The sequence below is a fragment of the Triticum aestivum genome, chromosome 5A (genome assembly GCF_018294505.1).
Source record: "Triticum aestivum cultivar Chinese Spring chromosome 5A, IWGSC CS RefSeq v2.1, whole genome shotgun sequence".
Taxonomy (NCBI): domain Eukaryota; kingdom Viridiplantae; phylum Streptophyta; class Magnoliopsida; order Poales; family Poaceae; genus Triticum; species Triticum aestivum.
Window position 1 is genome coordinate 415766695 of NC_057806.1, and position 71941 is coordinate 415838635.

The 71941-nt window shown below is 46.3% G+C and overlaps 2 protein-coding genes across 4 annotated transcripts; one reads left to right on the forward strand and one right to left on the reverse strand.

Moving 5' to 3' along the window:
• Positions 1 to 1577: 1577 nt before the first annotated feature.
• Positions 1578 to 5036, reverse strand: LOC123103703 (ASC1-like protein 1). 2 transcript variants are annotated; one of them, XM_044525371.1, is made up of 6 exons: positions 4609 to 5036; positions 2926 to 3152; positions 2674 to 2829; positions 2399 to 2584; positions 2085 to 2113; positions 1578 to 1984 (listed from the first exon to the last, which is right to left on the reverse strand). In XM_044525371.1, exons 1-6 carry the CDS (start codon positions 4768 to 4770, stop codon positions 1953 to 1955), a joined length of 792 nt encoding a protein of 263 aa, XP_044381306.1. In that variant the 5' UTR covers positions 4771 to 5036; the 3' UTR covers positions 1578 to 1952. The 2 variants fall into 2 exon arrangements, with proteins under 2 accessions (XP_044381306.1, XP_044381304.1); XM_044525369.1 differs by having other exon boundaries at positions 2085 to 2263.
• Positions 5037 to 49326: 44290 nt separating this feature from the next.
• On the forward strand, positions 49327 to 50567 carry LOC123107033 (cytochrome c1). 2 transcript variants are annotated; one of them, XM_044529042.1, is made up of 3 exons: positions 49327 to 49640; positions 49901 to 50080; positions 50195 to 50567. In XM_044529042.1, the coding sequence occupies exons 1-3, from the start codon at positions 49476 to 49478 to the stop codon at positions 50498 to 50500; spliced, it is 651 nt and encodes a 216-aa protein (XP_044384977.1). In that variant the 5' UTR covers positions 49327 to 49475; the 3' UTR covers positions 50501 to 50567. The 2 variants fall into 2 exon arrangements, with proteins under 2 accessions (XP_044384977.1, XP_044384976.1); XM_044529041.1 differs by having other exon boundaries at positions 49338 to 49640; positions 49901 to 50122.
• The last annotated feature ends 21374 nt before the right edge of the window (positions 50568 to 71941 follow it).

The following is a 71941-nucleotide window of genomic DNA, read 5'->3' on the forward strand; positions in this document are numbered from 1 at the left end:
TCGGGGGCTACACCCAGCGGGTGCGCTGACGCGCCCCCGCGAAGATTGCAGACAAGAGAAGAGTTTTGTCCGACTGTCAGCAGCCGGCAGAAGAAAAAAGGGCGTTGCAAGACATCCCGCCGCCTGGCCGGTCGAGCCTAACTGGCCGGGCGAAGGCTTCACGCAGCGGGTGCGCCGACGCGCTCCGCGAGCGCCGAGTCGCGTCGGCTGTCTCCGACGACCGCGACTACACGAAAGTCAATGTGAGCTCCTCACTCGCATATTTTTTGCACCAGCAAGCATGGATAACCACGAGCAATGCTCCGGGGCTGTCTCCGCATTTTATTACAGTAGCATCACTGTTCGCCCCGGCGCCAGCCAGAGTTGGCCCGGGGGCTGGCCGCTTGGCCTGAGACGTTAGTTCCCGCAGACGGCTTAGTACCATGCGCGGTACCAAAGGCCCACTCTTAGTCACAGACCGCAGAGCGGCTGTCTGACTAGCAAGAGTGAACGCTGGAGGCCACCCATGCGAAAAACGCCCGGGAAGAAAAACGTTCGGGCGACCCGGCCGTTTTCCTTTACAAGTATCTACTCGGTTGAATCTGCTCCCAGACTCTGAGTACTGTACACTCCACTTCGCGGCCCACTCTTAGCCACAGACCGCAGAGCGGCTGTTCGGCAAGCAAGAGCACAAGCCAAAAAGCGGAGGGAACACGAAAAAGATTAAGGGGGCTCGGATGAAACCGAGTCGGCACCCTCCGCATAAAACTTGCAATGCTAAAAGCAAACATTTGATATATCTGCATGGATTAACTTTGTCTTTTTTCTTGAAAATTTCCATGAACACTTGCCAAAAAAAACCTCCGCCCAACTTTGCCAAGTTGCCCGGAGGCTTGGGGGCTACTGTCGGGGTAATCGACCACGGGTACCCCGAGGACGGCAAGACGATATTTTAAGACATCAGGGCTAGCAAAGCCCCTCAGTCCGACTGCGCCAGCCAGCCGGCTGCCGACTACGCCAATCAGCCGGCTGCCGACTGCACCTGCCAGCCAGCTGCCGACTGCAGCCCGAAGCGACATCGACAAGACCCCGACGTGGCGGCCATACCGCGGACGAGATGGCTGCACCTCGATGTCATCATGTATAGTGTCACTTGTCCCCTGGCACTATTTATGAAGTGACCCAGGGGACAAGCATGACACCCCACCATGCCTACATAGCTTACTCTCTAAGCTAGCCATGCCTATATATATGGGCATCCATCCATCCATCCAGGATGATGGACACTCACACACACTCACGGCCGCAAGCCACGGCCATACATGGCCGGCCACTAGCATGCCACATACATGCATTTACCAAGTCAGATGCCTATGGCACTGATCTCAGATACAGCTTCAGGAGCACTTTGTACTGCCCGATGTACACCCCGGATAGATACACTCAGACATGCAGCAGTAGGAGTATTATCTCTACGGAGAGCTTCGAAGCTGGGTAAACCACCGCGTGCTACTCGCATACCCGCTCCCGGTCCTATCAGCAGCAGTCTTACTCACACACTAAGCCCTTGTGGCATCTGTCGACTCGCAAGCCTCCCGTGAGAAATACCACGACATTTACTATTCACACAAAAAAGAGTCTTTACAACTTGGAAACTTAATATTTCTGAAAAGACGTCTTGACATATATATGGTGATAAATATTAGATCCAAGATTGATGCCTCAAGACTCTGAATGATAGCATAACCTCATACATTCGATTTACCAAAAAGATACATCAAGGAGGTTGTTCCACTGACATTGAAATTCTTGCCTTTTCTAAATTTTTGGCCTTCATTTTCTCCTAATTGATATGGTAACTAGTTCTTGTCATTCCCATTATTTATATAACAGCCGTTTGTACCATTCTAATTCGCATTCCCAACAGCAGACAACCAATAAGTTCTTCAGTTAAGCTTCTAGTAACTTATAGATTAATCTTCATGATTGTTTTCGCCTTCGGAATCTGTTTGATAGAAGGGTGTCTTGTGAGAAATCCAGAAGATTATGCTGCTGGGAAAGAAAATAAATTTAACAAAGAAATGAGGAAGAAAAGAATCACTGACCGGATCGGACATCGTCACCAACATCTCCTCTGCATTGGATTTGTTTAATTAGCATCCGGTAAATCAGTACCCACCAATATATGTGAAATACTAGAAGTGTGAAACAGAGACTGTTGCAAACATAGTAGTACAAGGACATTATTTTGTTGTCCTTGTCCAGGATCATAGGTACTTCATAACTGAAAAGGACACGAGATCATTGACTTGATCAACAAAATGCGCAACAAAATGTAGTTGAGTAATGCTGCTTCCTAAACAGGTAAAGTAGCACCACATGCCAGAGCAACCTACAAACTGTAGTAGTATATGTTTACCTTGTGCTTCTTAGGACCCAGAAAGGAAAAACAATTAGCCGAAGAAGGATCCACGAAGCCACAAATAGTAGAAATGCTACAATAGCTAGCCACTCACAGCTACTGTACTTGGCCATCTTTCCAATCTCTAGAAATATATCACTTGCATCATGGATGGCTAAAATGACCGAGCCAGCACGAGTTATTCTGTTTGGAAGTGGCAGTAACTTCAAGTTTGGCTATGATGTAGTATCATTATGGTATGGAAGGGCATGCAATTACACTCATCTACATACCTACAAATATAGGACATAACAATCAGAACAACAGTTGCCACATGGTGAGAGATCGAGATGCCGAAGTCCTTGCGTCTTGTTTCCCAGAACAGAAGAGCGAAGACAGAATATATGTAAAATCCGGCGGCATACATGTATACAGCCTTAAGCTTCAGCCTGGAGAAAGTATAAGAAAAAAAGACGATGTTGAAGCCTCTTGGGTGAAAAGCAAAGTTGCAATGAGGAACATAAGAGATAGTTTCTCACTCTTACTTCATCTTTTGATCAGGCCAGAGCTGCTCACCAGGCCCTACCCAAAAGTATCTTGTATTTGTAAACCATGGCTCGTTGTATGTTACGGACAATGAAAAGAATTCCGCAGAAAGAAAATAGACAAATTTCCACGCTGACTCCTTGAATTTATTGATTTTCTTTCTCGTTTCATCTGTTTCACCAAGCTTATCATGTCCCTTTCCAAATATAAGTCGTCTTGCTAACACCTGCGAAGAGAGCGAGACGAAAGCTATAACATGTGCATGTAGTCGTGATTTGCACCATTCTTGAAATAATGTTGCTCATGGCGTACAACAGTGATATGGCATAATTTAGTATGGCACGCCGCCAATTTATGTAACAAGACGAGTACACCGTAACTACGACTAAAACCATGTTACAGATGACATGACAACAAGATGTAGCTTTATTTGGTGAATCAGCCACCTACGTGATTTGAAATCTTTCAAGAATCTCTTCTGGGTCAACGTTGAGACTTGTGACACCTTGAGCCTACACAAAAACTGGCTCATCTCATTCGAGGATACTCCTCCGTTCCACAATTCTCCATCTAATAATAAATGCGCTATTGCTTCTGGCGGTACATTATCGAAATTACTTCCAAAGTTACAAAATATTACTTACCGATGACACCTAGTGATAAAAAACGTTTCACACAGGGAATCCTCGCCTGGGGCGGCCCATGCAGTAGAAACCTTCTATAGTGCGCTCTGCACGATGGGAGAAGACACATCGTGCCTGTTTGGGCCGACCCATGTTCAGGAGGCCTATGTTTAAAATTTAGTTTTAATTTCGTTTTCCTTTTCATCTTCCCTTTTTTTTCTACCTTACATAATTTGGGACAACAAAATAGTTTCGAAAGTTAAAAAAATGAGAATTCTAAAATATTTTATTTAATAATTCATAAATATTTGTGGATTCAGAAAATATTCATGATTTTTAAAAATAAGTTTGTGTATTAAAAAAATGTTAAGGAAAGTGATCAAAATTACGCTAATTCAAAAAATGTTCATGAATTAAAAAATATTCTAAAAATTTATAACTGTTTTCTACTTACAAAATAGTTTATTGATTCATAAAATATTCACTGATTCAAAAAATGATCATGCATTTCAAAAAATGTTTGTTAAATCAAAAAAATATTCGTGAATTTCAAAAATTGTTCCACCAATTTTCAAAAAATGTTCATCGATTCTAGAAATGTTGCCTATTCAAGGAAAATATTTTTAAAATGTTCATAATTTTTAATTTTTTTGCAAATAGTATAAAATATTCATGAGTTCAGAAAATGTTTGAAAATCTGTGTAAATGTTCAGAATCTGAAAAAAGATCATGATTTCAGATATGCTCACGAGTTTTAAAAAATGTTTACGATTTTGAAAAATTGTTCACAATTTCAGCAAAATAAGAGTGATAGTGTATCTCAGTGATATAGCAAAATATGGTCATTGCCATTGAAGATTATGACATCTTTTTTTTTTCTCCCGTTCTAATGCACGAGCCGTTTTGCTAGTTTAAACTAAAAACCACAACAAACTTTTTAACTAAAACCAAGATAAGAATTATGCAGCGGTGGGAGTATAGAAAATAAAGATATCCCTGACTGCCCACGAACGAAACGCGTCCTAAACCCGAAGAGCGAAACAGCCAGACAAAACTTACCTCAAAGGCGAATTGATCGAGGAGGAAGCGCAAGGTGGGGAAGAAGGCGACGAGCAGGGGGAGCACGGCGAAGTCACTGTACGCCGGGTAGGCCTCCGCATCCCAGTCCACCGGTGCCGAGGAAGAATAGGAGCCCAGGAAGACCTCCACGAGGGACGCCATTACACTTGCAGTTGCAGCGGCAGGAGATGCAAACGCTGGCTGGCTGGTTCTTGGATCCAAGAGTAAGGAGAAGGACTAGTAGGCAGTCAACACTAGCGAGGGGACAAGGAGGTGGAACTTGGCAAGAAGCAGTAGCGAAGTGAGCTGATGAACTGCCGTGCTTTTCTGTAGTATAGGAGGGCACATAAATTAAGTAAGTAATGGCCTACTGGATTGGGTAGGAAGATGAGGACAAGGAGGCCACGCATGAACAGCTACTCGGCCGATCTGACCCTGCTTAAGGCAATCGCGCGATTCCCTCCGAAGAAAAAGGAATAGCGAGATCGCGCTTGCTCAAATAATTAAGCTGCCAACGCCGCGCGTGTCAATGCCACGCCCGTGCATGGATGGCCAGTCGAGCATCGCATGCACATGGCCTGTCGAAGATCGATGCACATGGCCTCCATATTTGTTTTCTGACGAACAACAGTACTCTTGTACCGTACGTATATATTCATATTTTCAGTTTTTTTTATACGATACATATGTACAGGAAAAAGCAATCAAAGCTAACTAAAAATTATTGTGACTGTACAAAGCTGGCAATCCATGCCTCAAAATGCATGCAGTTCCTTTTTTAAAAAAAACTTAATGCATGCAGTTCTTGAATAGTACAAAACCATCCCATTCTCGTCTGGGATTCCCAAAAAAAACCACTAAAAAACTTTTAGAATATCGGGCTAATTTTCATGGTGTTTAGGGGAGGTGCTTAGAAGTTTAGAGAAATAAACCAACTTTTGTTTAGTCATGATATTTTGAAATAAACAAATATATTTTTTGCAAAACATGAACATTTTCTGAAAATGGGAACATGTTTAATTTCTGAACAAATTTTGAAGATGGGGACATTTTTTTGAAATTCAGAACAATTTTTTAAAATGCTGACATATTTTGAAAGTCCTAAATATTTTCTAAATATGTGAATATTTTTTAAAGTTCCAAACATTATTTCAAAATGAACATTCTCTGAAAACTTGAATATTTCAAAATTTTGTGAGCAAAATTTTAAAATAGGAACTTCTTCTATAATTGCAAACAATAGTTGAAAGTACGAGCATTGTTTGGAATTCTCAGGCTGATTTTGAAAATGTGAAAAATGTTTGAAATTCCAAACATTTTTTAATTTTTGAATAAAGTTTGAAAATAGAAACAATTTTTGAAAATTTTAACAATATTTAGAAGAGCATTTTTGAAAACCCCTAACATTTTTTTAAAAATACAATATTTTTGAATTTGAAACTTATGCCACTCCTGCGATAGGAAAAGCGCCCTCCGTGAGGGGCACCCTCTAACTAGTTGCTCCCAAAATAAGGCCCATCTACCCCGCATAGGTTGCACCCGTGGCCGCTGCAGCGAAATGCACATACAAGAATAATTAGCCACCAAGTGTACAGCAGAGCAATCGGTTCCATAGGGTTACATAGATGTCAGGGATACCTAGGGTTACATATATGTCGGTTACATCGGGAGATAAACATGTTGTAGATTGCATTTGTGCCTTGGAGTATGCGTCAAGTCTTCAAAAGATTCCATCTTGAGTACTCACTCTGTCGGAGTAACGGGCCACGGGTAGGCCAACTCGAGCCCCATGACCTTTCAAGACATCGGGGCAGGCTGCGCCCCTCAAGACCACAGGGCGAAAAGCCGCCTCCTGGGGAGTATACGGCAAGGCGGCCGACTGCCCGCTCACGGCCGAGTCCCAGGGACGACTTCCAGAGAAGCCGGCTTTGGGGAGTCGGCCGGTGACTCCAACAAACCGTGACCTCATCAAGGGGGACGGGGGAGGGGCGTGGCTACAATGAAGCCCACTCCCCGCCCCTTACCAAGGGCAGGCATGGCTACAGCGCGCCGTACTTGGGAGGATCTCCCCGCGGCGTGGCACTGTTGCCAAGCCGGCTCCGACATCAGCACCACTGTACCTGGTTCTGCGCCCACGACGGCTTGTCTGTACGGCCTGGAGGCAGCAGGGCCCACCAGCCAGCGAGACCTCGGGAGACGGCGGGAGCACCGCCAGTCGGACCCAACGGGAGTCGGCCCGGGGGAGTCGGCCGAGCCCTCCCCCGGGGCCCACGCGCCATTAATCAAGAAGAGATGGGGAGTGGCCACAGTGATCGCCCGCCAGGCGGCGGGGCTGTTGCCATGACCCCATGACCAAGCTTGCATCATCAGGAGCACGGCTACAGTAATCAGCAGCCGGCAAGACCCGCCCGCGGCGGACGCGGCCTGTCGACTCCGTACCAGACCAGTCGGCGGGCCCCAGCAGCCGGCGGAGAAGCTGGAGGTCGGAGACACTGATGGCTGGGCCCGCGCCCAGTCACATTACCATTGTACCCCTGGGGGGTAGGCCTATATAAACCCCCCAGGGCACCCATGCAAAGGGTTGGATCCCAGAAGTTCTATACCTCACCAGATAGAGGGAGAGAGCTAGCCCTGCCCTCTCCTACCACCATACACAGCTCAAGGAGCAACCGTGTAAACCCTTGACTATAGTGATCATGCGGAGACCCCGCAGAGCAGCAGTAGGGGTATTATCTCCCCGGAGAGCCCCGAAGCTGGGTAAGATTCGCCGGCGTGCATGTCTTCACCTCATCCCGTTTCCAGGCACCGGCGACGTCCTACTCGCCCCCACCATGATAAGCCATCCGTTGGCATATGTCGCACCAAACCCCCGACATTTGGCGCCCATCGTGGGGCATGGTGCACCGCCGTCCGGAGATCTGTTTTGGACGGGAACCCTTTTCCTCCCTGGAGAGTGCAGCCAGCCAGGCACGCCAGACGAAGTTTGCGTCGACGCGCTGCACGGCGTGGAGATCGCCTGCGCAGCCAGCTCCTTGGCCGAACTTGTCGGCGAGGTCCGCCTCTCCGACGAGCCTGCGTCCGACACAGGCGTAGGCGGCCCCGTAAACCTCCTCGCGGGCCTCCTCGATCAACTCCACGTTTCTGGCGAGCCTGCCATAGACTTGGAGTCCGTAGGCTCCACCGACCCAATGCTGGTCGACTCCGACACCGCGTCGGTCGACGCGTTCCCCTCCAATGTGGTGGTCTACGACGAACCTCTCCCCCACGCAGAGAGCAACGGGAGTACCGTCACTGAGGTGCTGGTCATCAGTCATGATGAGTTCCCTGGTGGAAGGGCACCTGACTCACTCGGCGCTGCACTGCAAGACCTAGCTGCGCCCATCCCGGAAGATGCTGACGCAGAGACGTTAGAAGCGCGCCGCCTTCAGCTTGTTGAAGGCGCGAAGAAGCTAGCCAGCATTAGACGCTTGTCAGAAGCTTACCAGCGGGAGATGGATTGCGCTGTTGGCGGCTCGCCGGCTCCGACAGGGCCCAGCCGCCTTGGCGCGGTTCAGCAGTGCGGCGTAGCCATCGCCAGCCTGTTTGGGGCTAGTCGCCCCGTGTATGCCACGCCAGCGGAGAACATCCGAGCCGCCCAGGCAGCGGCGGATGAGCTGGACAATTTCGAGGGCGAAGAGCGCCGCCTCATGATGGAGCGAGTCCAGCGGCTCCTCGACGCGGCCGCCACGCAGAACGAGGCCGGCTGCCGCATGGAGGCGCCGCAGCGGCCAAACGATGACCCGCACCGAGATCAAGGCGCGACGTCTCAGATGCCGACTGGCGGTGCCCGAGGAAGAAAGGACAAGGAGCCGGCTGTCAGCCTAAGTCGGACTCGGATTACCATAGAGCGCGACCGAGACGGCCGCCCAAGAGCAGTGGAACGACGAGACGACTGTCCGCCTCCCCCTCCCCGCAAGGAGAGGCGAGTCTCCCTGCCGCCTGTTGGCCATCCGACTCTCGGAGACCGCCTTGACCGCCGAGAGGGAGTTGGGAAGAATGACGCCCGCCACCGGATCGACCGACTTCACCGATCCCTGGCGCTGGAAGAAGAAGACGAGCTGGGTCCGCCTTGTTTCGGGCCCCGCATTCGGGACGAACCCTTTCCCAGAGGGTTCACGCTCCCAAGAGACACGCCCAAGTATACCGGCTCCGTGAAGCCGGAAGACTGGCTAGTCGACTACTCCACGGCAGTCAGCATAGCAAACGGCAACAATTGTGTCGCCGTAAAGTACGTTCCGCTCATGCTCCAGGGCATGGCCCGGACGTGGTTGAACAACCTGAAGCCCCGCAGCATCAACAGCTGGGTCGACTTCACCGAATGTCACATCCCTAGCTGCTGGTAGTGCTCTAGGCTAGCTCATGTGTGCATCATGTTTAAATTCTGAAAATTTGAACTGAGGGAATTTTGGAAGCCTCAAAAACTTAAATAAAAGAGGGGCAAAAACCCTAGAAATCTCATTCATTGCTCCAAAATGCTCTTCTTAAATGTTTGATAATTTTTGGTAAGGGTTCTGGTCCCAACCAAAATATTGAACATTTTTAAGGATTTATTTTTGGGACTTTGAATTTAAATCATTAGCTATTTGAATTTGAATTATATTCATATAACTAGAATATAATTTCAAATACCCCTGAAATATTTTATAAGCTTTTGGAAGAGTCCATCTAGCAATATAAAATATTCAGAGGAGTTTTTGGCATTGTTTGAATTATTTTTAAATTCAAAATAGTGGCAAAATAAATTAAATAAAACAAAACAGAACAGAAATAAATAGAAAGGGAGAGAAGGCCACCTGGGCCACTTACCTGGCGCCGCTTACCTGACCGGCCCAGCGGCCCAGCCCACCAGGCGCTCCCCCCTGTCGCCTTCCTCCTCGTGCCAGTAGGCAGAGGAGGGACACCGCGACGCCGCCGAGCTCGCCACGCCACCTCCCTCCTTGCCTGCCTCACCGAGGCGCCTCGAAGCCTCCTCGGCATCGCTCTGGACCCCTGACCCCCCTCACTCTCCCGTGCACCTCTTCCCTCTCTCCCTGCCTCGCCTCCCTCGCCCCCTCTCCCGAAGCAGAGCGCAGCCGCTGACGCCGTTCGCCGTAGCTGCAGCCACAACCTTCCCCTCGCTTCTCTGACCGGACCAGAGGCTCCGCCTAGACCCCCTCTTCCTCCCCACCGACCCACGCCCTACCGGAAGCCCCGAAGCGCCGTCCCGACGCTTTTCCCCTCCCGGCCACCGAGGACCGCCGCCGTCGATTCGCCGCCGTCGCCGCCTCCCCGAGCTTGCCGTCTGCTCCAACCGACTCCCCGTGAGCTCCTCTTCCTCCTCCCCCTTCCCGTTCTCACTCTCGAGCACCACAGCAACTGCACCGAGTTCGGCCGAAACCTGCCGCCGCCTGTGACCGCCGCCGACGTGCCTCCGGCCACCTAGTGGCCTGGCTGTTGTGCTCAGCTTTCTCCCCGCGCTGCGTAGAGCATGTAGGTGCCCCGCACGAGCCTCCCCGGCCACCGTAGCGTCAACCCCGAGCTCGCCCGAGCTCCGGCGACCGCCACAGTCGATGCCGGTGACGACTCCGGCCATCTTAGGCCCAGCCGCTGCCACTACTCGACGCGGACGAGCGCCCGCGTCACGTAGACGCTCTCCGCCGGCCATTTGGTCGCCGGAGGAGGAAACCCGCACCCCTCCGCCGTCTCTGGCTCCGCCGGCGACGAGCCGCGGGTCAACTCCGGCGAGTTGACCCGGGTTTGACCCCCTGCTGACACTGACAGTGGGCCCCGTGGCTATTAACCTGATTAGTTAGAGTTAATTAACTCTGTTAGTCGCCTAAGTCACTGACCAGTGGGCCCCACTGGTCAGGTTTGACCCGGACCAGCCCTGTTGACCTGCTGACGTCATGCCAACGTCATGCTGACGCAATAAGTATTTTCTGGATTTAAAAATAATCAAAAAATTCCAGAAAATTGTATAAACTTCTAAAAATCATAGAAATTCAACCGTAACTCCAAATTAAATAATTTATATATGAAGAATTATCAGAAAAATTCAAGGAATCCATCTGTACCATTTTCATGCATGTTAGAACAACTTATAGCTGCTCTTTAGCACAAATCAATTAAATGGCATTTGAATAATCACATATGGAGTTTGAATTTGAATCTTGTATTCAAACCAACTTCATTTAATCTGTTGCTAGTTGCATTAGCCCAAAACACATTCATTTTGCCATGTCATGATCATGCATCATATTGTGCATTGCATTGATCGTGTTTTTTCTGTATTGCCGGTATTTGTCCCCTCTCGATAGACGTGTACCGACGATGTGATCGTTGACACTGATGAAGACTCAATGCTATCTTCAGAAGTGCCAGGCAAGCAAAACCCCCTTGTTCATTCCGATAAAACCCCACTCTCCCGCTCCTGCTCTCTTTTACTGCATTAGGACAACAACGATTCATCTGTTACTTGCTGCGGTAGCTGAACCCCTTTATCCTCTGCATGACTGTCATTGCCACAGTAAATAGATGAAACCCACTAGCATGAGTAGGAGTTGTTTGAGCCCTGTTGTGCCTACTCATTCATGCTTATTGTCATGCCTGCTACTGCTTAGAGTTGTGTCAGGTCTGATTCATCGGGGATGAATCAGAGGCGGGTGAACATGTCCTACTGTGTGTGAGCTAAGTGTGTGAACACGATTTGGTAAAAGGTGTCGGTGAGAGGCCATGTAGGAGTACATGGTGGGTTGTCTCATTGAAGCCGTCCTCAGGAACTGAGTTCTGTGTTTGTGATCCATGATTCAGCTACTACCATACATTGGGCCCTGAAATATGACCCCGCTCGACTTCTTAATCACCCTTGTCCTCTGTCCAGGAGTTGCAAGTAGTTTCTGGTGTTTGTAGTATGCTGGAGGCCGTGGACAGCGCTGACCGTAGGGGTGGGCTGTGATGCGGTAGGCACGTGGCCGGGTAAACCGGGCGCCCGTTTGGTGTCACGGAACCCTGTTCACATCGTTTGGGGCTGTGAGCGAAACTCCGGCCGTATCTCCTCATGGATGGAACCCGAATAGGCGATAAACCTGGACTAGAGACTTGAGTGTTTAGGTAGGTCGTGGTCTACACCCACGTCGGCTTTCGCTTGAAGTCTGCCGAGCACATGTCATGTGCAGACGCTAAGTGGTGGAAACATGTATGAAGAAGTACACCCCTGCAGGGTTAACATCATCTATTCGAATAGCCGTGTCCGCGGAAAAGGACTTCTGGGTTGCTTATATCAGTTCATAGACAAGTGGAAGTGGATACCCTAAAATACGCAAGATAAGCGTGAGTGCTATGGATGGCGTTCTCGTAGGGAGACGGGAGCGGACCCATAGTGGTGTATTGATATGGTGAATATGTGGACTCGTGTGCGCCACCTCAAAAGAGTCGCTTGCAGTCGTAGTTTAGGATAGCCACCGAGTCAAAGCTGGCTTGCTGCAGTTAAACCCACCACCCCTTTGTTGATAATGATGCATATGTAGTTAGTTCTGATGTAAGTCTTGCTGGGTACATTTGTACTCACGTTTGCCTATTTTATGTTTTGCAGAGAGACTTCGGTCTCACTAGTAGTTCCGCGTGGACTTCGACGTTTAGCTTGTTACCTCAGCTACGATCTTGTGCCCTCGGCAGGATCTGGTAGATAGTCAGGCTTCTCAGCCTTTTTCATTTATAGATGTCTGTACTCAGACATGATAGCTTCCGCTTGTGCTTTGACTTGTATGCTCTGAGTGTTGGGTCATGGGACCCCTGTTTGTAATATCTCGCTCCTCGGAGCCTATTGAATAAATTACTCGAGTCATAGAGTCATGTTGTGATGCCATGTTGTATTTGCATATATCGAGCATATTGTGTGTATGTTATTGAAATGCTTGGTATGTGTGGGATCTGACTATCTAGTTGTTTATCTTTAGTAGCCTCTCTTACCGGGAAATGTCTCCTAGTGTTTCCACCGAGCCATGGTAGCTTGCTACTGCTCCGGAACACTTAGGCTGGCCGGCATGTGTCCTTCTTCGTTCCTGTGTCTGTCCCTTCGGGGAAATGTCACGCGATGAATACCGGAGTCCTGTTAGCCCGCTAAAGCCCGGTTCACCGGAGTCCTGCTAGCCCAGTGCTACAGCCTGGATTCACCCGCTGATGACCGACACGTTCGATGCTGGGTCATGGATGCCTGTCCCTGTAAGTCTGTGCCACTTTGGGTTTACGACTAGCCATGTCAGCCCGGGCTCCTTATCATATGGATGCTAGCGACACTGTCATATACGTGTGCCAAAAGGCGCAAACGGTCCCGGGCAAAGGTAAGGCGACACCCGTGGGAATACCGTGCGTGAGGCCGCAAAGTGATATGAGGTGTTACATGCTAGATCGATGTGGCATTGAGTCGGGGTCCTGACAGCGTTGGTATCAGAGCTTGACTGCCTGTAGGATTACCAAGCCAAACTGGTCGAAGTTGAGTCTAGAAATTCTTTAGTTATATAAGGGAATTGATTGTGGGATGGAACGTAAGGCTCTTTTACTCCTTATACCTCATGGCCTTCTGATCTGAGTCATCATCTTCTCTTCTACGGGGATTAAGAACTAGGCTATCTCTTCTTTCTATTAGGATCACGTGTTACTAATCAGTAGACTTATAAGATTGTTGGATTTAAGTCTCACTTCAGTTCCTACTACTTCCGTATGTTAATTGTTGATCTCGGAACCTTGATATTGTGCTTCTGAGTGGTTATGCCACCATTTTGTGAATGTCTCAAATCTTTTCTGAGCATTTACAGCCGTTATGTTGTCCGAGTCATCCCAGGTTTCTAAATAGTTTGAAGCAATTTGCAAATTCTTTCCTCCCGTTTCGATGTTCCTTTGGGCCAGATTAACCACACTAATCGGTGAGTTGAGGTACTTTATTGCCTTGACATATATGTTGGAGCTGGTATTATGACCCTAGGTGTCTTAGGGGATCATCTAGTAATTTAGCCATGATTTGTGTCCCAGTGTGATGATTCTGGCCTTTACCCTCGAAAGCATCCCGTGATGCTACTCAGTAGTAGGTATTCTATTTCTGGGTTTTGAACCCGAGATTCACTCTACCTACTTCATGTTGATAGTAATTGCTAGTGCCTTTAGGATATTAGTAACCTTTGCGATAGTCCTTGAAGTCCGTGGTATCTTCTTCTTCCAAATACCATGAACTACTTATGGCAGAAGTTCCTCGTTGAACTGAACGATCACAACCAGAGTGCTCTTGATGAGTTCTCCATTATATATTGTGGTTCTGCCAGTTCTACCTTTCTGCATGGGTTATCCGGAGGAATTATGTTGAACTTGGTTCGACATACTAATCTATGCATCCACAATTCAGAAAGTTATATGTTCCTTTGAGTTGTCCCTCTTTAGTTGTCTACTGACCTTCGTCTATCAATTGATAGTCAACAGTATGCGTGTGTTCGTTTATCGATGCCTATTACTTTTGTGGTCCGTCAAGCCATTCTATCGCGGAATGACTAGGAGAAACAAACTCCAGTACCTCATCCATATCTAGGATTGGGTCAAAGTAGTTGTATTCCGCAGATCAAATGCCAATCCAGCTTTTGCTCTGTTCTACCTTGGAGTATTACCATCTTTTATATCGGGATTGTTATAGGAATTGCACACCATCCTATGAACTCTTGGTACAGTGATACTTTTGCCATCATTGTTCATTCCTCGGTTCCTGTGTTATTGTAACCGGAATGCCGACAAATGAATCATGGCGTGTGAAATCAATACTGCTAGCAACTCTGTTGCTTGGTAGTTAAAGGATAATAATTTCATTCTTAGCGTGTTGGTTCTTGAATCATCATTCTAAGACTGATCGTGCTATCTAGTCCTTATTTCCGGTGCACCCTTCGATTGATGAGTTAGGATCTTGTCAAGTCCTCACTCATTTGATCATATCGTCTTGCCCTCAAAAGCAAGATTGTTCTCGAGCTTAGTAATATATCGGTGGTTCGTGATTTTCCGAGGTTCTTCTCGGAAGTATCACCAGGTTGTCGCCTGACCGCTATGTTGATCTCGTGATCAAGTTGGGTTCTTGTGAACCACCTTCTCTCCAAAAATCGATGTTAGATATCCCTGAGCTAGTTGGTTAAGCTAGACAACAACTTGGAGAGTTGGAAGATAAAAGCTTGCCTGACTTAGTTCGTTCCAAAGGGATATTCTTGTGTAGGGTGTGCTGAAGAAAGATGATATCTTCATCGATTGGTCCTTGTGATCAGTTGCTAGACCTATTGTCTTATCAATCCTTGATTTGAGTGTGGGCTATCGTCAAATCAAATCAGTACCAACGATGCTCGTAATGTTGTCCTACTCGTGATTGATCCCTCGAGCATACACCATTACATCTTTGGTCTGACCAATGCTATCACCGTGTTCACATGATGGTGGAAGTCCAGTGATATGGAAATTCCGATGAGTTGTTGTTGAGCCCATCAGTAGCATTTTGTCTCCCCCCATGAATCATGTTGAACATCAACCTAGTGTTGGAAACTTGTGTAAGCATTTCTTCGTGTTTCGTTCATGAAGCATATGTTTGAATGAAAGTAGTGACTTTCCCTAATTCATGTGCATATGATGCAAGTTGCCGCCATGAATTTGAGGAAGATTGTTTTGTTTCCTTGGAATCATCCCAAATCAGTCATGCACACGTGCGAAGTATTCTGTGGTCTGGAGGCTTGCAACCTTCATTCCATATGTGTCCCGAGCACACCAAGCCACTGATTGATTTGTTCAAGGAGAAGAAGTTCCTTCATAAGAGCTAATCATATGACTTATGCAAGGACTTCGTTATCCACGGTGATGGTTCCCACCTGAACTCGGTAGTGTTTTATTGTAAGACTACCATGTGATAATGTTTGTCTAGGAAAGCGTGTTCACATGTTTGTAGCAGAACCAGCTCATGTTTTGGAGCTTACTATCGTAGTTCATTCCCCGAGAATCTCGCAACGTCATCTCGTCGATTTGTGTTGCAAATTTCCGTTTTTCTTCCTAGACTCGATGAGTCTGGAATATCCTGACACCAACCAGATCTGAATCTCAGGCAGATATGATGGTTTGGAACATTTCCCAAAACTATAATATTGGTCCCTCGATAACTGGTAAAGTGGATGTCGTGGCCAGCACCACCCAGCCGAAAGACCTATTATTGTAGTATCTTGATTGAAGAAGTTGGCCACCTCCCCATAAGGATTTCGTAGGATTTACCTCCGTAACTGTTCCTTATGGATTCTATTGCTTCCGAAGTCCGACCTTTTACTTGCTGTTCTAGATACCAAACCATTTCAATGATTGGATTACACTAGCACATCAAGGAGAACATTAGAAGCGGAGTGCTAAATGTCTCTCGGTCGATCATCCAGATTTTGTTTCCTTGGCCTCGCTAGGATGAAATCTGAGTTGATGTTATCTTCCTATGCATCTGCATCGTCCATCGTTGTTCATCATGGTGGTATGTTGTGTTGCCAGGATCCTTGACACGGATGTTGGTAAAACCTTGATGAATATGGAAATGCTCAAGTTCTTGAGAGCACGCACAAGCGCTAGGTGTTATCATCGGCACTAACTGGGTTTGCTCTCAGTTTCCTCGGCAATGCTATGACCTTCTCAAACAGTGAATTCACTCTCTATTGTTGGGTTCTTCCCCAGTTACCAGAATCATTCCCAGCATTTGCATTTTGTTCCCAGCTTGCACCGCCAATGTGCCATTCTACCATGGGTCTCCTCCATTTCCGGTGATAAGCAAATTCATCCATTACGTTGTCTTCAACAAGGTAATCCACATCATCCAAGTCCGAGTATGCCATTCTACCGAACCCCTCTAAATGATCGATTATGATTTGCCTTAAGCTGGTATAAAGAGTTTCAATGATCTCTGAATCAAAAGTAATTCTTTTTGCCACTTAAGGTAATAATCTAAGAATCACCCTCCTCCAGGATGTTTCGTCGTGGTATCATGGCAACTCAACTCCTCGCTACGTGGACAATCGTTTACCACCTTCTTAAGTGTGGAATTGTTGTCCACCTAGTGAACCTTCGTCATCCGTTTCTTCCACCCCTCTCGATGTGTATCTCGTGTCTCAACCCGAGAAATGGTCCTATGTCTCATTCCGTGAGTTGTTCGATCCTCGAGAAGATCGACCCTTCTAGAGTCTCCTTCTTCCCTCCATGTCATGTTGACAGGATTTCTCACAGCAAGACTTCAAGACAAAGATGGTGTTCGAATCAACGTTCCTATGAAGTGCAACCTGGATCGTGAAGATTGTACTAGTTGCGTTTACCCTTCACCTTACCCTACGCTTGAATCTCGAGACGAGATTCTTGTTTAGTGGGGGTGAGTTGTCACATCCCTAGCTGCTGGTAGTGCTCTAGGCTAGCTCATGTGTGCATCATGTTTAAATTCTGAAAATTTGAACTGAGGGAATTTTGGAAGCCTCAAAAACTTAAATAAAAGAGGGGCAAAAACCCTAGAAATCTCATTCATTGCTCCAAAATGCTCTTCTTAAATGTTTGATAATTTTTGGTAAGGGTTCTGGTCCCAACCAAAATATTGAACATTTTTAAGGATTTATTTTTGGGACTTTGAATTTAAATCATTAGCTATTTGAATTTGAATTATATTCATATAACTAGAATATAATTTCAAATACCCCTGAAATATTTTATAAGCTTTTGGAAGAGTCCATCTAGCAATATAAAATATTCAGAGGAGTTTTTGGCATTGTTTGAATTATTTTTAAATTCAAAACAGTGGCAAAATAAATTAAATAAAACAAAACAGAACAGAAATAAATAGAAAGGGAGAGAAGGCCACCTGGGCCACTTACCTGGCGCCGCTTACCTGACCGGCCCAGCGGCCCAGCCCACCAGGCGCTCCCCCCTGTCGCCTTCCTCCTCGTGCCAGTAGGCAGAGGAGGGACACCGCGACGCCGCCGAGCTCGCCACGCCACCTCCCTCCTTGCCTGCCTCACCGAGGCGCCTCGAAGCCTCCTCGGCATCGCTCTGGACCCCTGACCCCCCTCACTCTCCCATGCACCTCTTCCCTCTCTCCCTGCCTCGCCTCCCTCGCCCCCTCTCCCGAAGCAGAGCGCAGCCGCCGACGCCGTTCGCCGTAGTTGCAGCCACCGCCTTCCCCTCGCTTCTCTGACCGGACCAGAGGCTCCGCCTTGACCCCCTCTTCCTCCCCACCGACCCACGCCCTACCGGAAGCCCCGAAGCACCGTCCCGACGCTTTTCCCCTCCTCGGCCACCGAGGACCGCCGCCGTCGATTCGCCGCCGTCGCCGCCTCCCCGAGCTTGCCGTCTGCTCCAACCGACTCCCCGTGAGCTCCTCTTCCTCCTCCCCCTTCCCGTTCTCACTCTCGAGCACCACAGCAACTGCACCGAGTTCGGCCGAAACCTGCCGCCGCCTGTGACCGCCGCCGACGTGCCTCCGGCCACCTAGTGGCCTGGTTGTTGTGCTCAGCTTTCTCCCCGCGCTGCGTAGAGCATGTAGGTGCCCCGCACGAGCCTCCCCGGCCACCGTAGCGTCAACCCCGAGCTCGCCCGAGCTCCGGCGACCGCCACGGTCGATGCCGGTGACGACTCCGGCCATCTTAGGCCCAGCCGCTGCCACTACTCGACGCGGACGAGCGCCCGCGTCACGTAGACGCTCTCCGCCGGCCATTTGGTCGCCGGAGGAGGAAACCCGCACCCCTCCGCCGTCTCTGGCTCCGCCGGCGACGAGCCGCGGGTCAACTCCGGCGAGTTGACCCGGGTTTGACCCCCTGCTGACACTGACAGTGGGCCCCGTGGCTATTAACCTGATTAGTTAGAGTTAATTAACTCTGTTAGTCACCTAAGTCACTGACCAGTGGGCCCCACTGGTCAGGTTTGACCCGGACCAGCCCTATTGACCTGCTGACGTCATGCCAACGTCATGCTGACGCAATAAGTATTTTCTGGATTTAAAAATAATCAAAAAATTCCAGAAAATTGTATAAACTTCTAAAAATCATAGAAATTCAACCGTAACTCCAAATTAAATAATTTATATATGAAGAATTATCAGAAAAATTCAAGGAATCCATCTGTACCATTTTCATGCATGTTAGAACAACTTATAGCTGCTGTTTAGCACAAATCAATTAAATGGCATTTGAATAATCACATATGGAGTTTGAATTTGAATCTTGTATTCAAACCAACTTCATTTAATCTGTTGCTAGTTGCATTAGCCCAAAACACATTCATTTTGCCATGTCATGATCATGCATCATATTGTGCATTGCATTGATCGTGTTTTTTTCTGTATTGCCGGTATTTGTCCTCTCTCGATAGACGTGTACCGACGATGTGATCGTTGACACTGATGAAGACTCAATGCTATCTTCAGAAGTGCCAGGCAAGCAAAACCCCCTTGTTCATTCCGATAAAATCCCACTCTCCCGCTCCTGCTCTCTTTTACTGCATTAGGACAACAACGATTCATCTGTTACTTGCTGCGGTAGCTGAACCCCTTTATCCTCTGCATGACCTGTCATTGCCACAGTAAATAGATGAAACCCACTAGCATGAGTAGGAGTTGTTTGAGCCCTGTTGTGCCTACTCATTCATGCTTATTGTCATGCCTGCTACTGCTTAGAGTTGTGTCAGGTCTGATTCATCGGGGATGAATCAGAGGCGGGTGAACATGTCCTACTGTGTGTGAGCTAAGTGTGTGAACATGATTTGGTAAAAGGTGTCGGTGAGAGGCCATGTAGGAGTACATGGTGGGTTGTCTCATTGAAGCCGTCCTCAGGAACTGAGTTCTGTGTTTGTGATCCATGACTCAGCTACTACCATACATTGGGCCCTGAAATATGACCCCGCTCGACTTCTTAATCACCCTTGTCCTCTGTCCAGGAGTTGCAAGTAGTTTCTGGTGTTTGTAGTATGCTGGAGGCCGTGGACAGCGCTGACCGTAGGGGTGGGCTGTGATGCGGTAGGCACGTGGCCGGGTAAACCGGGCGCCCGTTTGGTGTCACGGAACCCTGTTCACATCGTTTGGGGCTGTGAGCGAAACTCCGGCCGGATCTCCTCATGGATGGAACCCGAATAGGCGATAAACCTGGACTAGAGACTTGAGTGTTTAGGTAGGTCGTGGTCTACACCCACGTCGGCTTTCGCTTGAAGTCTGCCGAGCACATGTCGTGTGCAGACGCTAAGTGGTGGAAACATGTATGAAGAAGTACACCCCTGCAGGGTTAACATCATCTATTCGAATAGCCGTGTCCGCGGAAAAGGACTTCTGGGTTGCTTATATCAGTTCATAGACAAGTGGAAGTGGATACCCTAAAATACGCAAGATAAGCGTGAGTGCTATGGATGGCGTTCTCGTAGGGAGACGGGAGCGGATCCATAGTGGTGTATTGATATGGTAAATATGTGGACTCGTGTGCGCCACCTCAAAAGAGTCGCTTGCAGTCGTAGTTTAGGATAGCCACCGAGTCAAAGCTGGCTTGCTGCAGTTAAACCCCACCACCCCTTTGTTGATAATGATGCATATGTAGTTAGTTCTGATGTAAGTCTTGCTGGGTACATTTGTACTCACGTTTGCCTATTTTATGTTTTGCAGAGAGACTTCGGTCTCACTAGTAGTTCCGCGTGGACTTCGACGTTTAGCTTGTTACCTCAGCTACGATCTTGTGCCCTCGGCAGGATCTGGTAGATAGTCAGGCTTCTCAGCCTTTTTCATTTATAGATGTCTGTACTCAGACATGATAGCTTCCGCTTGTGCTTTGACTTGTATGCTCTGAGTGTTGGGTCATGGGACCCCTGTTTGTAATATCTCACTCCTCGGAGCCTATTGAATAAATTACTCGAGTCATAGAGTCATGTTGTGATGCCATGTTGTATTTGCATATATCGAGCATATTGTGTGTATGTTATTGAAATGCTTGGTATGTGTGGGATCTGACTATCTAGTTGTTTATCTTTAGTAGCCTCTCTTACCGGGAAATGTCTCCTAGTGTTTCCACCGAGCCATGGTAGCTTGCTACTGCTCCGGAACACTTAGGCTGGCCGGCATGTGTCCTTCTTCGTTCCTGTGTCTGTCCCTTCGGGGAAATGTCACGCGATGAATACCGGAGTCCTGTTAGCCCGCTACAGCCCGGTTCACCGGAGTCCTGCTAGCCCAGTGCTACAGCCTGGATTCACCCGCTGATGACCGACACGTTCGATGCTGGGTCATGGATGCCTGTCCCTGTAAGTCTGTGCCACTTTGGGTTTACGACTAGCCATGTCAGCCCGGGCTCCTTATCATATGGATGCTAGCGACACTGTCATATACGTGTGCCAAAAGGCGCAAACGGTCCCGGGCAAAGGTAAGGCGACACCCGTGGGAATACCGTGCGTGAGGCTGCAAAGTGATATGAGGTGTTACATGCTAGATCGATGTGGCATTGAGTCGGGGTCCTGACACCGAAGCATTCGTCCGCAACTTCACCAGCACGTACAAGCGTCCTCCCAAGCCTCGTGAGCTCTCCTTGTGCGTGGAAGGTCCTGACGAGTCGACTCGCGACTACCTCACGCGTTGGGCCGAGCTCCGGAACTCCTGTGAGGGCGTGCACGAGGTGCAGGCCATCGAGTACTTCACAGCCGGGTGCCGAGAAGGCACCCTCCTCAAGCACAAGCTCCTCTGCGACAAGCCAGAAACCCTCGACGAGCTACTGATCATAGTGGACAAGTACGCTACGGTCGACTCCTCCATGAAGACGGAAATTCAAATCAGCACGACTGGCAAAGTAGCTCCTCAGGCTCCAAGAACTCCGGCAGCAGACGCCGGCCGGCAACAATAGCAGGGCGACAACAAGCGCAAGGCCCCGCAGCCGACTTCCAGCAGCCGGCAGGTCGCGACCCTCGAAGCCCAGCAGCCAGAAGAGCAGCCTCCACCCAAGCGACAGAAAGGCGGCAAGCCGAACTGGTTGCCGGCCTTCTCCTACGAGCAGACCTTGGATGGACATTGCAAGTTCCATAGCAGCGCGAAGCCATCGAATCACACCACCCAGAAGTGCCACTAGCTCACCAGGATCGCTAAAGGAGACGGCCTCCTGCCACCCCCGCCTGCTGGGCAGCCGCCTCCGCCCCAGCAGCCGGCAGTCAGGCCAGTCGACGCAGTATAAGACGAGTACCCTGAAGAGCACGGAGCCTACGTGGTGTTCACCAGCGTGGCTGATGATCGACGTAGCAGGCGGCTGCAGCGACAGGAGGTGAACTCAGTAGCCTCAGAGACGCCAGAGTTCATGCACTGGTCAGAGAGGCCCATCAGCTGGAGCAGGGCTGACCACCCAAAAGTGATGCTCAGTCCGGGCTCCTACGCGTTGGTCCTGGACGCCACCTTTGCCACGGACAAATGGGTCGCGCGTTTCTCGCGAGTCCTGATAGATGGGGGCAGCAGCATCAACATCCTGTACAAGGACACCATGGAGAAGTTAGGAATCAAGCAGAGACAGCTTCAGAACAGCCGGACCATGTTCCACGGCATTGTTCCCGGGCTTTCCTGTTCACCAATCGGCAAGATCCTGATTGACGTCCTCTTTGGGGACAAAGACCACTTCCGAAGAGAGTCTGTTTGGTTTGAGGTGGTGGACCTTGAGAGCCCATACCATGCGTTGCTTGGCCGGCCCGCCTTGGCCAAGTTCATGGCGGTCCCCCACTACGCCTACCTCAAGATGAAGATGCCCAGTTCCAGGGAAATTCTGACTTTGGCGGGCGACTACCGGAAGTCGTCCGCCTGCGCGGCCGAGAGCAGTCGGCTGGCCGAGTCCGTGGTGATTGCGGCCGAGAAGCGACTCCTTGAGCGAGTTGTGGCGATGGCCGGCAAGCAGCCGGAGATATCGCCCGACCCGAAGGATTCGGAAGCCGAAGGTTCGTTCAAGCCGACCAAAGAGACAAAGAAGATACCCTTGGATCCGGAGCACCCAGAGAGGTACGCTGTCGTAGGTGCAAACCTCGACAGCAAATAGGAAGGCAAGCTCGTCGATTTCCTCCGTGAGAATCGGGACATCTTCGCATGGTCTCCCAAAGACATGCCAGGTGTGCCGACAGAATTCGCCGAGCACAAGTTACACGTCCGGTCTGATGCAAAGCCGGTCAGGCAGCCCCTGTGCCGCTTATCAGAAGAGAAGAGAAGAGTTGTCGGAGAAGAGATAGCCCGACTCCTAGCAGCCAGCTTCATTATGGAAGTTTTCTTCCCGGAGTGGCTGGCAAACTCGGTCCTGGTGCTAAAGAAGAACAAGCAATGGCGAATGTGTATTGACTACACGAGCCTCAACAAGGCCTGCCCCAAGGACCCATTTGCTCTGCCAAGAATTGATCTGGTGATAGACTCCACAGCCGGATGCGAGCTGTTGAGTTTCTTGGATGCGTACTCAGGATATCACCAGATCAAGCTGAGCCTGGCCGACAGATTGAAGACCGCCTTCATCACGCCGTTTGGAGCATTCTGCTACCTCACCATGACGTTCGGCTTGAGGAATGCCGGTGCCACCTTTCAGCGTTGCATGCAGAAGTGCCTCCTCAAGTAGCTCGGCAGGAACGCCCACGTTTACGTGGACGACGTGGTGGTGAAGACGGAAAAGCAAGGAACATGCTGGAAGACATCAAGGAGACCTTTCAGAACCTGCGCCGGTTCCAGATCAAGCTCAACCCCGAGAAGTGTGTCTTCGGAGTACCAGTCGGCCAGCTGCTGGGTTTCCTGGTCTCTGAACACGGCATAGAATGCAACCCAATAAAAATCAAGGCCATCGAGAGAATGGAGGTACCTAGCCGACTGCTGGATGTGCAGAAGTTCACCGGCTGCTTGGCGTCCATCAGCCAATTCACCAGTCGGCTGGGCGAGAAAGCTCTCCCCTTATACCAACTCATGAAGAAGACCACTTTTTTTGAGTGGAACCATAAGGCGGACGAAGCTTTCCACCAGTTGAAGAAGATGCTGACTACTCCATCCGTCCTGGCGGCTCCGACTCCCAAGGAACCTATGCTCCTGTACATCGCCGCCACCAGCCGAGTAGTCAGCACAGTCATTGTAGTAGAGCGCAAGGAGGAAGGCAAGGCGCTACCTGTCCAGAGACCAGTATATTACCTGCGCGAGGTACTGTCGACCTCCAAGCAGAACTACCCCCACTACCAGAAGATGTGCTATGGCGTGCACTTTGCCGCCAAGAAATTGAAGCCTTACTTTCAAGAACATCCAATCACGGTGGTCTGCACGACTCCACTTGCCGAGATCATTGGTAGCCGAGATGCCTCTGGTCGAGTGGCTGAGTGGGCCATAGAGCTGGCTCCTTACACCATCTACTACCAGCCCCGCACCGCTATCAAATCACAAGCACTGCTCGACTTCCTCATCGACTGGGCCGAGACCCAGTACCTGCCTCCAGCGCCTGACTCCATCCATTGGCGGATGCACTTCGACGGCTCCAAGATGCGCACCGGCTTGGGAGCCGGCGTCGTCCTCACCTCTCCCAAAGGCGACAAGCTCAAATATGCACTACAAATCCATTTTGCCACCTCCAACAACGTGGCCGAGTACGAGGCACTCATTCATGGGCTCCGGCTTGCCAAAGAATTTGGCATCCGCCGGATCTTGTGTTATGGCGACTCGGACTTAGTGGTCCAGCAGTCGTCTGGCGATTGGGACGCAAAAGATGCAAACATGGCGAGCTACCGTTTCCTCGTGCAGCAACTCAGCGGGTATTTCGAAGGGTGCGAGTTCCTCCATGTGCCAAGAAACGACAACGACCAAGCAGATGCCTTGGCACGAATCGGCTCTACCCGCCAAGCAATACCATCTGGCGTCGCCCTTCAACGCCTCCTCAAGTTGTCTGTCAAGCCTTCACCAGAATCAGACTCCATCTTTGTGCCGGCTCCTCCCGAAGACGGCGGATCCGACTCTAGAGCTCCAGCAGTCGGAACGGGGACTTTGGCGGGCGACTCCAAAGCTGCCATAGTCGAGCCCGGCCCGGGGACTGCGGTGACGGACTCGAAGATTCCAGAACTCGGCCCAAGGACCGAGCCAGTCGGCCTGGGGACTTCATCATCCCAACAAGCGGCTGTTGACTCCAGCCCGCCGCCTCCCAGCCCAGCCGCCCTCGTCCAAGTCACAGTTCTGATAGTCGATGAAATAGCAGCACCCTCATGGGCCCAGCCCATCCTCAAATTTCTGGTGAACAAAGAGCTACCAACTGATGAGACCTCAGCTCGGCAAGTACAACGTCGGGCAGTAGCCTATACCATAATCAACAAAGAGCTGGTCAGGCACAACGTCACTGGTGTCTACCAGCGCTGCGTAGAGCCAGAGCAAGGCCAGGCGATCCTCAAAGACATCCATCAAGGTGAATGTGGCCACCATGCGGCTTCAAGAGCACTCGTCACCAAAGCTTTTCGGCATGGTTTCTTTTGGCCGACTGCCTTGGAAGAGGCCAAGGAGTTGGTCCAAAAATGCAAAGGGTGCCAGAAGTTCAGCTCCAAGCCACACCAGCCGGCTTTCGCGCTCAAGACCATCCCCATTGCTTGGCCTTTCGCAGTTTGGGGTCTAGACATGGTGGGGCCATTCAAAACAGCACGAGGTGGTTTAACTCACCTACTTGTCGCAGTGGACAAGTTCACCAAGTGGGTGGAAGTAAAGCCAATTAAGAAACTGAACGGTCCGACTGCCGTGACCTTCATCACCGATATCACAATTCGGTACGGCATACCACACAGCATCATCACCGACAACGGCACAAATTTTGCCAAAGGCGCCTTGGCCCATTTCTGCGCAACATAGGGCATCCGACTAGACCTAGTGTCCGTCGTCCACCCGCAGTCAAACGGCCAAGTGGAGCGAGCAAACGGCCTCATCCTATCCGGCATCAAGCCTCGGTTGATCGAGCCTTTGGAGCGCTTGGCTGGCTACTGGCTCGATGAGCTGCCAGCCATCCTCTGGAGTCTGCACATGACTCCAAATAAGTCAACCGGCTTCACACCCTTCTTCCTCGTCTATGGTGCCGAAGCCGTCATCCCAACAGACATAGAGTTCGACTCCCCATGAGTCACCATGTACACCGAGGAGGAAGCAGAAGAAGCACGGCAAGACGACGTTGATCTGCTGGAAGAGGGCCGGCTGCTGGCACTCAGCCGGTCCAGCATCTACTAGCAGAGTCTGCGCCGATACCACAACAGGAAGGTCAGGCCAAGATCTTTCCAAGAAGGCGACCTTGTGCTCCGGCTGATCCAGCGAACAGCCGGCCAGCACAAGCTGTCGCCGCCTTGGGAGGGCCCTTTCATCATCAGCAAAGTACTAGGCAATGACTCCTACTACCTGATCGACGCTCAGAAGCCCCGAGCATGCAAGAGGGATGACTCCGGCAAGGAGACAGAGCGGCCATGGAATGCAAATCTTCTCCGAAGATTTTACAGTTGATGCAGTATGTACCACGCTACCTTTTATATTAAAGTACCAAGACTTCAGGCCCCCCGAGACGAGCTCGGGGACTGCCCTCTTTTGTCTGTATGATAACAATTATGCCTACAAGTATGATTACTCTTTGTTATACCGTTTGGCACCGGGCTCGACAAGTCGGCCCGGGGACTTGCCGCCTTGCACTATGAAACGCTTCCTGCAGCCAGACAAGTAGTGTGTAGCATCTAAGCCGTCTTCTGTCAGAAGCCGCAGCTCGCAGAGCGACTGTACGGTGGGCAGAGGTAAGGTAGAATGGGTGCTCGCACGAAAAATGGCTAAGGACTCAAAGCATAAAACATAGCTCAAGACGGCTTCCAGCCTTTCTCGCAAACCGATTCTCGGATAGTCAGATTGTTGTTTTCTATCCAACTTGCTCAAAGAATCTTGAAATCAGCTAAGTACTTGCTTTCCCAAAGTAGCCTAGAACTTGATCCAACAACAGTCTGCAGAGCGGCTGTTCGATTGGCAAGGCAGGCAACTAGGGGAAAGCGGCAAAGGAAAACAGCCAAAAGAACAATGAGCAAGAAAGGATAGATATATAAATTTACATAACATAGGCCCTTGGCCGAATTGTCAAGCAGAGGTTCAAAATACACCCGCAGGTGGAATTGTGCGAATTAACAAGTTCTTCAAAAGACTACTGAAGCAGATAAAACAAAAGACACAGTGATAGTTTAGGAGGTGGCAGACGGAGTCGGGGGGTCGGAGGAGGCGCCAGCGTCAGTCGTCGGGGCGGTCGGCCGGCTAGTCTCGGCTTGATCGCCTCCGGCAGCAGTCGGATCGGTCGCATGCGGCTCGTTGCTGGAGGCGCGGTCGGGCTGAGGCTGGCCATCTGCTTCGTCTTCTGGTGCCTCCGCCTCGCCCTCATCCTCCTCCTCGACGCTGGAGCCGATCACCTCCGCCGAGTCTTCGCCGTAGTCTGGGTTCATCCCAAACCACTCCGGCGGGACCTCCTCGCCGTCTTCAGACCGCTCGGGGACGAAGATGCTCGTATCGGTGTACTCGGCGATCGCTGTAGCACGCTTTATGAGGGCGTCTTCCGCAGCCACCAGCTCCGGCTGGGCCTCCGACCGAAGCGTGGCCAACCGGTCTAGATCCAGACCCGGGTACCACGCCTTGACGAACTCTAAGGCCCGACGCGCTCCAGCCCAGGCCGAAGAGCCCTTCCAAGCCTCGAGGCGACCAGCCACGACCTCCAACCAGTTGGCCGTCAGGCTGGGGGTGCGCGGAGCCTGCATATCTGGCCAAAGGGCGGAGATCGCCTGGGCGCCGACGCACTGAAGCTGGCGCAGCATCTGGTGAGCCGGCCGGAGGCGAGCCTCGATACTCAAGATGTGCTCATCAAGAGTTCGGGGGGCATCGGCGGCGATCTCTGCGCCCTCCGCCCTCCGACTTGCACGATCGGCCTCGATGGCTTGGATAGCGGCCTGAGACTGCCTAGAGAAGAAGTCTGCAAAAGACACGAAGAAACAAAAAACCGAGTCAAAAACCAGGAGTCGGCACGACCTAGGTCGGCAGCTCAAAGAAAGAAAACAAAGAGACTCACCATCAACGATGTCTTCGATCTCGTGGAAGCCGGAGGATAGCAACGCCTCCTTGTTAGACCAGGAAGAGCGCTCGCTCGCGAACTCGGCCAGGAGAGCGGCCTTCGTCTCCTCCGCCTCCCTCTGCGACTTCGCGAGCAGCCCCTTCTGCTCTGCCAACTGAGTGGCCAACAGATTGTGCTCCGCTGCGAGCTTGCTGCACTCCTCCCCTTTGACGAGCAGGGCGGAGTTGACTTCGCTCAGCTGCTATTGAAGAGCAGCGTTGGCCCCTGAAGGAAAGAAAGAAAGACAACAGTCGTCAATAAAGTAGGTCGCCGGGGAGATCCGGCCCGACTGCTCAGCAGTCGGCCCGAATCTCGGGGACTACAGCCTGCGGGTGCGCTAGCGCGCCCCCGCAGAGAAGAGAAAAAGGAGAAGGACTTACTCCGGCTCTCCGCCAAGTCGGCGGTCCGCTTGCCCAACTCTTCAACATTACGGTTGAAGGCGGTGACGCGGAGGTTGTGGTAGTCCTGCAACAAGCATTTCAGACAAAGTTAGTACCCAGAAGTCCATCAAATTGGAGTTCTGGGCCGCTTGCTCAGCAGCCGACCTGAAACTCGGGGACTACACCCAGTGGGTGCGCTGGCGCGCCCCCACAGAGAGGAACAAGAAAAATAAAGGCCCAAAGAAAAAAACATACCCGGACGGCCGCCCGCGACGCCAGGAACGCCTTGGTGCAGCTCTGGAGGGCGTCGCCCTCAGCACGGAGCTTCGCCTGGACGTCCAGGAGCGCCCGGTTCAGCGGCCCTGTGCCGCCTCCCCGCACCCACCCAACGGGTGCGGCACTCGTCACCTCGCCGCCTGGAGCCGCCGAGCTGGCAGTGCCGGCTTCCAGGGGGTGGGGTGTCGAAGTTGCCTTCTCCCGAAGACGGCGCGCTGGCGAGCCGACCTGGAGGAGTAGCCTCGCCACGGCCTCGTCTTCGGTCGGCGACACCGAAGGGTCCGCTGGCCGCTCGCCTCGCACGCCTTCAGACGGCGGCGGAGGTGGCGCGGAACGTTCACGCCCGGAGTAGAGGGCTCGCTGCCTTCCCTCTCCTCGACGAGGTTCTCCCCGCCGGCTCCTCCAGTCTGCCCCGTGAACTCCGGAGGCGGCGGCGCAGAGTTCAGCGGGGTAACAAGCAAGGCCTCCTGGCGGCGTGCGGCTTCCTCAGCCTGCTGCTTCGCTGCGGCAGCGGCTTCGGCCTCCGCTAGTTTTTTCTTGGTGGAGGCCTCCGCCCTGTCGGCCTCCGCCTTCTCCAGGCGGAGGGCGTCTTCTTCATTGCGCTTCTCCTGCGCATTCCGCTCCGTCGCCTCCCGGAGGTCGGCAGCGGGGTCAATCCGCCGAGTGGTGGCGGGCGTCTCCGCTAACCCCATGACGGAGGCAGCGGCAACCCGCTCCAGAGAGAGGGGAGCCCTGAAGAAAGAGGGGTGAGCAGAGACTCAGACAAAGCACGAAGAAAGAACGAACTTTGAAGACAGAATACTTAAACAGAGACCAACGGAGGCTTCTTCACTTCCTTACGGAAGCGGATGGCCTTCGCGGCCGCCTCGTCCCGCCGGGTCGCCGCAGCCGAGCCCTTGGGCTTCTTCGGCCGGCTGCCGAACAAAGTCGGCGCAGCCCGGTGCTTCTTCCCGCCGCCTGGAGCGCCCGACGTGGCAGAGGAGCCCGCGCCCGGCTGGCTGGCTCCTGGCCGATGGCGAGGGGCGACTCCTTCCTCGGCGTCGTCTTCAGGCCAGTCGGCAAAGGTGGCCGAGGGCCTGAAGTCGCCTGTCGTCCCTCCTCCTCCCTCGGCGTCATCCTCCAGAGCCACCGCCCCCAGATCAGGGTCGTCGACGTCACTCTCCGCCCGGTCGGCGGCGAACTCACGGGCCGGCCCCGAGGTGCCGGCTGGTGGGTGAAGAAGGGGATTCTAACCAAAAAGCAGACTGATTAGAACAAGACTCGGCAAGAAGAAGACAATCTAAAGAAAAGAAAGGCGACTCACCACAGGCGGGGGGTTAGCGCGGGAGTATGGCTCCTTGCCGAATCGCCAGTCCTCCGGGAGCCTGCTGTTCGAGAGGTAGTTCACCATCAAGGCCACCTCTTCGTGAGGCATGTCCTTGGTGTTGGGGAACGTAGTAATTTCAAAAAAAATTCCTACGCACACGCAAGATCATGGTGATGCATAGCAACGAGGGGAGAGTGTGATCTACGTACCCTTGTAGACCGATAGCGGAAGCGTTATGACAACGCGGTTGATGTAGTCGTACGTCTTCACGGCCCGATCGATCAAGCACCGAAACTACGGCACCTCCGAGTTCTAGCACATGTTCAGCTCGATGACGACCCCCGGACTCTGATCCAGCAAAGTGTCGGGGAAGAGTTCCGTCAGCACGACGGCGTGGTGATGATCTTGATGTACTACCGTCGCAGGGCTTCGCCTAAGCACCGCTACAATATTATCGTGGATTATGGTGGAAGGGGGCACCGCACATGGCTAAGAATATGATCACGTGGATCAACTTGTGTCTCTAGGGGTGCCCCCTGCCCCCGTATATAAAGGAGCAAGGGGAGGAGGCCGGCCGGCCCCTATGGCGCGCCAAGGAGGAGTCCTCCTCCTAGCAGGAGTAGGACTCCTACTAGGAGGGGGAAAGAAGTGGGGAGGGAGAAGGAAAGGGGGCGCCGCCCCCCCTCTCCTAGTCCAATTCGGACCAGGGGGAGGAGGCGCGCGGCCCACCTTTGGCTGCCCCTCTCTCTCTCCACTAAGGCCCATATGGCCCATTACTTCTCCCAGGGGGGGGGGGGTTCCGGTAACCCTCCGGTTCTCCGGTTTTCCGAAGCAGCTATGTACTCCGCTTCACATGTAGATCCCGCCACAATGCTTTGTTTAGAACTGCACCAACTGACAGCTCCACCGTTTAATGTAAACACGTATCCGGTTTGTGATTTAGAATCGTCCGGATCAGTGTCAAAGCTTGCATCAATGTAACCATTTACGATGAGCTCTTTGTCACCTCCATATATGAGAAACATATCCTTAGTCCTTTTCAGGTATTTCAGGATGTTCTTGACCGCTGTCCAGTGATCCACTCCTGGATTACTTTGGTACCTCCCTGCTAGACTTATAGCAAGACACACATCAGGTCTGGTACACAGCATTGCATACATGATAGAGCCTATGGTTGAAGCATAGGGAACATCTTTCATTTTCTCTCTATCTTCTGCATTGGTCGGACTTTGAGTCTTACTCAATTTCACACCTTGTAACACAGGCAAGAATCCTTTCTTTGCTTGATCCATTTTGAACTTTTTCAAAACTTTGTCAAGGTATGTGCTTTGTAAAAAGTCCAATTAAGCGTCTCGATCTGTCTCTATAGATCTTGATGCCCAATATGTAGGCAGCTTCACCAAGGTCTTTCATTGAAAAACTTTTATTCAAGTATCCCTTTATGCTATCCAGAAATTCTATATCATTTCCGATTAGTAATATGTCATCTACATATAATATCAGAAATGCTACAGAGCTCCCACTCACTTTCTTGTAAATACAGGCTTCTCCAAAAGTCTGTATAAAACCAAATGATTTGATCACACTATCAAAGCGTTTATTCCAACTCCGAGAGGCTTGCACCAGTCCATAAATGGATCGCTGGAGCTTGCACACTTTGTTAGCTCCCTTTGGATCGACAAAACCTTCTAGCTGCATCATATACAACTCTTCTTGCAGAAATCCATTCAGGAATGCAGTTTTGACATCCATTTGCCAAATTTTATAATCATAAAATGCGGCAATTGCTAACATGATTCGGACAGACTTAAGCATCGCTACGGGTGAGAAGGTCTCATCGTAGTCAATCCCTTGAACTTGCCAAAAACCTTTTGCGACAAGTCAAGCTTTGTAGACAGTAACATTACCGTTAGCGTCAGTCTTCTTCTTAAAGATCCATTTATTCTCAATTGCTTGCCGATCATTGGGCAAGTCAACCAAAGTCCATACTTTGTTCTCATACATGGATCCCATCTCAGATTTCATGGCTTCAAGCCATTTTGCGGAATCTGGGCTCACCATCGCTTCTTCATAGTTCGTAGGTTCATCATGATCTAGTAGCATGACTTCCAGAACAGGATTATCGTACCACTCTGGCGCGGATCTTACTCTGGTTGATCTACGAGGTTCGGTAGTATCTTGTTCTGAAGTTTCATGATCATTATCATTAGCTTCCTCACTAATTGGTATATGTGTCACAGAAACTGGTTTCTGTGATGTACTACTTTCCAATAAAGGAGCAGGTACAATTACCTCGTCAAGTTCTACTTTCCTCCCACTCACTTCTTTCGAGAGAAACTCCTTCTCTAGAAAGTTTCCGAATTTAGCAACAAAAGTCTTGCCTTCGGATCTGTGATAGAAGGTGTATCCAATAGTTTCCTTTGGATATCCTATGAAGACACATTTCTTCGATTTGGGTTCGAGCTTATCAGGTTGAAGTTTTTTCACATAAGCATTGCAGCCCCAAACTTTCAGAAACGACAACTTTGGTTTCTTGCCAAACCACAGTTCATAAGGGGTCGTCTCAACGGATTTTGATGGTGCCCTATTTAACGTGAATGCAGCCGTCTCTAGAGCATATCCCCAAAACGATAGCGGTAAATCAGTAAGAGACATCATAGATCACACCATATCTAGTAAAGTACGATTACGACGTTCGGACACACCATTACGCTGTGGTGTTCCGGGTGGCGTGAGTTGCGAAACTATTCCACATTGTTTCAAATGTACACCAAACTCGTAACTCAAATATTCTCCTCCACGATCAGGTCGTAGGAATTTTATTTTCTTGTTACGATGTTTTTCAACTTCACTATGAAATTCTTTGAACTTTTCAAACGTTTCAGACTTATGTTTCATTAAGTAGATATACCCATATCTTCTTAAGTCATCTGTGAAGGTGAGAAAATAACAATATCCGCCACGAGCTTCAACATTCATCGGACAACATACATCTGTATGTATGATTTCCAACAAATCTGTTCCTCTCTCCATAGTACCGAAGAACGGTGTTTTTTGTCATCTTACCCATAAGGCACGGTTCGCAAGTACCAAGTGATTCATAATCAAGTGGTTCCAAAAGCCCATCAGTTTGGAGTTTCTTCATGCGCTTTGCACCGATATGACCCAAATGGCAGTGCCACAAATAAGATGCACTATCATTATCAACTCTGCATCTTTTGGCTTTAACATTATGAATATGTGTGTCACTACTATCGAGATTTAATAAGAATAGACCACTCTTTAAGGGTGCATGACCATAAAAGATATTACTCATATAAATAGAACAACCATTATTCTCTGATTTAAATGAATAACCGTCTCGCATCAAACAAGATCCAGATATAATGTTCATGCTTAACGCTGGCACCAAATAACAATTATTTAGGTCTAATACTAATCCCGAAGGTAGATGTAGAGGTAGCGTGCCGACTGCGATCACATCGACTTTGGAACCATTTCCCACATGCATCGTCACCTCGTCCTTAGCTAATCTTCACTTAATCCGTAGTCCCTGTTTCAAGTTGCAAATATTAGCAATAGAACCAGTATCAAATACCCAGGTGCTACTGCGAGCATTAGTAAGGTACACATCAATAACATGTATATCACATATACCTTTGTTCACCTTGCCATCCTTCTTATCCGCCAAATACTTGGGGCAGTTCCGCTTCCAGTGACCAGTCTGCTTGCAGTAGAAGCACTCAGTTTTAGGCTTAGGTCCAGGTTTGGGTTTCTTCTCTTGAGTAGCAACTTGCTTGCTGTTCTTTTTGAAGTTCCCCTTCTTCTTCCCTTTGCCCTTTTTCTTGAAACTAGTGGTCTTGTTGATCATCAACACTTGATGCTCCTTCTTGATTTCTACCTCCGCAGCTTTCAGCATTGCGAAGAGCTCGGGAATAGTCTTATTCATCCCTTGCATATTATAGTTCATCACGAAGCTCTTGTAGCTAGGTGGCAGTGATTGGAGAATTCTGTCAATGACGCAATCATCTAGAAGATTAACTCCCAATTGAATCAAGTGATCATTATACCCAGACATTTTGAGTATATGCTCACTGACAGAACTGTTCTCCTCCATCTTGCAGCTATAGAACTTATTGGAGATTTCATATCTCTCAATCCGGGCATTTGCTTGAAATATTAACTTCAACTCCTGGAACATCTCATATGCTCCATGACGTTCAAAAACGTCGTTGAAGTCCCGATTCTAAGCCGTAAAGCATGGCACACTGAACTATCGAGTAGTCATCAGCTTTGCTCTGCCAGACGTTCATAACATCTGGTGTTGCTCCAGCAGCAGGCCTGGCTCCCAGCGGTGCTTTCAGGACATAATTCTTCTGTGCAGCAATGAGGATAATCCTCAAGTTACGGACCCAGTCCATGTAATTGCTACCATCATCTTTCAACTTTTCTTTCTCAAGGAACGCATTAAAATTCAACGGAACAACAGCACGGGCCATCTATCTACAATCAAACATAAACAAGCAAGATACTGTCAGGTACTAAGTTCATGATAAATTTAGGTTCAATTAATCATATTACTAAAGAACTCCCACTTAGATAGGCATCCCTCTAATCCTCTAAGTGATTACGTGATCCAAATAACCATATCCGATCCTCACGTGAGATGGAGTAGTTTCATTGGTGAACATCGCTATGTTGATCATATCTATTATATGATTCACGCTCGACCTTTCGGTCTTTGTGTTCCGAGGCCATATCTGTATATGCTTGGCTCGTCAAGTATAACCTGAGTATTCCACGTGTGCAACTGTTTTGCACCCGTTGTATTTGAACGTAGAGCCTATCACACCCGATCATCACGTGGTGTCTCAGCACGAAGAACTTTCGCAATGGTGCATACTCAGGGAGAACACTTCTTGATAATTAGTGAGAGATCATCTTAAAATGCTACCGTCAATCAAAGCAAGATAAGATGCATAAAAGATAAACATCACATGCAATCAATATAAGTGATATGATATGGCCATCATCATCTTATGCTTGTGATCTCCATCTTCGAAGCACCGTCGCGATCACCATCGTCACCGGCGTGACACCTTGATCACCATCATAGCATCGTTGTCGTCTCGCCAATCTTATGCTTCCACGACTATCGCTACCGCTTAGTGAAAAAGTAAAGCATTACAGCGCAATTGCATTGCATACAATAAAGCGACAACCATATGGCTCCTGCCAGTTGCCGATAACTTGGTTACAAAACATGATCATCTCATACAATAAAATTTAGCATCATGTCTTGACCATATCACATCACAACATGCCCTGCAAAAACAAGTTAGACGTCCTCTACTTTGTTGTTGCAAGTTTTACGTGGCTGCTATGGGCTTAAGCAAGAACCAATCTTACCTACGCATCAAAACCACAATGATAGTTTGTCAAGTTGGTGTTGTTTTAACCTTCGCAAGGACCGGGCGTAGCCACACTCGGTTCAACTAAAGTTGGAGAAACTGTCACCCGCTAGCCACCTTTGTGCAAAGCACGTCGGGAGAACCGGTCTCGCGTAAGCGTACGCGTAATGTCGGTCCGGGCCGCTTCGTCCAACAATACCGCCGAACCAAAGTATGACATGCTGGTAAGCAGTATGACTTATATCGCCCACAACTCACTTGTGTTCTACTCGTGCATATAACATCAACACATAAAACCTAGGCTCGGATGCCACTGTTGGGGAACGTAGTAATTTCAAAAAAAAATCCTACGCACACGCAAGATCATGGTGATGCATAGCAACGAGGGGAGAGTGTGATCTATGTACCCTTGTAGACCGACAGCGGAAGCGTTATGACAACGCGGTTGATGTAGTCGTACGTCTTCATGGCCCGACCGATCAAGCACCGAAACTATGGCACCTCCGAGATCTAGCACACGTTCAGCTCGATGATGATCCCCGGACTCCGATCCAGCAAAGTGTCGGGGAAGAGTTCCGTCAGCACGACAGCATGGTGACGATCTTGATGTACTACCGTCGCAGGGCTTCGCCTAAGCACCGCTACAATATTATCGAGGATTATGGTGGAAGGGGGCACCGCACACGGCTAAGAATATGATCACGTGGATCAACTTGTGTGTCTAGGGGTGCCCCCTGCCCCCGTATATAAAGGAGCAAGGGGAGGAGGCCGGCCGGCCCCTATGGCGCGCCAAGGAGGAGTCCTCCTCCTAGTAGGAGTAGGAAAGAAGTGGGGAGGGAGAAGGAAAGGGGGGCGCCGCCCCCCCTCTCCTAGTCCAATTCGGACCAGGGGGGAGGAGGCGTGCGGCCCACCTTTGGCTGCCCCTCTCTCTCTCCACTAAGGCCCATATGGCCCATTACTTCTCCCGGGGGGGGGGGTTCCGGTAACCCTCTGGTTCTCCGGTTTTCTCCGAAATCACCCGGAACACTTCTGGTGTCCGAATATAGCCGTCCAATATATTAATCTTTATGTCTCGACCATTTCGAGACTCCTCGTCATGTCCGTGATCACATCCGTGACTCCGAACTAACTTCGGTACATCAAAACTCATAAACTCATAATATAACTGTCATCGAAACCTTAAGCGTGCGGCCCTACGGGTTCGAGAACAATGTAGACATGACCGAGACACGTCTCCGGTCAATAACCAATAGCAGAACCTGGATGCTCATATTGGCTCCTACATATTCTACGAAGATCTTTATCGGTCAGACCGCATAACAACATACGTTGTTCCCTTTGTCATCGTTATGTTACTTGCCCGAGATTCGATCGTCGGTATCTCAATACCTAGTTCAATCTCGTTACCGGCAAGTATCTTTACTCGTTTCGTAATACATCATCTCGCAACTAACTCATTAGTTGTAATGCTTGCAAGGCTTATGTGATGTGCATTACCGAGAGGGCCCAGAGATACCTCTCCAACAATCGGACTGACAAATCCTAATCTCGAAATACGCCAACCCAACATTCACCTTTGGAGACACCTGTAGAGCTCCTTTATAATCACCCAGTTACGTTGTGACGTTTGGTAGCACACAAAGTGTTCCTCCGGTAAACGGGAGTTGCATAATCTCATAGTCGTAGGAACATGTATAAGTCATGAAGAAAGCAATAGCAACATACTAAACGATCGGGTGATAAGCTAATGGAATGGGTCATGTCAATCACATCATTCTCCTAATGATGTGATCCCATTAATCAAATGACAACACATGTCTATGGTTAGGAAACATAACCATCTTCGATTAACGAGCTAGTCAAGTAGAGGCATACTAGTGACGTTTGGTTTGTCTATGTATTCACACAAGTATTATGTTTCCGGATAATACAATTCTAGCATGAATAATAAACATTTATCATGATATAAGGAAATAAAATAATAACATTATTGTTGCCTCTAGGGCATATTTCCTTCACTTGGTGCACATCCGACTCGGGTCGCGGCCCCCGCTCATCTGGCATATCAGGTGAGGGCGGTCTTGGAGTGGGAGAACTTGGCGCGAGACGAAGGCGGCCAGTAGGTCCGGGCCAGTCAGACCCTCCGACTGCGTCAGCACTCGGAGTCGCGTGATGGTGCCGGCTCCCGCAGGCGTCAGCGACCTGGCCCGGTACGACCAGTTGGGCAGTCTGCCAGCCGGCGGGCCAGCTTCGAAAGCCGGCAGATTGACCTAGTCGCCCCGCGTGGCGACATTCTTGATGTAGAAGTAGGACCGCTGCCACATCTTCACTGACTTCAGCAACGCGATGGAGGGGAAGTGATTGTTGGCTCCTGTCCTTCGCACGGCGATGAAGGCGCCGCACTGAGCCGGCATGCCCGCGGCCTGGGTGTCGAGCTTGGAGAAGAAGAACTCCCCCCAGAGCTCGAGGGTGGGGAGGACTCCCAGGAAGCCCTCGCACAGAGCCACGAAGGCGGACAGCAGCACCACTGTGTTGGGGGTGAGGCGGTGCGGCTGGAGTCCGTAGAACTCCATGAAATACCGGAAGAAGCTGCTCGCCGGCAGCCCCAGCCCGCGCAGGCAGTGTGAGCGGAAGATGACCCGCTCGCCCTCCTGCGAGGCGGGGGAAATCTCCCCCTCCGGCGCAAGGCGCACCAGCACGCGATCCTCGCCGGGAAGAAGACGGGTCCGACGGAGGAACTCGATATGGTATTCGTGGACTTCGGAGCCGTCCCAGGTACCGGAGCGTACCGGGGGAGGCGCGGCAGCAGAGGAAGAGCTCATCGTCGCGAGCTGTCACCGCAGCGTGCGCCGGAGCTTGGGCGTGCGCCGGAGCGAGCGAGAGAGAGAAGAAGGAGGAAACAGGAGAGCAAAGGAGCTGCGAGGAGGAAGAAAGCAAGGGGCAGTAGGAAGGAGGGGCGTGCGTGCTCCCCTCTTCCCCCTACTTATAGCCCTCAGGGCTGCGAAGTCGAGGGGGCGGGCGTGGGGATTTACTGCGCCCACAACCCCACGCCCCCACGATCCCTGCAAAGTTACTGCGCGCAGTAACTCCACAGGAATCCTAACCGTCCACCGGGGCCACAACGGATCCGCTCGGGCGCCGAGGCGCGGTAGTGGTGGGCCCCGCCTACGGGCATGTCCCGTCGCGCGCGTGGGCTGGCAGGATGGCCTAGCCACGTGCCCCCGCGTGGCAGGCCAAGAACGGGCGGCGGCCTGGAAGCTTAGCTAGCACGCCACTTGAAATCCCGCCGCGATGTTCGAACTACTGAGCAAGTCGGAATAGAGTGAGCCCGAGTCGGGCGAGTCCGACTCCGTCTAGTCGGCCCGGCGGAAGTCAATCAAGACCATGTGTCGAGCATCCGGAGAAAGAAACTGTTGAGGCTTCTCGGCCGATCGTCCGCGGCGCCTCACCAGCTTCGGGGACTACTGTCGGAGTAATGGGTCACGGGTAGGCCAACTCGAGCCCCATGATCTTTCAAGACATCGGGGCAGTCTGCGCCCCTCAAGACCACAGGGCGAAGATCCGCCTCCTGGGGAGTCTACGGCAAGGCGGCCGACTGCCCGCTCACGGCCGAGTCCCAGGGACGACTTCCAGAGAAGCCGACTTTGGGGAGTCGGCCGGCGACTCCAACAAACCGTGACCTCATCAAGGGGGACGGGGGAGGGGCGTGGCTACAATGAAGCCCACTCCCCGCCCCTTACCAAGGGCACGCATGGCTACAGCGCGCCGTACTTGGGAGGATCTCCCCGCGGCGTGGCACTGTTGCCCAGCCGGCCCCGACATCAGCACCACTGTACCTGTTCCTGCGCCCACGATGGCTTGTCTGTACGGCCTGGAGGCAGCAGGGCCCACCAGCCAGCGAGACCTCGAGAGACGGCGGGAGCACCGCCAGTCGGACCCAACGGGAGTCGGCCCGGGGGAGTCGGCCGAGCCCTCCCCCGGGGCCCACGCGCCATTAATCAAGAAGAGATGGGGAGTGGCCACAGTGATCGCCCGCCAGGCGGCGGGGCTGTTGCCATGACCCCATGACGAAGCTTGCATCATCAGGAGCACGACTACAGTAATCAGCAGCCGGGAAGACCCGTCCGCGGCAGACGCGGCGTGTCGACTCCGTACCAGACCAGTCGGCGGGCCCCAGCAGCCGGCGGAGAAGCCGGAGGTCGGAGACACTGATGGTTGGGCCCGCGCCCAGTCACATTACCATTGTACCCCTGGGGGGTAGGCCTATATAAACCCCCCAGGGCACCCATGCAAAGGGTTGGATCCCAGAAGTTCTATACCTCACCAGATAGAGGGAGAGAGCTAGCCCTGCCCTCTCCTGCCACCATACACAGCTCAAGGAGCAACCGTGTAAACCCTTGACTATAGTGATCATGCGGAGACCCCGCAGAGCAGCAGTAGGGGTATTATCTCCCCGGAGAGCCCCGAGGCTGGGTGAGATTCGCCGACGTGCATGTCTTCGCCTCATCCCATTTCCAGGCACCGGCAACGTCCTACTCGCCCCACCATGATAAGCCATCCGTTGGCATATGTCACACCAAACCCCCGACACACTCCGTACGGAAATACTTGTCTTAAAAATGAATAAAATGGATGTATCTATAACTAAAATAAATCTAGATACATCCATATCTAAGACAAGTATTTCCGAACTGAAGGAGTACTTTATGGGGCCTGACGAATGTGCCCCGCTGGTTGGTTGTTGGGGGTCCTCAACCCAGCCCATGTGTGTGAGCCGACCTGGTTAGCACACCCCTATGTAGGATACCATCAGAGGCTATGCAGATGGTTGCTTGCTACAACCATGCTCTTCTTGGTGTGGTGGTTCTCGTCAGCGACAACTCGTTGGTGTTACTAGTTGTTATTTTTGTGTCTTGGAAAGTCCGATGCATGAAACTACAATAGTATTGAAGGAAATATGCCCTAGAGGCAATAATAAAGTTATTATTTATTTCCTTATATCATGATAAATATTTATTATTCATGCTAGAATTGTATTAACCGGAAATATAATACTTGTGTGAATACATAGCCAAACTAAACGTCAGTAGTATGCCTCTACTTGACTAGCTCGTTAATTGAAGATGGTTATGTTTCCTAGCCATAGACATGTGTTGTCATTTGATTAACGGGATCACATCATTAGGAGAATGATGTGATTGACATGACCCATTCCATTAGCTTACCACCCGATCATTTAGTATGTTGCTATTGCTTTCTTCATGACTTATACATGTTCCTGTGACTATGAGATTATGCAACTCCCGTTTGCCGGAGGAACACTTTGTGTGCTACCAAACGTCACAACGTAACTGGGTGATTATAAAGGTGCTCTACAGGTGTCTCCAAAGGTACATGTTGGGTTGGCGTATTTCGAGATTAGGATTTGTCACTCCGATTGTCGGAGAGGTATCTCTGGGCCCTCTCGGTAATGCACATCACTTAAGCCTTGCAAGCAATGCAACTAATGAGTTAGTTGCGAGATGATGTATTACGGAACGAGTAAAGAGACCTGCTGATAACGAGATTGAACTAGGTATTAAGATACCGACGATCGAATCTCGGGCAAGTAACATACTGATGACAAAGGGAACAACATATGTTGTTATGCGGTCTGACCGATAAAGATCTTCGTAGAATATGTAGGAGCCAATATGAGCATCCAGGTTCTGCTATTGGTTATTGACCGGAGACGTGTCTCGGTCATGTCTACATTGTTCTCAAACCCGTAGGGTCCGCACGCTTAACGTTACGATGATAGTTTCCTTATGAGTTTATATATTTTGATGTACCGAAGGTTGTTCGGAGTCCCGGATATGATCACAGACATGAAGAGGAGTCTCAAAATGGTCGAGACATAAAGATCGATATATTGGATGGCTATATTCAGACACCGGAAGTGTTTCGGGTGATTTCGGAGAAAACCAGAGTGCCGGAAGGGTTACCGGAACCCCCGGGGAAGTATTGGGCCTTAGTGGGCCTGAGGGGAGAGAGAGGGCAGCAGCCCAGGAGGTGGCGCGCCCCCTCCCATGGGGAGTCCGAATTGGACTAGGGGAAGGGGGCGCGGCCCCTCTTTCCCTCTCCCTCTCCCTCTCTTTCCTTCCCCCTTCTCTCTTCCTAGTTGGACTAGGAAAGGGGAGTCCTACTCCTACTAGGAGGAGGACTCCCCCCTCCTTGGCGCGCCCCAAGGGCCGGCCGGCCTCTCCCCCTTGCTCCTTTATATACGGGGGTAGGGGGCACCTCTAGACACAGAAGTTAATCTTCGTGATCGTTCTCTTAGCCGTGTGCGGTGCCCCCCTCCACCATAATCCTCGATAATATTGTAGCGGTGCTTAGGCGAAGCCCTGCGACGGTAGAACATCAAGATCGTCACCACGCCATCGTGCTGACGGAACTCTTCCCTGACACTTTGTTGGATCGGAGTCCGGGGATCGTCATCGAGCTGAACGTGTGCTACAACTCGGAGGTGCCGTAGTTTCGGTGCTTGATCGGTCGGGCCGTGAAGACGTACGACTACATCAACCGCGTTGTGCTAACGCTCCCGCTTCCGGTCTACGAGGGTACGTAGACAACACTCTCCCCTCTCGTTGCTATGCATCACCATGATCTTGCGTGTGCGTAGGATTTTTTTTGAAATTACTACGTTACCCAACAAGTATCTCCCATATCTAACTATTGTGAACATGACTGAGACATAACTAAATCTTAGTTGACGGAAATTTAGCAAAACCGTTTTGTTTCAGATGTGGTTTTTATTTTGACATGTTAATGGGGGTATCAAAACTCTCTTTGCGTGTAATAAGGTGATTCTTCATTCTGATGCGTTGGATATAACCGCAAATGGTATATTTTCTTTCTTACCTAGCGTTATCACGCTGATTGCCTACAAGTGTGCCAAGCGGGCTGGCCCACTAAGAGGAAGTTTTAGGAAGCTTTGTTACGAGTTTTCAGAAGCTTCCATCTGGTTTTTGAAAGCTTTCGAATGTTTTCTCCTTCTTTTTCTTTCTTTGCCCGGATTTGACTGGTTTTTCTGCTTTTCTCCTTTTTCCATTTTTATTTCGTTTTCCTTTCTTTTTAGGTTTTTCTTTTTAATAATATCTTATTACATTGGTGAACTTTAATGAACTTCAACAACATTTTCTAAATTTAGAACTCATGGACATTTTTCGAAATAGGCTAACATTTCACAAATTTGCGAACACATTTATAAATTCGTTAACACCATTCAAATCCGCGAACATTATATTTATTGGTGGTTATTTTTTAAATTGAATACCTTTTAAATTCATGAACATCTTTCTAATCCGGTAAGTTTGTTCTCAATCCGCATACATTTTTTGAACTAGCGAACATTTTTTGAATATGCAAATTGTTTTACTTTTCGCGAACATTTTTTGAATTTGTGAGAAATCCACTAGCGCTTTATATAATTCACAAAAAATTGAATTCATGGACTAATTTTAAAATCCGTGAACATTTTTGTATTGCATATATTTTATGAATTCAAGAATACTTTTGTAAACTTCTGAATATTTTTTGTACTTGTGAACATTTTTTTGTAATTCATGAAATAGGTTAACATTTTTACAATTTCTTGACAATTATATAAAATGTGATTTTTCCCGAGTTTATGAAAATTGTTTCAAATTCATCAACATTTTTAAAATTTAAGAAAAATTTTGAACTTCAAACACTTGTTCAAATAATGAACAGTTTTTCAAATTCATGAGCATTTTATAATCCGCGAACACTTTACATTTTTTTAGTAATTTTTGAAACAATGAACACAATTCTCAACTTAAATAAAAGCACTCGGAATAAAAAACGAACTGGAAGAAAACTGAAGAAGGATTGAAATTCACCGTACGCTAGGTGCGAGAGCTATCTCGCTTATTTATGAAAACTGAAATAGAAGAAAACTGAATAAGAATGGAAGGGGCCCTCGTAGCAGGCTCTGCGCTAGTGCGGCGGTCCTTTAGCGTAGAGATTCACTAGCTGTACGTTCGCTATGCTCCAGTTTTATCTTTTTTTTCTTATGTTCTTACTTCGGTTCTCATTGATTTTCTCGGTTTTTTCTTCATTTCTCTTTCTTTTTCATTGGTTTTATTTGGGTTCTTTATTTCTTCTTACGTGTTTTTATTTATGGTTTTCATAGGTTTTACAACCTTTTGATTGACCTTTTTTTCTATGTATTGTTTGTATTTTTCTCACGAACATTGTACATTTTTCATATACATTTGAAACATTTATTTTATATATGTTTAACATTTTTCAACATTTCTTCTATGTTATCACATACATTTTTTTGAAACATATGAAAATTATTAATATGTCACAAACATTGTTTTTGCCTGCTATCAACATTTTTCATATATATTTGAATCATTATTTATGTATGTTTTAAATTCTTTCAATTGTATTGTTCCCTTTTTATAATGTTACATGTATTTTTTGAAACAACCGAACATTTTTCAATTGTCACAAACTTTTTAAGATAAGAAAAAATGAAGGTAATCATCAAATCGGACTTGGCTTCTTTTTTGCATGTAAACTATAGCTATTTGTTTATGATAATTCGGTTTAATGACTTTTGTGTTTTCAAATACCCATATTTATAATATTTACAAAAAGATAATCCTTCGCAACAATCCTACATATATTTATGATATTTTATAGCGAGCGGCCGTTCCAACTCGCGTGAGGCCATGTGAGCACGCGAGAGCTATTTCTTGCTTCTAGCGAGACGATAGCTTGTTCTCGCTGAAGGAACTTTGCTCTCGTGTACGAATCGGGTTGGCCCATTTTCTTCTCCTCCCTCGCACACGCGGATCATTCTATCGTCGCTCGCTGGTTTGGTCCTTTTTTCTTTTTCGTTTTCTCTGGTTTATCTTTGCAGTTTTCTTTCTTTTTGCATCAGTTTGTTCTTCACTTTTTGTATATGGTTCTTATTGGTTTTCTTTGCTTTTTCATGGTTTTCGTTGTTTTCCCTCAATTTTCTTCCGTTATTTCTTGGTTTTTTACAACTTCCTTTTTCTTTCTTCTTTTATTATTTCAGTTTTTTATTTCTTTATCATTTTTCTTTGGTTTTTATTGTTTCTTTTTCTTTGTTTGCACTTGTTTTCTTTGGCATTTCTTATATTCTTTTCTATTTTTCTTCGCTTCTCTTCATCTCTTCATTGATTTGTACAGTTTTCTTCGGATTTCCATTGTTCTTCGTTTCTGAGGTGATTCTTTTATTCATTTCTTCAGTTTCTTCGGTTTTCACCGCTTTTCCGCTGTTTTTTTGGTTTCTTTTTTGTTTTGATCGAATTTATATGTTTTCTCTCGGTTTTTCCTTATTTTATACATATTTTGGTATATATCTGTTACATTTTTGTAATTAAGTTTTGAATATATTGTCAGCATTTTTATACGCATTTAACATTTTCCAATTGCTTTGTTAACATTTTTCAAATAGAACTTCAACATTTTTTCATATAGTTCGTCAACATTTTTTCTTGACACATTTAACATTTTCAAATGCTTGATTAAATTTTTTTCCAAATACAAGTATAACATTTTATAATACATGGTCAACTTTTTTCTATACATATTCAACATTTTTCAAATGCTAAATTAAGATTTTTTAATACATGATCAAACTTTTTTCTATACATATTTTTCAACTGTTTCGATTATATTTCTTAAATACAAGATTACCATGTTTTAATGCATTGTCATCAATTTCTTAAACAGATTTTAACATTTTCAAATTCTTGATTAACATTGTTGAATTAAAATATTGCCATGTTTTTAATACATGGTCAAATGCTTGATTAACATTTAATTTTTTTCAAATGCTTGATTCACATTTTTTAAATATGTTTTCTACATTTTATAAAATGCTTGATTAACATTTTTATATACATGATCATTTTTCCATCATTTTTAGTACATTGTCAGCATTTTTCTATACACATTTAATATTTTTTATATGCTTGATTATCAGTTTTCAAATATTTTGTTCAACATTTCTTCAAATGCCTGATTAACATTTTTAAATACATGATTAATTTTTCTCATCATTTTTTAATACATGGTTAGCATTTTTTCTATGCACATATTACGATTTCCAAATGCTCGATTTAACATTTTTCAAACACTTGTTCTATATTTTTTCAAATGCTTGTTTAAAAAAAATACATGATCAAGTTGTCTCATATATATTTTATTTTTATATACATTTTTTGTGTACGTGATAAACATTTTCTCTATACACATTTAACAATTTCAATTGCTTGGTCGACATTGTTCAAATGTTCTATGTGGAGTGATTTTTGTAATATATTTAATTAGAATATTTGGAAGTATAAGCAAATATTATAAAATAAAGCAAAAAACAAAATCAAATGTTAAAAAACGAGGCACTTGTTCCCGCGCACCCTTCAACGATAGTTGGTACCATCTCGCTGAACGCGAGACATAGGGCACCCCGTGTGAGCGATGCTAGAGACCTCCTTTTCCACACCTTTAGCGCCGAGAAAGGGAATTGGAACTGACTGCACCGCTTGGTGCGCTGGCCCTCGATCGCGCAACGCAACTAATTGTATTTTATTGCACAAAAATAGCAAAAAAAGGTGGCCCTCCTTGAGGAATTGAATTGGCGCCCTTACACTCATGTACCCCCTCCGTTTCAGAATATAAGGTGTATTAATTTTCGTGCAAGTCAACTATTTGAATCTTTGACCAAGATTATAGAATAAAATAACAATATCTGCAATACCTAATATAAAACAATATAAAACTACTTTTCATTATGGATCGAATGATATAAATTTGGTATTGTGGATATTGATATATTCTTCTAATATCTTGGTCAAATATACACTTGTTTGACTTTTGAAAGAAACAAATAAACCTTATATGAAGGAACAGAGGGAGTACGTATTTACGTAACCACTAGAGCCACTTAGCGATAGTAACTAATTCCATCGCGAATTGGTTAAGAATAAATGTAACCGCACTATTTATTGCACAACATTCTGTACGGTTTACTTTATCGCCCATATATTTGATTTTTTTTTTTGGGAAAACATGATATTTGTTGAAAAATTCGAACAAAATTTCAAAGTTCACATATTTCATGAAAAGTTCAGAAACATGCAAAAAACTTCCACTTTCAATAAAAAGTGCACAAAATAAAAAATAATTCATGTATTAAAAAATGTTCACGAATTCAAAGAGTACATAAAATTTTAAAAATAATAATTAATTTGAGTAAATAATTTTCATGATTTTGCAAAAAGAATCTAAGTTTGAAGAAGTTAGCGGATTTTGCAAAAGTTCAGAAAATAAATTCCAAATTTAAAACTTTAAAAGTTTGAAAGATGTTCCTGAAATTTTAAAAATAGCTCAGAAATTTGCAAAATAACAGAGAAATTTTTTGAACTTTTTAAAACCGAGGAACTCTTTTCAATTTCGTGAACTTTTTTCAATGGTCAATAGTTTTGAAAAATAGCACACGGATTTGAAAAATGTTCTTAGATTTTGAAAAAAAGGTTCATCTATAAAGCTGTAAAAATTTGAAAATTCATGGATTTCAAAAAGTTCATTTAATTTGGAAAAAGTTCACTAGAAAAATAGCAAATCTAATTAAAAAGGTTCACTAGAAAAATAGAAAAAATTCATGGATTTCCAGAATTGAATATTTTTGTGATTTTTTTTTAAAATTTGTGAAATTTTTAAAAGGTTCAAAAATTTAATTAAAAAGTTTAGAAATTGAAAATAATTTTTTTTGGAAAACTTCGTGCATTTGGAAAAGAAATCAGCAAAATGGCTCGTTGACCGTTATTGAAAAAACTTCATGAAGTTGAAAACGGTTACTAGTTTAAAAATAGCTCATGAATTTGATAAGAAAATCACGAATTTAAAATGAAGTTCAATTTTTTTAAAGTTCACGAACTTGGAAAGCTTTCAAGATTTGAAAAGGTTATAAATATGAAAAATGTCATGATTTTGAAAAAAATTCACGGATTTAAAAATAATCTTTAATATAAGGAAAATGTCAAAGCTAAAAGTTTGTTGAATTTTAAAAAACATGATTTAAAATAATTTCACCAATTTTTTCAATAATATGTTGAAATTGAAAAATAATCATGAAGTTTGGAAAAAAGTTCATGGAATTTGTTAAAAAGCTCAGAGCTAAAAGTTCAATCACTTTCAAAATTGCACAAATTTGAAAAAAAAATAATGCACAAAAAAATCACGAATTTGAAACAAAATTGCAGATTTGAAAAGATTCATGTATTCAAAAATATGTTCACAGAAAGTGAACCAAAAAGGAGAAAAAAAAAGAACATAAATGTAACATAAACAAAATAGATAAAGAAACGCGAAGAAAATGCCGAACTGGAAATCGAGACAAAACCAGGTGAAACGTAGAAAAAAATGGAACTGGAGGATGTGGGTCGGCCCGCTACTCCAACTAGTGCACCAGGCGTGTGCGCCTCGGACGAAATTGCCTTTAAGCGGCGCTTAGGGCGCCGAATAGGACTTACTTTATAACCGTGCTCTGTCGAGAACCCTACTTTCCGCATGGCAGAATAAACGAGCTTCGGCGCCTTACCAGCATCACCAGCTTTTCTGCGAGCTCCTCTGGGTCGTCAAACCAGTATTCACTGGCCCGGCCTCTACTGATTAATTGGAAATCCTTTTTACAAATCTCCTCCTCAAATCACACGATGCTTTAAAAGGACTTATTTAAAAAAAACATAGTGGTAAAACTTTTTTCAAATGCACATCTTCCTTTCCTGAAACTCTAACAACCTACTAGACCATTAGCGATGGAATCCCCAACATGTCAACCTACGTGGGCCGCGTCGTGGTCGCCACGACCGCCAGTTGAGGGAGAATGCTTCTGCCCCAACCCCATCCCACATCTTTTGAAACAGGCTTTCGCCCCGTTATATATATAAAACACCAATCAAATAGAGTACACGGCCAGACAATACAAAGGGATGAGGTAGGCCTCTTGCAACCCGCAGCTGTGACTGAAGGGCTTGCCTGTTTAGGGTTGGGGTTTAGAGTTTAAGGTTTAGGCTCATCTCCTGTCCTCTTTGGCGCAACGCTAGGTGGGAGACGCACGCCAGGAGACCCATGTAACAGTTAGGGACGCGAGCTGACCACGTGAGCGACTCGAGTAGCCTCAGAAGAAGAAAAACGTGAGCGACATGAGCCTATTACTCGCGGCGAGCGTGACATAGCAGCTCCCTGCATATGACGATCGGTTTCGCACTGACAGAAGGGTTGCTGTCTTTCAGGCCCGGCTACTGCTTTTCCCCGGCAAACAAGGATGTTGCCGTATGGCGTATGTCCATGGAACTCGGGAAATGTTACTGACACTAATTCAACGGAGCTGCTGGTGCTGCTGATTTGCCTTTCAATGTTGCTGTCAGAATGCCTCTGAATGTGTCAACGAGCAAGCCGTGTTTCTGCGTGCTGGTTTCAATCTTCATCTCTCCATTTTGGCCGTAGCAGAAGGTCTTGCCTGTCCCTGTCCAGATTAAAATAAAAGCGTTAGTTACTTCCGGTAGTGTGCCTGATACTCAACTACCGGTTGAGAGTTTATCTTATCAACCGAGGTTGGATGCTGCGTATATACGAGATTCCAAATTCCAAGAACAATGATTCTGACGAGCAATCATGGCCAGGGAAACAAACAGGAGGCTTTTCTAATTTCCCGAGGGCCAAATTAACAACGAGAACCAGCTGTTTCTGTAGGATGATTGCCATTCTGCCAGAAGGGCCACTGCATCATTATGCACGGACGGACGTAGTGTGATGAGCATGAACGGGAAAGGGCACCGCACCGCACCGCGCCTAGTGGGCGCTAGTTGCGGTGGTTAGGAAATTCCGGAGCCTGCCCTGGGACGCCCAACACACCGGCAGGCAGCAGCACAACCGGCCGCCGCCGTCCCAAAGTCCAATGGGCAGCAGGAAGTACTACTAACATCGATGATGGGATGGGCAGCCGCATATGATATGCGCAATGACAGCACCACGCAGCGAGTTTGTTATTCAGGAGTTGCCGGGTCCTGCGCCCCAGCAGGACGTTGACCGGAGTCTCCTTGCATTGCAGCATAGAATATAGAACTGTCTTGGCCGGCCTCAATGGCAGGTAGCGGAGTGCCTAACCTACCGGGTACCGGCTGGTCAGCTGGAGCACATCCGCCGCTGCATATAACGAATACCGCTTCCTGCTGCGTGTGTGTGTGGGTGTGTTCCTGGCTATCTGGTTCTTGACTCCGTCAACCCTCGCTCTAGCGGCGGCGCTGCAGTGGAGATGGGGGCGTGTGCGACGAAGCCTGCTGACCTCAAGGTAGAAGGTGAGGCGCCGGAGGTTCTGGAGGACGCCGCGGAGAAGAACGTCGCCGGTGTGGCTGTGGCTGAAACTGAACCGGCCGCCGACGGGATTCGCCGGAGGTCTCTCAGCGACCTGCTCAAAGAGGTACACAGCTTTGATTTCCTCTTCACTCGCTACTTTAATACAGTGACAGAAGAGCAGGTTTTGATTTAGCAGTTGCGGTCATGTTTCATTAGTCCATTAGTCACACGATAAAACTTGGTTTGGTAGGGTGTCAACAAGTTCCATGGATAGCAGCAGGGGATTTCTAACATCCCCTTTTATCTGGATGGTGTATCCTGCAATTTTATGCGATTTGCACTTCATGAGTCGAGAAGCTCTACTGATTCTGCTCCTTTTGACAGAACGACGAGAGTGACGTCGAGGCTCCGGAGGCAGAGAAGAAGGCTGAAGAACCTGCAGCAGCTACCGCTGATGAAAATGGAGCGACAGAGGAGCAGCTAGCAGTTGAGCCCTCCACTGCGACGACCGAGCCAAATCACACGGCCGAAATCCTGGAGCCAGAGGATGCACATGACGCGCAGGTGGTGGAAGAAGAGAAACGTGTGGATCCTGATTCAGTTCAGGTTGCAATTTATCTTTATGCGATTTGCACTTGATGAGTCAAGAAGCTCTACTGAATCTGCTCCTTTTGACAGAACGACGAGACTGACGACGAAGCTCCTGAGGCTGAGCCAGAGAAGAAGGCTGAAGAACCAGCAGCAGCTACCGCTGATGAAAATGAAGTGACAGAGGAGCAGCTAGCAGTTGAGCCCTCCGTTGCGACGACCGAGCCAAATCACACGGCCGAAATCCTGGAGCCTGAGGCTGCAGAGGATCCCCAGACACATGCACAGGTGGTGGAAGAAGAGAAACGTGTGGATCCTGATTCAGTTCAGGTTACTGTTGTTGATTCTACTGAAAGTGTTGAAGAGAGCAAGGTCGTGGCCGATACGTCTACCTGAATTATTCTTTATTTATTTTGAGGAAATATTTGTGCCCCTGAGATTGATAATGGTATTTTCTTGTTCATTTCCGTGCTGTAATGCTCAGTTTTTTTTTGGTTTTTCTGTGTATGTATTGCATGCCTGGTGGTGTAATAGCTAGATTTTATTGCCATTTCCTTGTTTATGCAACGTTATTACTAGATTTTATTGTCATGTCACGGTTTATGCAACTTTAGGGCGTCTCTAACGGTGACCCGCAAATTTCTTCCCGCATCCGTCCATGAACACGGATGCGGGATGCCGCTATTCAACTGCATATATTTCAAACTCTTTTTCAACAAAGCGGATGAAATTCATGCAAACTGGGCTGTATTTTATATAAACACGACGAATTTCATACAAACCGGACAAAACCGGACTAGTCTACGGCCGGCGCCGGCAGGTATCCATTCTGACGACATGATACCCTCGACTATCTATTGCCGGCCGCGGTGGGTCTCCAACGCTGTCCCCATGAGCGGCAGCGATGAGCCCCAGAGATATATGCTTCAGCGCAAAAGACGACTCACTTTCGCACCGCTCACCGGAGTGGAATCGCCGCCTGATGCTTCAGCCGGAGGGGGAGGGTCCCTACGCTGCACGGACCAAGGTTGGTTCTTAGGTAAGGGGACAACGTTGACTGGCGAGAGGGCAAGACACCGCTGTGTACGCCGGCAGTGCCTCGGCGGTGGCCTTCATGGGACCCAAGCGACGCGGCCACCTGTGTTCTACTTCTCCTTGATGATGGGGACGGGCACGGACATGCTGGCCGCCACCTCGTCGATATCCGCAAAGCCGGCTTCTTTCTCTGCCTGCATGGTGCGGCTACGAGCGCGTCGACAGCAAATGGCGCGGTCGTAGGCATTGGAGGCGCGATACGATGCAACGTCGTCGCCGGTAGCGACGATGCCCGTGCTACCATGTTCCTTGCCGTGCCGGCCTGGAGCAACTCACCACTCCTTCACGAACTAGCTTGGAGCGGCGAGTAGCTGAACCACACGTCGGCTTGGGGCGGCAACTTGCTCCATCAAGCTAGCCGAGGGAGGTGAAGCAGCGAGCTGCGTCGCTTGAATTTGCCGGGCTCGGCGGGCCACCCAACCGCCTTTTATGCCGGTGAACTATTCTTACTACTCGTGGGATGCTGATACGTCTCCAATGTATCTATAATTTTTTATTGTTCCATGTTATTATAGTATCAATCTTGGATGTTTTATATGTAATTATATGCAACTTTATATCATTTTTTGGGACTAACCTATTAACCTAGTGCCAGTGTCAGTTGCTGTTTTTTGCTTATTTTTGGCTTTTCAGAAAATCAGTATCAAACAGAGTCCAAACGGAGAAAAAACTTTGGATTAATTTTTTCTGAACCAGAAGGGACCCACGAAGGTTCGGGAGAAGACCTGAGGAGTCACGAGGAAGCAACAAGCTCAGGGGGCGTGATACGTCTCCAACGTATCTATAATTTATGAAGTATTCATGTAATGTTTACAGTAATTTTATATGATTTTGATATGATTTGATTGAACTAACCAGGAGTGACGTTGTTTCAGCAGAACTACCGTGGTGTCGTTTTTTATGCAGAAATAAAAGTTCTCGGAATGGGCTGAATATTTACGGTGATTTTTTATGGACCAAAAGAGACCCCCGAGTATATCTGGCCATGGGCCGGGCCGGGCCGGGCTTTGGCCGGGCCTAAAAAAGCCCATGGCAGAAAACTGAGGCCCAGGCCCTACCACAGGGCCTACTTTTTAAGCCCAAGTCCGGCCCATCTCGTAAAAAGCCCTGAAAATCCTTTGGGCTTAGGGCCGTGGGCCGGGCCTCTTCCTTAAAATGCCAATATGTCAAGCCCAAGCCCGTCCAGGCCCTATTGATGGGCTCAAAACTCAGGCCCAAGCCCGACCCACGGACAAGCCCATCGGGCCTAGGCCCTGGATTTTAGGGCCGGGCCTGGGTGGGCCGACAGGGCCGGGCCTGAGATGGCCAGGACTACCCCCGAGGCATCGGAGTTGGGCCAGAAGAGTCCCGAGGTGACGGCAAGGTAGGGGGCGCGCCCTACCCCCTCGGGAGGGTGCTCCTGTCTTGCCGCTGCCTCGTGGATCCCCTTGACGTGAGACCGACGCCAAAAATTCCTATAAATACCAAAACCACAAGAAAGAAACCTAGATCAAAAGTTTCTCCGCCGCAAGCCTCTGTAGCCCTGAAAAATCAATCTAGGCCCTCTCCGGCACCCTGCTGGAGGGGGCCATCATCACCGGAGGCCATGGAGGAGGAAGCCAGAGGGGGCCAAGGACTAGAGAGAGAACCTCTCCCCACCTAGGGGGGGGGAGGCCATGGAGGAGGAAGCACAACGAGGAGACTTGATACGTCTCCAACGTATCTATAATTTTTGATTGTTCCATGCTATTATATTATCTGTTTTGGATGTTAATGGGCTTATTTATACACTTTTATATTATTTTTGGGACTAACCTACTAATCCAAGGCCCAGTGCAAATTGTTGTTTTTTTGCCTATTTCAGTGTTTCGCAGAAAAAGAATATCAAACGGAATCCAAACGGAATCAAACCTTCGGGAGAGTTATTTTTGGAACAAACGTGATCCAGAGGACTTGGAGTGGACGTCAAGAAACCAACGAGGAGGCCACGAGGCAGGGGGCGCGCCTACCCCCTGGGCGCGCCCTCCACCCTCGTGGCTCCACCGACCTACTTCTTCCTCCTATATATATCCATATACCCCGAAAACATCCAGGAGCACCACGAAACCCTATTTCCACCGCCGCAACCTTCTGTACCCAAGAGATCCCATCTTGGGGCCTTTTTCGGAGCTCCGTTGGAGGGGGAATCAATCACGGAGGGCTTCTACGCCAACACCATGGCCTCTCCGATGATGTGTGAGTAGTTTACTTCAGACCTTCGGGTCCATAGTTATTATCTAGATGGCTTCTTCTCTCTCTTTGGATCTCAATATAATGTTCTCCTCGATCTTCTTGGAGATCTATTTGATGTAACTGTTTTTGCGGTGTGTTTGTCGAGATCCGATGAATTGTGGGTTTATGATCAAGTTTATCTATGAACAATATTTGATTCTTCTCTGAAATCTTTTATGTATGATTGGTTATCTTTGCAAGTCTCTTCGAATTATCAGTTTGGTTTGGCCTACTAGATTGATGTTTCTTGCAATGGGAGAAGTGCTTAGCTTTGGGTTCAATCTTGCGGTGTCCTTTCCTAGTGATAACAGGGGCAGCAAGGCACGTATTGTATTGTTGCCATCGAGGATAAAAAGATGGGGTTTATATCATATTGCTTGAGTTTATCCCTCTACATCATGTCATCTTGCCTAATGCATTACTCTGTTCTTATGAACTTAATACTCTAGATGCATGTTGGATAGCGGTCGATGTGTGGAGTAATAGTAGTAGATGCAGAATCGTTTCGGTCTACATGTCACGGACGCGATGCCTATATACATGATCATGCCTAGATATTCTCATAATTATGCAATTTTCTATCAATTGCCCGACAGTAATTTGTTCACCCACCGTTATACTTATGCTATCTTGAGAGAAGCCACTAGTGAAACCTATGGCCCCGGGTCTATTTTCCATCATATAAGTTTTCAATCTATTTTACTTTGCAATCTTTACTTTCAATCTATATCATAAAAATACCAAAAATATTTATCTTATTATTATTATCTCTATCAAATCTCATTCTTGTAACTGACCGTGAAGGGCTTGACAACCCCTTTATCGCGTTGGTTGCGAGGTTCTTATTTGTTTGTGCAGGTACGAGAGACTTGCGTGTAGTCTCGTACTGGATTGATACCTTGGTTCTCAAAAACTGAGGGAAATACTTACGCTACTTTGCTGCATCACCCTTTCCTCTTCAAGGGAAAACCAACGCTGTGCTCAAGAGGTAGCAAGAAGGATTTCTGGCGCCGTTGCCGGGGAGATCTACGCACAAGTCAAGACATACCAAGTACCCATCACAAACTCTTATCCCTCGCATTACATTATTTGCCATTTGCCTCTCGTTTTCCTCTCCCTTACTTCACCCTTGCCATTTTATTTGCCCTCTTTTTCCGTTCCCCTTCTCTTTTCTAGTTCGCCTCTTTTCGCTTGCTTCTTGTGTGCTTGTGTGTTGGATTGTTTGTCACGATAGCTCAATATAATACTAAATTGTGTGATTTTTCCAATACCAACAATAATGTTTTTATTAGCACTCCGATTGCTCCTCGTACCGATGCTGAATCTTGTGAAATTAATGCCGCTTTGCTGAATCTTGTCACGAAAGATTCGTTTTCTGGCCTTCCTAGTGAAGATGCCGCTACCCATCTGAACACCTTTGTTGATTTGTGTGATGTGCGAAAGAAGAAAGATGTGGATAATGATATTGTTAAATTGAAGCTATTTCCAGTTTCGCTTAGAGATCGTGCTAAAACTTGGTTTTCATCTTTGCCTAAAAATAGTATTGTTTCATGGAATAAGTGCAAAGATGCTTTTATCTCTAAGTATTTTCCTCCCGCTAAGATCATCTTTCTTAGAAACGATATTATGAATTTTAAGCAACTTGATCATGAACATGTTGCACAAACTTGGGAGAGGATGAAATTAATGATACGTAATTGCCCTACACATGGTTTAAATCTTTGGATGATTATACAAAATTTCTATGCCGGATTGAATTTTGCTTTTAGAAATCTTTTAGATTCGGCCGCGGGAGGCACTTTTATGAAAATCACTTTAGGAGAAGCTACCAAACTCCTAGATAATATTATGGTTAATTATTCTCAATGGCACACTGAAAGATCTACTAGTAAAAAGGTTCATGCTATAGAAGAAATTAATATTTTGAGTGGAAAGATGGATGAACTTATGAAATTGTTTGCTAATAAAAGTGTTTCTTCTGATCCTAATGATATGCCTTTGTCTACTTTGATTGAGAATAATAATGAATCTATGGATGTGAATTTTGTTGGTAGGAACAATTTTGGTAATAACGCGTATAGAGGTAGTTTTAATCCTAGGCCGTTTCCTAGTAATTCCTCTAATAATTATGGTAATTCCTACAATAATTCTTATGGAAATATAATAAGATGCCCTCTGATTTTGAATCTAATATTAAATAATTTATTAGTTCGCAAAAGAGTTTCAATACTTAGATTAAAGAAAAATTGTCTAAAATTGATGAGTTGGCTAGGAACGTGGATAGAATTTATCTTGATGTTGATTCTTTGAAACTTAGATCTATTCCACCTAAGCATGAAATCAATGAGTCTCTCAAAGCTATGAGAATTTCTATTAATGAGTGCAAAGAAAGAACCGTTAGGATGCGTGCTAAAAAGATTGCTTCATAAAATCGTGTTCTTCTAGTTTTGATGATAATAAGGATGAAGATCTAAAAGTGATTGATGTGTCTCCTATTAAATCTTTGTTTTTCAATATGAATCTTGATAATGATGGGACTGGAGATGAGTCAACTTTAATTAAAAGGCATCCCAATGATTCGGAGTTTTTAGATCTTGATGCAAAAATTTGTAAAGGTGGGATTGATGAGGTCAAAACTTTACATAGCAATGAACCCACTATTTTGGATTTCAAGAAATTTAATTATGATAATTGTTCTTTAATAGATCGTATTTCCTTGTTGCAATCCGTGCTAAATTCTCCGCATGCTTATAATCGAAATAAAGCTTTTACTAAACATATCGTTGATGCTTTAATGCAATCTTATGAAGAAAAGCCTGAATTGGAAGTTTCTATTCCTAGAAAACTTTATGATGAGTGGGAACCTACTATTAAAATTATGATTAAAGATCATGAATGCTATGCCTTGTGTGATTTGGGTGCTAGCGTTTTCACGATTCCAAAAACTTTGTGTGATGTGTTAGGTTTCCATGAATTTGATGATTGTTGTTTAAATTTGCATCTTGCGGATTTCACTATTAAGAAACCTATGAGAAGGATTAATGATGTTCTTATTGTTGCAAATAGGAGTTATGTGCCCATAGATTTCATTCTTCTTGATATAGATTGCAATCCTACATGTCCTATTATTCTTGGTAGACCTTTCCTTAGAACGATTGGTGCAATTATTGATATGAAGGAAGGGAATATTAGATTCCGATTTCCATTAAGGAAAGGCATGGAACACTTTCCTAGAAAGAAAATTAAATTACCTTATGAATCTATTATGAGAGCTACCTATGGATTGCATACTAAAGATGATAATACTTAGATCTATTTTTGCTTTTATGCCTAGCTAGGGGCGTTAAACGATAGCGCTTGTTGGGAGGCAACCCAATTTTATTTTTGTTCCTTGCTTTTTGGTTCTGTTTAGTAATAAATTAGATGGTGACGCGCGCTTTGCCGCGCCGTTTTTCGGTCGTGAGTTAATTTTTTGTGGCTATTATGGTTAAAGATGAGCACTTTGACACCGAAAAATGGAGAACCAAACTCAACTGATTTGAGCATGATTCTGGTTTACTTGGTTTATGGTGTTCAGATTGATGTTTTGTTCACTAGTTGTTTGTGTCTTGGTATATTGCCAGTTTTCATTCTACATAAACTAAATTTATTATCGAACCATTTACACAGAAATAGACCTCTCTTTTCTCTAACTTCCCTACTTTGCGCACGTGCAGGCATAGCCCTAGACCCATGTACGTCGCACACCCCATGCACCCCAGTTCACTCGTGCCTCTGCTCTTAGAATCACTCCCGTTACACTGGTTTTCATCCCCAAAAGGACTCTAATCTTGCAACTTAGTTGCCTCCCGAACTTGAGGTAATGAGGTTAGGTTTAGTGCCATGAGGCCTATCTACAATGGCTCTCCGACATGTGCCCATGTTGTGTTGGCTCTTCGATGTTTGATCTTTATGTTCTAGCTCTCCTAGCGTTAGCACAATGTCGGTCTTTCACCATGAATCCACCGCCCGAAGAGCCCAACGGGGAAGACGGAGAAAGCAGCGACCCAGTCGCTCACCGCAGAACCAACAAGCCGGCACCACCCCCTCACAAACGCACAAAGCAGAAAACTGGTTTGTCCCTCCACCGATAGCTAAATAACCTGCATGCACAGGAGGTACTATTCAACATGCAACGCTTTGAAGGACGACCAGGATGTTCGCTTCAGTTGGCTACTAGTCCCCCTATTAGGCCTCAACCCACCCAAAGAAGCATAGGAAAAAACAAAGAGAAGAAAAAGCAAAAAATGTAGTCAAGATATTCCAAATGTTTCGAAAATAAAAAATATTCACAAATTTTGAAAATGATCATTAATTTAAATATGTTTACGAATTTGAAAAAAATGACTCGGGAATTCTTAAAACATTTTTAAATTTAGAAAATGTTTTGAATTTCAGGAAATGTTCCTCGCTATACAATCTTGAATTAAAAAATATTCATGAATTCGGAAAATGTTCTCGGATTGCAAAAGAAGTTCCCCGAAATTCAAAACTGTTCATAAATTTTAAAATATTCATGAATTTAAAATTTTGTTTATCCATCAATATAGTAGTGCCACGTCAGTGTGTGAATAGAAATCCAACCATAGCCCAAAATCGATCCACTTTCTGACATGTGGGGCCATAAATGCGAAAACCACCTTATACTGGGTGGTAGTCGGCACCGACAAGACACAAGCTGCGACACTTGGGCGAATGCCAGATGTGTGTGTGTGGTTATGTACATGTGCGAGTTAGGTTTGAAGGCAACGATTTGAGCCAACCAACTTGTGCTTGGATCTTGGTGGCTTCACCTTTAGACTCAAAATGAAATACATAGTAACAAATCTTGTACCGCAAAACACACTTCTGATCCAGCTTGCACCCTTCAAAAAATTCAGTTTAAACCAACGCTTACTCCCACTGACCTGTGGGGTCCACCATGAGGCCAAAGCCTGGATCGCTCACGGCTCACTATTTCCAGGGATCTTAGTATCTCTAGTGATAATTCACCTAGCCGCTGTTTAGATGTGGTTTTATGCTTTTAAATTAGTGTTTGTGCCAAGTAGAACCTTTGGGAAGACTTGGGGAAAGTCTTTGCGATCTTGCTGTAAAAAACAGAAACTTTAGCGCTCACGAGATTTGCTGCCATTCTTTACTGGAGAGTGCGATTAGGTTGATTCTTTTTGCAGATGATTAATAGATAAATTCCTCACGTCCAGAAATTTATTTTATAATTTTTGGGGTTACATAAGTATTCGAAACCTACAGATTACTACATACTGTTCTGTTTTTGACAGATTCTGTTTTTCGCGTGTTGTTTGCTTATTTTGATGAATCTATGGCTAGTATCGGAGGTTATGAACCATAGAGAAGTTGGAATACAGTAGGTTTAACACAAAAATAAATAAAGAATGAGTTCATTACAGTACCTTAAGTGGTGGTTTGTTTTCTTATACTAACAGAGCTCATGAAATTTTCTGTTTAAGTTTTGTGTTGTGAAGTTTTCAAGTTTTGAGTAAAGATTTGATGTATTATGGAATAAGGAGTGGAAAGAGCCTAAGCTTGGGGATGCCCAAGGCACCCCAAGGTAAAATTTAAGGACAACCAAAAGCCTAATCTTGGGGATGCCCCGGAAGGCATCACCTCTTTCGTCTTCTTCTATCGGTAACTTTACTTGAGGCTATATTTTTATTCACCACATGATATGTGTTTTGCTTGGAGCATCTTGTATGATTTGAGTATTTGCTTTTTAGTTTACCACAATCATCCTTGCTGTACACACCTTTTCGGAGACACACACATGAATTAGAATTTATTAGAATACTCTATGTGCTTCACTTATATCTTTTGAGCTAGATAATTTTGCTCTAGTGCTTCATTTATATTTCCTTTAGAGCACCGTGGTGGTTTATTTTATAGAAATTATTGATCTCTCATGCTTCACTTATATTATTTTGAGATTCCTTTAGAACAGCATGGCAATTTGCTTTGGTTATAAAATTAGTCCTAATATGATAGGCATCCAAGAAGGGTATAATAAAAACTATCATAAAAAGTGCATTGAATACTATGAGAAGTTTGATACTTGATGATTGCTTTGAGATATGAAGATGGTGATATTAGAATCATGTTAGTTGAGTAGTTGTGAATTTGAGAAATACTTGTTCTAAAGTTTGTGATTCCCGTAGAATGCACGTATGGTGAACCGTTATGTGATGAAGTCGGAGCATGATTTATTTATTGATTATCTTCCTTATGAGTGGCGGTCGGGGACGAGCGATGGTCTTTTCCTACCAATCTATCCCCCTAGGAGCATGCCCGTAGTACTTTGTTTCAATAACTAATAATTTTTTTCAATAAGTATGTGAGTTTTTTATGACTAATGTTGAGTCCATGGGTTATACGCACTCTCACCCTTCCACCATTGCTAGCCTCTCTAGTACCGCGCAACTTTCGCCGGTACCATAAACCCACCATATACCTTCCTCAAAACAGCCACCATACCTACCTACTATGGCATTACCATATCCATTCCGAGATATATTGCCATGCAACTTTCCACTGTTCCGTTTGTTATGACATGCTTCATCATTGTCATATTGCTTCGCATGATCATGTAGTTGACATAGTATTTGTGGCAAAGCCACCATTCATAATTCTTTCATACATGTCACTCATGAGTCATTGCACATCCCGGTACACCGCCGGAGGCATTCACATAGAGCCATATTTTGTTCTAAGAATTGAGTTGTAAGTAAATAAAGTGTGATGGTCATCATTATTAGAGCATTGTCCCATGTGAGGAAAGGATGATGGAGACTATGATTCCCCCACAAGTCGGGATGAGACTCCAGACGAAAAAAAAGAAAAAAAAGGCCATAAAAAAGAGGAAAGACCCAAATAAAAAAAATGAAAAATGAGAGAAAAAGAGAGAAGGGACAATGTTACTATCCTTTTACCATACTTGTGCTTCAAAGTTGCACCATGATCTTCATGATAGAGAGTCTCCTATGTTATCACTTTCATATACTAGTGGGAATTTTACATTAAAGAACTTGGCTTGTATATTCCAATGATGGGCTTCCTCAAAATGCCCTAGGTCTTCGTGAGCAAGCTAGTTGGATGCACACCCACTTAGTTTCTTTTTGAGCTTTCATACACTTATAGCTCTAGTGCATCCGTTGCATGGCAATCCCTACTCACTCACATTGATATCACTTGACGGGCATCTCCATAGCCCATTGATACGCCTAGTTGATGTGAGACTATCTTCTCCTTTTTGTCTTCTCCACAACCACATTCCGTTCCACCTATAGTGCTATGTCCATGGCTCACGCTCATGTATTGCGTGAAGATTAAAAAAGTTTGAGAACATCAAAAGTATGAAACAATTGCTTGGCTTGTCATCGGGGTTGTGCATGATCTAAATATTTTGTGTGGTGAAGATGGAGCATAGCAAGACTATATGATTTTGTAGGCATAACTTTCTTTGGCCATGTTATTTTGAGAAGACATAATTGCTTTGTTAGTATGCTTGAAGTATTACTATTTTTATGTCAATATTAAAATTTTGTGTTGAATCTTTCGGATCTGAACATTCATGCCACAATAAAGAAAATTACATTGAGAATTATGCTAGGTAGTATTCCACATCAAAAATTCTGTTTTTATCATTTACCTACTCAAGGACGAGCAGGAATTAAGCTTGAGGATGCTTGATACGTCTCCAACGTATCTATAATTTTTGATCACTCCATGCTATTATATTGTCTATTTTGGATGTTAATGGGCTTATTTATACACTTTTATATTATTTTTGGGACTAACCTACTAACCCAAGGCCCAGTGCAAATTGCTGTTTTTTTTTCCTATTTCAGTGTTTCGCAGAAAAGGAATATCAAACGGAATCCAAACGGAATCAAACCTTCGGGAGACTTATTTTTGGAACAAACGTGATCCAGAGGACTTGGAGTGGACGTCAAGAAACCAACGAGGAGGCCACGAGGCAGGGGGCGCGCCTACCCCCTGGGCGCGCCCTCCACCCTCGTGGCTCCACCAACCTACTTCTTCCTCCTATATATATCCATATACCCCGAAAACATCCAGGAGCACCACAAAACCCTATTTCCACCGCCGCAACCTTCGGTACCCAAGAGATCCCATCTTGGGGCCTTTTTCAGAGCTCCGCTGGAGGGGGAATCAATCACGGAGGGCTTCTACATCAACACCATGGCCTCTCCGATGATGTGTGAGTAGTTTATTTCAGACCTTCGGGTCCATATTTATTAGCTAGATGGCTTCTTCTCTCTCTTTGGATCTCAATACAATGTTCTCGTCGATCTTCTTGGAGATCTATTTGTTGTAACTCTTTTTGCTGTGTGTTTGTCGAGATCCGATGAATTGTGGGTTTATGATCAAGTTTATCTATGAACAATATTTGATTCTTCTCTGAAATCTTTTATGTATGATTGGTTATCTTTGCAAGTCTCTTCGAATTATCAGTTTGGTTTGGCCTACTAGATTGATCTTTCTTGCAATGGGAGAAGTGCTTAGCTTTGGGTTCAATCTTGCATTGTCCTTTCCCAGTGACAGCAGGGGCAGCAAAGCACGTATTGTATCGTTGCCATCGAGGATAAAAAATGGGGTTTATATCATATTGCTTGAGTTTATCCCTCTACATCATGTCATCTTGCCTAATGCATTACTCTGTTCTTATGAACTTAATACTCTAGATGCATGATGGATAGCGGTCGATGTGTGGAGTAATAGTAGTAGATGCAGAATCATTTCGGTCTACTTGTCACGGATGTGATGCCTATATACATGATCATGCCTAGATATTCTCATAATTATGAACTTTTCTATCAATTGCTCGACAGTAATTTGTTCACCCACCGTAATACTTATGCTATCTTGAGAGAATACACTAGTGGAACCTATGGCCCCTGGGTCTATTTTCCATCATATAAGTTTTCAATCTATTTTATTTTGCAATCTTTACTTTCAATCTATATCATAAAAATACCAAAAATATTTATCTTATTATTATTATTATTATTATTATTATTATTATTATTATTATTATTATTATTATTATTATTATTATTATTATTATTATTATTATCTCTATCAGATCTAATTCTTGTAAGTGACCGTGAAGGGCTTGACAACCCGTTTATCGCGTTGGTTGCGAGGTTCTTATTTGTTTGTGTAGGTACGAGGGACTTGCTTGTAGTCTCCTATTGGATTGATACATTGGTTCTCAAAAACTAAGGGAAATACTTATGCTACTTTGCTGCATCATCCTTCCTCTTCAAAGGAAAACCAATGCAGTGCTCAAGAGGTAGCAAGACTCTCTCCCCCTCTCTCTCAGTGGCGCCGGAGTGCCGCCGAGGGAACCATCGCCGCGGTGATCGTCTTCATCAACATCACCATCTTCATCACCTTCCTTATCTCTTTTACGCGGTCCACTCTCCCGCACCCCGCTGTAATCCCCTACTTTAACATGGTGCTTTATGCCACATATTATGATCAAGTGATGTGTTGCCATCCTATGATGTTTTGAATAGATTTCTTTTGTCGTTTGGGTTGATTGATGATCCAGATTGGTTTGAGTTGTATGTTTTATTTTGCTGCTGTCCTATGGTGCCTTCTGTTCCACACACACGTGAAGGATTCCTGATGTAGGGTGTTGCAATAGGTTCATGATTCGCTTATAGTGGGTTGCTAGAGTGAAAAAGGTTTAAACCCGAGCAAGGGGGTTGTTGCGTATGGGATAAAGGGGCTTGATACTTTAATGATATGGTTGGGTTTTACCTTAATGATCTTTAGTAGTTACGGATGCTTGCTAGAGTTCCAATCATAAGTGCATATGATCCAAGTAGATAAAGTATGTTAGCTTATGCCTCTACCTCATATAAAATTGAAATAATGATTACCGATCTTGTTAACAATTGCCTAGGACAATTGCACACACCGATCCATCATTATTCCACACTCGCTATTTATAATATATAGTAATATATTCTAACTTTATGTTAACAACACCAATTTTTATATTTTAGTTGTTCGATGTCATACAAAGCTATCCTCTTCATACTCATCGTAGTTTTATTTCTCGTTTCTTGATGGAAGCAAACGTTCGGTGTACGTAGAGTCGTATCAGTGACATATAGGACTTGAGAGAATATTGATCTTATCTTTAGCTCCTTGTGGGTTCGACACTCCATACTTATCACTTCCACCTTTGAAAATTACTACGATGATTCCTTGCACTTGGAGATTATCAAGCTCTTTTCCGGCACCATTGTCGGGGAGCAATAGCGCGGGGTTGATATTCTCGTGTGTGCTTGTTTGCTTTCTTCACTAAGTAGATTTTTGTTTTCCTTTTTGTTTTTGTTTTATTTAGTTGTGGGTGAAACAAACAATAAAAAATATTAAAATAATGCAAAATACAAAAACAATACTTGCCTCTTATGCCTAATTTTTTTTCAAAAAGAGAAGTGATTGGAAGATTATGCATTGGAGATGTGTGGGTCGACCTTGAACACTTGTGTTCATGCTCATGAAAACTGTAACATCCCAAATTTTCAATTTGGAATGTTATACATAGATCATTCATGCATATTATATTTTATTGCATTTCGTTTCGCGAATCCTCGAAATCCTAAGCAACTCAAGGACCCTCGGAGAGAGTTGGGGATTTCCCTGTTTTCATATTTGAGTTTTATCAAATATTGAAACGAGGATTTTTGGTTTTAATTATTTTTCTCTCCGAAAATATTTCATATTAAAATACATGAGAGGAGATAATATGACTTCTCCAAAATAAATGAAATGTTGGAGTAAAGAGATTAAAATCAAATATTTGATTTTTATCCGGAGTTTATTGCTATTTTATTTGAATTAGAAAAATTGCACGTTTTTCAAAGTTGCATTTTAGGGCCAAGAAAATGCTCATCTTGTTCTAAATATTTTATTTAGATGGCGAAAATTTATTTTGGCATTTTTAGAATTTTATTTTATTTTCTAGGTTTTTTTAGTTTCGGCGGATTTTTTTTAAAAAGTGCGCAGTGGCTAACTAGGCCGAAGCCCAGCCACCGGCCCGCCTCCCCCGCGCCGCCGTCTCCCGCCAGGAGACCGCCGCCGCCGCCACCTCGGACAAGGAGTCCGACCGAGACTCCCTTCCCCGCCGCCCTTGCCCCTCCTCCAAGCCGCCACCCCCTCCTTAAATACCCCCTAACCCCGCCGCCACCACCACCCAACCCCGCCGCCGCCGCTCTTGTCGCGCCTCGCCACCGCTGCTGCAGCCCCGCCTCGCCAGAGGTAACGCCGCCATTTTTTTTTAAAACCGATCCGGTTTCTTTAGAAACCCTAGTTCGTTTTTTAGATCGGTTCGCCGGTTTTTCGCGGTTTAGTTACTTTGCGGATGTTCGTCCGTACGTTCGTTTTAACGAATGGAGTTCACTCGTTAGTAACAGACAACGAACGCTCGTTCGTTAGCTTGTTCGTCAGTTTTCTTTTTCTCGGATTTTCCGTGATTATTTTCAATCGTGATTTCTGATCCGATTTTCGTTTTAGTTTATCTTTTCGTTCGTTTGTCGGAATCAGGCGATTCAAGCGCTTAGATCTTCGTCTCGAGACCCTCTTTCCGTTTAATCAACTTGAACAAGCTTTTAGTACTATAAAATTTGACCTTAGTCCAGATTAGTAAACGGATCTTATTTCTTTCGCAGTTTGAGTTTGGTTGCTCCGTTTGATTTGATTCTTTTTGCAAACCGGAGTTCTTAATTTGAACTTTCTGGTTAGATCTTCTTATTTGAGTTTTACCCGTGCTTATTTGCTTGATTTCTTATGTATGCTATTGTTTGTTTGCGATAGAACACCCGGAGTGCGAAGTGTGCTACTACGAATCCCTAGGTTTTGCGGATCATGAGCAAGGCAAGTAACACTTTGATCATACCCCTTTATCACCCACTTTTATGCATTAGGTCCAATCCTCAAACATTGCATGGTTAGGTTGTGATTAACATGTGGGTTGGGAAGTAGTTGATGAGGTAGAACCTATTGCCCTGTTATATTCAAACCCTTGGGAGTTACTTCTACGTGTTGCTTATATCGCTATGCTATGCTCCTAGACGTGGTTTGGGAGAGTGAAATCCATGACAGATGTGGGACTGTCAATTAATGGTTCAACTTAAGGTGGCAACTTGAATACACATCTGGGTGGATTGTTTGTTGGGCACCTGGGGAATATAGTGTTGTCCTAGGATATCCCGGAGTACCCGTGTGATAATCCTTTGGTCCGCCACCCAGGCTCAAAGGGAACTGAGATATTTTCATGCTAGAAACTTCCGTGTGCAGCCACAAGCTATTATGGGCTCTAGCATAGTTGAGTAGGTTGCATGAAGCTCCCGAAGATGTGGATCAGCAGGTAGTGGGATGTAGGTTTGGTATGGTCTGCCTGGAGTAAGGGGTTAATGCTTTTGAAAGACTGTGTCTCGGTCATCCGTTTCTCAAACACCCTATAGTGCGAGAAATCCAATGAAGGAGATTGGGTCTTGTGGAGAAAAGTGCGCAAACCTCTGCAGAGTGTATGAACTAATCATGGTTAGCCGTGTCCCCGGTTATGGACATCTTGGTATCTAGTACTTGGAGTATCCTAAGTATCGCATCACTCTAAACTAATATTGTTGGGTTGTTAATTACTTTAATTCAGATTGAGTTGGAGGAACCTTCTCGATGATGTTTCAACGACCATGATAGTTAAATAAAATCTATTCCTTTGTTGTAGGGAAAAATTGGCTTTTCGCAAAAACTGTAACCATAGAGCTTTCCATGAGCCAAATATGCATGTAGTGATAGCATTATTCTGTTCTTGCTCTATTGTGTTACTTTGCCCGCATATTCCATGTGCTGACCCATTTTCGGGCTGCAACATATTATGTTGCAGACTTTTTAGACAAGGAGTAAGGTTCGTTAGGTCGTTGCCGTGCAGCTCAGCTATGCCGTTGGAGTTGATGGACTCACTTTATCTTCCAAGCCTTCTACTGTTATCGTATTAGATGGCCTTAAGCCATATTTATTGTAATAAGTTCTCTTTTGAGACATTTGATGTAATGAGTGTGTGATTGCTACTCTGTTATAAATCCTTGAGTACTGTGTGTGTCAGCATTACCGATCCAGGGATGACACTGAAGCACAGAGACTTGACCGTTTGAGGTCGGGTTGCTACAAGATGGTATCAGAGCACACGCTGAGTGTAGGACATGACCACTAAGCTAAAGCCCTTGATCACTATTCCCTTCTCATTTCTGACTCCTCTCCATTTTCTACTCTTTAGGATGGTGGACGCAAGGAACAAGTTTGCACAACCGGATGAAGAAGCACCTTTTGGACGACACTTGAAAGAAGTCACTAGGTACCTAAACATTGGAATACCAAGCTTCACTGGGACTTACAACGCCACTTTACCAGAAGAGGAATGATGGATGATCCAATTTCAAGTTCTAGGAAGGACATTCACGCCAGTCACTAAGCCCATAGAGTTTTCCTTCGATGCACCAACCTGGAGTCTAGGAAAGAGTATGGTAGCTCACATCACCATGGAATGCATTAGAGAAGTTTATCATAAGGAGCTTAAGGATACTATCTATCAGATTTATGGGCGTCGAGATGAGCAATGGGAGATGATCAGCACCAGGAAGGATAGATCAATTGCAGCTTTTATCCAGGAGCTAAACCAACACATTCGTCGCCAGGAGAACCAGATGTGTGCATGCATGATAGATCTGAAGAAGGCAATAACTAGGATCACGGAACTGGAGGAAGAACTTAAGGATACTCGTGAAGATTATGAGGAGGAAATCGTCGTACTAGTGGAGAAGAATGACGATCTAGAGAGGAAGCTACGAGTATTTCTGGGAGACCCCGCACCAGGAGGAGAAGATGAAGAACCCAAGGAGATTTGCCCGGAGGACTACATTATCATCGACGACACCGACTCGGACCCCGACAATAGCGATGATGACTATGAAGATGAAGCTGGAGCAGATATCATGGAGTCTTCAACTGAAGAATATTTTTAGTAGACCACCACATCGGTAGTAGTATTCCACCATGTAAATAGTATAGTCCGAGCACTTTTGTAACGATAGTTAGATCGATTGTATGCCCTTGCTTGATTGATTGAGTGAAATGTTTGTGTTTGTCTCATGTGCATATGGGTAGTGCTTTCTCGTTAGACCCCTTTTCTATTCTAATCTCTCCCCTCTAAACCCATCAGATGCCTCTGAGACGTGACCCCGGATTTAATTTCCCATCGGAGCTCACTCAGTTGATCCAGCAGCAGAATACCTTGATGCAGTTGTTAGTTCAGAACCAAGGCAACAACAATAACAACAACAACAATCCACCACCACCGCCACCAATTGACAACTTAGCCCATTTCCTGAGGTTGCAGCCGCCGGTGTTTTCCAGTAGCCCCTAACCCATAGTAGCAGATGATTGGCTCCGCAGGATTGGAAGAGAGTTAATCACTACAAGATGTACCGATGCTGAGAAGGTGCATTTTGCCGCACATCAGTTGGATGGACCAGCAGCCTCATGGCGGGAGAATTATATAGTCACCTACCCTATAGCCACTGTTACATGGGATCAGTTTTAGCAAGCTTTTTTTAGAAACCCTAGTTCATTTTTTTAGATTGGTTCGCTGGTTTTTCGCGGTTTAGTTACTTTGCGGACGTTCGTCTGTATGTTCGTTTTAATGAACGGAGTTCACTCGTTAGTAACAGACAACGAACACTCGTTCGTTATCCTGTTCGTCAGTTTTCTTTTTCTCGGATTTTCTGCGATTATTTTCAATCGCGATTTCTGATCCAATTTTTGTTTTAGTTTATCTTTTCGCTCGTTTCTCAGAATCAGGCGATTCAAGTGCCTAGATCTTCGTCTCGAGACCCTCTTTCCGTTTAACCAACTTGAACAAGCTTTTGCTACTGTAAAATTTGACCTTATTCCAGATTAGTAAATGGATCTTGTTTCTTTTGCAGTTTGAGTTTCGTTACTCTGTTTGATTTGATTCTTTTTGCAAACCGGAGTTCTTAAGTTGAACTTTCTGGTTAGATCTTCTTATTTGAGTTTTACCCATGCTTAGTTGCTTGATTGCTTATGTATGCTATTGTTTGTTTGCGATAGAACACTCGGAGTGCGAAGCGTGCTACTATGAATCCCTAGGTTTTGCGAATCATCAGCAAGGCAAGTAACACTTTGATCATACCCCTTTATCACCCAGTTTATCATAAGGAGCTTAATGATACTATCTATCAGATTTGTGGGTGCCAAGATGAGCAATGGGAGATGATTAGCACCAGGAAGGATAGATCAATTGTAGCTTTTATCCAGGAGCTAAACCAACACATTCGTCGCCAGGAGAACCAGATGTGCGCAGGCATGATAGATCTGAAGAAGGCAATAACTAGGATCACAGAACTGGAGGAAGAACTTAAGGCTACTCGTGAAGATTATGAGGAGGAAATCGTTGTACTAGTGGAGAAGAATGATGATCTAGAGAGGAAGCTAGGAGTATTTCTGGGAGACCCCGCACCGGGAGGAGAAGATGAAGAACCCAAGGAGATTCGCCCGGAGGACTACATTATCATCGACGACACCGGCTCGGACCCCGACAATAGGGATGATGACTATGAAGACGAAGCTGGAGCAGATATCATGGAGTCTTCAACTGAAGAATATTTTTAGTAGACCACCACATCGGTAGTAGTATTCCACCATGTAAATAATATAGTCTGAGCACTTTTGTAACGATAGTTAGATCGATTGTATGCCCTTGCTTGATTGATTGAGTGAAATGTTTGTGTTTGTCTCATGTGCATATGGGTAGTGCTTTCTCGTTAGACCCCTTTTCTATTTTAATCTCTCCCCTCTAAACCCATCAGATGCCTCCGAGACGTGACCCCGGATTTACTTTCCCACCGGAGCTCACTCTGTTGATCCAGCAGCAGAATACCCTGATGTAGTTGTTAGTTCAGAACCAAGGCAACAACAATAACAACAACAACAATCCACCGCCACCACCACCAGTTGACAATTTAGCCCGTTTCCTGAGGTTGCAGCCGCCGGTGTTTTCCAGTAGCACCGAGCCCATAGTAGCAGATGATTGGCTCCGCAGGATTCGAAGAGAGTTAATCACTGCAGGATGTACCAATGCTGAGAAGGTGCATTTTTCCGCACATCAGTTGGATGGACCACCAGCCTCATGGTGGGAGAATTATATAGTCACCTACCCTATAGACACTGTTACATGGGATCAGTTTCAGCAAGCTTTCCGTACAGCCCATGTCTCAACTGGAGCTATGAGTATGAAGAAGTGTTAGTTTCGCACCTTACGCTAGGGGAACCGTACTGTGGCTCAGTACACGGATGAGTTTAGCAAGTTATCTCGCTATGCCCTGGATGATGTGGCCACAGATGTCGCAAAGTAGGAGAAGTTTATGGAAGGGCTGAATGATGAGATGAGCATGCAGTTGATGGTGGCAACATTCAACAACTACCAGGAGTTGGTAGATAAAGCTCTTATGATTGAAGGGAAGCAGCAGCAAATTGAGAACCGTAAGAGGAAGTATGGACAAGGAAGGTATAATTCAGGAGCTCAGCAGAAGCCTCGCCTAACCCCGAACTCGGGAGGAATTGTTCATAACCATGGAGGCCACACCCACAATGGAGGAAGTAACCATAATCATACTGGCCCAAGGAATGGGAATGGGAATGGAACAAGCAACAATCAGAACCGTTCCAATCCAGCCACACCCGCGGAGAGAGACATAAGCCATGTTACTTGTTTCAAGTGCGGGAAGAGTGGACACTATGCCACTGAGTGCCCTGAAGCGAAGAATGGAAAGGGCAATGGGAGCACTGGAAAGAAGCCCAATCCATTCAACAAAGGACAAGTGAACCACGTCAATGTGGAGGAGGTTGAAGAGCAGCCAGACGCGGTTATTGGTAAGTTTTTGGTTAAGTCTTTTACCGCCCTTGTTCTTTTTGATACTGATGCATCACATTCATACATATCAAGGGAATTCGTGGATAAGTTTAACTACCGACCCAAACCCTTAGGACCCATCTATTAGTGAGTTCACCTGGAGCAAAGTATATGGCTAGTCGATGGTGCGACCAGATACCCTTAACCATTGGTAGCCATGTTTTTCCGTCTGACCTAATAATCTTGGAGTCACAAGGATTGGATGTGATATTAGGCATGGACTGGATGTCAAAGTATGGAGGAAGCATTGACTGATATTAGGATCAAGTATGTATCTAGGCATGCGCCAAGAAGTAGTTAAGTGAATACCCTCACGGGAGTTGTTCAGGAGGAAGTGCCTGTAGTGAAGGATTACCCGGATGTTTTTCCAGAAGAGTTACCGGGCATGCCACCGGATCGGGACATTGAGTTTTTGATAGAGCTATTGCCAGGCATCGGGCCTATATCGAAGAGACCATACCGGATGCCCGCAAATGATCTAGAGGAGATTAAGAAACATATCAAGGAGTTATTGGAGAAACATTACATTCAACGGAGCTCATCACCATGGGGAGCCCAAGTGCTTTTGGTCGAGAAGAAGGATAAGTCTCTAAGAATGGTTGTTGATTATCGTGCGTTAAATGAGGTGACGATCAAGAACAAATACCCACTGCTGATGATCAATGATTTGTTCGACCAGCTGCAAGGAGCTAAGGTGTTTTCAAAGATCGACCTGCGATCTGGATATCACCAGCTGAAGATACGAGAGAAGGACATACAAAAGACAGCATTCACCACACGGTACGGGTCGTATGAATATACAGTCATGTCGTTTGGACTGACTAACGCCCCTGCCTACTTCATGAGCATGATGAACAAAGTGTTCATGGAATATTTGGATAAGTTTGTTGTGGTGTTCATTGATGATATAATGGTATACTCGAAGAACGAGGAGGAGCATGAAGAACATTTGCGCTTAGTTCTCGAGAAACTCAGGGAACATCAGTTGTATGCCAAGTTCAGCAAATGCGAGTTTTGGCTGAAGGAAGTTGGATTCCTTGGACATGTTATATCAGGAGAAGGTGTAGCAGTAGATCCTACCAAGGTTCAGTCAGTCACTGAATGGTTGGCACCCACTTCTGTCGGAGTAATGGGCCACGGGTAGGCCAACCCGAGCCCCATGACCTTTCAAGACATCGGGGCAGGCTGCGCCCCTCAAGACCATTGGGCGAAGAGCCGCCTCCTGGGGAGTCTGCAGCAAGGCGGCCGACTGCCCGCTCACGGCCGAGTCCCAGGGATGATTTCCAGTGAAGCCGGCTTTGGGGAGTCGACCGGCGACTCCAACAAACTGTGACCTCATCAAGGGGGACGGGGCAGGGGCGTGGCTACAATCAAGCCCACTCCCCGCCCCTTACCAAGGGCAGGCATGGCTACAACGC

Excerpts from the sequence above, each read along its gene's own strand:
- LOC123103703 (XM_044525369.1), bottom strand. The coding sequence starts at position 4,770 with ATGGCGTCCCTCGTGGAGGTCTTCCTGGGCTCCTATTCTTCCTCGGCA. Across the intron at positions 2,585-2,673 it reads GTTATGTCCTATATTTGTAG|AATAACTCGTGCTGGCTCGG; the intron begins GTATGTAGATGA and ends ACTTCCAAACAG. Across the intron at positions 2,264-2,398 it reads TGGGTCCTAAGAAGCACAAG|TTATGAAGTACCTATGATCC; the intron begins GTAAACATATAC and ends TGTCCTTTTCAG.
- LOC123107033 (XM_044529041.1), top strand. The coding sequence starts at position 49,476 with ATGGGGGCGTGTGCGACGAAGCCTGCTGACCTCAAGGTAGAAGGTGAG. Across the intron at positions 49,641-49,900 it reads TCAGCGACCTGCTCAAAGAG|AACGACGAGAGTGACGTCGA; the intron begins GTACACAGCTTT and ends TCCTTTTGACAG. Across the intron at positions 50,123-50,194 it reads TGGATCCTGATTCAGTTCAG|AACGACGAGACTGACGACGA; the intron begins GTTGCAATTTAT and ends TCCTTTTGACAG.